This window comes from Nelumbo nucifera, chromosome 3, assembly GCF_055504915.1.
Source record: "Nelumbo nucifera cultivar China Antique chromosome 3, China Antique-T2T, whole genome shotgun sequence".
Taxonomy (NCBI): domain Eukaryota; kingdom Viridiplantae; phylum Streptophyta; class Magnoliopsida; order Proteales; family Nelumbonaceae; genus Nelumbo; species Nelumbo nucifera.
Window position 1 is genome coordinate 21153132 of NC_142651.1, and position 72089 is coordinate 21225220.

At 40.0% G+C, this 72089-nt stretch overlaps 1 protein-coding gene across 1 annotated transcript; it reads right to left on the reverse strand.

Annotated features, from left to right (window-relative positions):
- Nucleotides 1-5563: 5563 nt before the first annotated feature.
- Nucleotides 5564-42210, reverse strand: LOC104601178 (Transcription factor TFIIE, alpha subunit). Its single transcript, XM_010264423.3, has 10 exons — nt 41994-42210; nt 41790-41912; nt 30155-30275; nt 24253-24381; nt 23578-23687; nt 23294-23477; nt 22214-22417; nt 17582-17818; nt 16055-16256; nt 5564-6215 (listed from the first exon to the last, which is right to left on the reverse strand). Exons 1-10 carry the CDS (start codon nt 42014-42016, stop codon nt 6124-6126), a joined length of 1425 nt encoding a protein of 474 aa, XP_010262725.1. The 5' UTR covers nt 42017-42210; the 3' UTR covers nt 5564-6123.
- Nucleotides 42211-72089: the final 29879 nt, after the last annotated feature.

Below are 72089 nucleotides of genomic sequence, written 5' to 3' on the forward strand. Positions count from 1 at the left end.
TTTTCTTTTCTCGATTAATCCAAAATGTTGCAGAAGCATATGGGTTCGGAGTTGATTTCAGCCATTAATTACACAAGTAATTTGAGTTTTATATTGCTTTTATATGATTCCTTTTAACTTTAAATAGCCAAACTGTCCCCTAGTGTCCTTCTATAGTACATTTGTTGACCAATCAAACTATTCCATGAACTTCTGTTTGTGACTTAAAAGATTGTTTTGCATTGCCAAACACCATTTCCTCCATGCAAAACCTTCCTTGAAGTGCTTTCTTGGAAGCACTTTTCTATTTACATCAATAAATAATAGATGTGCCATACGAGCCCCTATGAGCTATGGTTCTTTAGATGTGTGCTAGAAACTAGAAAGTACTTCATATATATAGAAGGTGTGGTAAGTCAAATTCACTGCTTGATATGTGAGCTCCGTGTATGAGCATCTAAGAAACAATGTAAAGCTTTATATAAAAGAAATGTTGATGCAATTGGATTGGTTGAAAGAAACCTAATTCCGTTGAAGATCGATTCTCAAGAACTAGTTGCATCCATGGTTGGCATATATACAAAATGTTCTTGCTAATCTCAAAAATATCACAACCTAGCTAGCTAGCTATGGGCTAAGTTCAAAAAAAAAAGTCAAACATTTAAACCATGACCGACCATTAGTGAATTTGATTTAATAAACATTGTCAACATAACGTAAAATGGAAGAATATTTTTCTTTATGTTGAAATATTTGAGGTAAATTCTCCCTCCTTTACAATGAAAGCTTGTAATCGAAATAAATTACAAGGGTAAAATCAAAACTTTCTGCTTCTCTCTTATTTTCTAGAAAACCAAACACATGCCTTATGATAAAATTAATATTTTTTTTGGTAAATTTATAAACATCAGATCACCCACTGGAGGATTCTGCTAATAAATCTATACCCTTCATTTTCAGAAAAAGACAACAATAGCCCTAAAACTAGGATATGAGAATTTTAAGTACCTGTAAAAGTTCGTAAAATATAAGATTATTCTACAATACAATTTTACATGCTACATTCATCATCATCATCAAAGCCTTGTCCCAGCTATATGGAGGTGCCTACATGAATTCTATTCCATTTTGCTCATTCAGTGTCATATCCATTGTTAAGCTATAGGTGCTTAAATCATATCGAATAAAAAAAAAAAATCATTTGTTATTACTTCTAGTTCTTTAAACTTGTAATAGATCAATTTTTTTTTTAATGGATGTTGTAAAAAGTCTTCTATGCACATAAAAAACCTTCTCAGTGTATACTTTTCACTCATTTTTTAGATATACTATTTCTTAATTGCCTAACACTATGATTCATACAACATAGTTGGCCTTATGACTGTTTTGTAGAAGCTAACATCCTATATGAGCCAAAATATAAAAGTAAAGTCATTCAAATGTCCAAAGTAAAATTGTGAGCATATTGAACATGCAATACTTAATAACAATTTCTCTAGAACTCCACTAGCAAATCCAAAATAAGTTATTTCCTGTATGAGTTCAAAAGCTTTTCTTGGACACCAGAAGGAACCGGCCCTTGCTTTTCATTGTAGATTCAAAATTCAAGGTGCTATTGCCTAAGTTGTCTTCAAAAAATCTGTTTTGCTTGTTTTCTCTTGGACTTTGTTTGTTTGTTGGTATCTTGTAGGGGGTAAGTTGGTCAATTGGGTGACCAACTCCCATGCATTCTCATGACGCCAAGGTTCAAAGTATCTGAAACGTAAAGTGGACTAGAAAGATAATTTTAAGAGATGTATCGGGATATGTTTTGGATACGTATGGATACAGACAAAAAATCAAGGCACGCATAAATATAGTAGAAAATTCAAATAAATCCTAAAAATATATTATTAACAATATTTACAAATTTTATATGATTGTAAATAAGTCATTTAAATGTAAAAAAACCATAATTTAATAATTTATATAAAGTGTGACATATCGAAACACAATTAGTAACCATTGAAAAATGATGGAATAACTAAAATGTAAAAAAAAAACAAAAAACTAAAATGTGAATGTCGATTTTCAAAAAAAACCAATATAATTAATCTTAATATTTATTAGTATATAAATTTTAATAATTTATTCTAGCATTTATTAGTAAACACTTGTCACTCATTAAGAACAAGGTTCAAAATATCGATACGCCTGGTACGCCCGGCGTATTGGGCAATGTCGATAGTGTTTTTTTGCCTTTTTTATTTTCTTTTTCAAAATCGGTTTAGGGGCCAGTTTAAGGCTTCTCCACACCCTGAACCAGTCAGAACCCCTATACATCCCCTGTAGGGGCGTATCGAGAAGCCACCGACACGATACGTATCGGGAAGCCATCAGCATGATACGGGCCGGTACGTATCGATAATTTGAACCTTGATTAAGAAAAGTGAAAATTTACTTAAAATTAAAAATACATATAATCATAGCAAATAACTATGTGTGGTTCATTGGTAAACTTGTGGTTGTTAAAATCAAGTGACCAAGGTTCAAATCTTGGTATAGCTAAACTTTAAAGTTTTTTACACTAACAAAACGAAATTAATGAGAGGGGATCATTAATTAAAGGAATTAATGAGATAATTTGAATTAGGTGCTAAAATTCAAATTTAAGTTTAAGTTTACTTTGAAGTAATTGACTAATTAATGAAAAAGAAATTAGACTTAAATACATGAGTAACATTTTGAACCTTGCATGCCGCTATAATGGCTTCCATGAAAAATGGATTATTTTGGAGAGTATCATTTACCTGGGTAATCGATACTCTCATGGAGGGTAAGTTGCTTATTCACCCATGAAAATGTTAATCCTCTCCTACATCCACCTTTACCCGAATAAACGAAAGCACAACCGAACACTAGCACCGAAAGTTACTCGAGCAACTTTTGCCTAGGATTCACTTGCCTAGGTAAGTGTGTTACCCGGGTACCGATAAACGAGCAAGGCCTTAAAGATATTGGGTAGATAATGTCCATTCTAGAAAACAGTCAAATGCTGTTTGATAACAGCTGAAATGGCTGAACTTAATGAAAATACTCAAACTTATTTATGCCATTCAGTCATTAAAGAGTTCACAGCCTACATAAACTTATTCATCATTAAAATATGGAAGTCGATCTGTTCAGCCACTTCAGCCATTGTTAAACAATCCATCAGTCCTCCCTTCTTTTATTATTAAAAAATTCAGTACATTCTACCATCTTTCGTTGGAATTCAGCTTCAGTCAGGGAAAAGACTGTTTGAGCAGCCTTTACAGCCTTGCATCGAGAATATCTTCCTGCTTATATGCTTTATTTCATGGGGAGATATTCTCAATGGAAGGTTGCAAAAGGTGGTTGGAATGGTGTGGGCACGGGCTTGCCCTAATGGAAGCCAATCTCCTTTCGTTGTGTTTGGTTAAATTTCTAATTGAAAGTGACGTCAAAAAAAATCTAATCAAAAGGATCAATATTTGTATAATGAGTTTTGAGCCAAAGTCAAACTTTTAGTTCCACAGAACCACATTTTAGAATAGAGCGTGCACGAGCCAAATCAAGATTAGACCTAACCCCTGAATCAAATCTTAAGGGTCATACCACGTCTGGGTCAAAGCAGGACAACCTAAACTAACAAGAGGTAAAACTCTCAAAGAATTGTTCAACCTAAAAGCTTAAGCTATTAAATGATAAGGTCCCTAAATAGATTTTTATTTTCTAAAATGCTTCCCATGTGGAAACCTATTGTGCTTGAAGTGTGGACATGCACGGGCCCATCCATATATTGCACTAAAATAATGAGAGTGACAGGGATTAAACACTAGACCACTTGGTTAAACAGGCTTTAATACCATCTCAAGTTCAACATAAAAGCTTAAGTTGTTGGGCGATGTCCATGAATAAAGGCAATTGCAACATCCAAGCTTTCATACCATCATCTTAAGTAGACTTGTTCATGGGCCGGCCCGGCCCCCGAACGGGCTTGAACAGGTATATGGGCCCGTGGGCTTAACCTCAAGCCAAAAAGCCCAGCCCGCAATAAATTCGAGCTGGGCTCAGGATTTGCCAAAATAGCCCGGCCCAACCTATAATTAAACCTAAAAACCCTAGTCGAATACCCCTCTTTTTTTCACCTCTTTGCCTCTTTTCCTTCTTTTTCCAGCCGAACCCTTCTTCTCCACATCCTCTTTCCCTTCTTTATATTCTTTTTTTAATGTAAATAAATTCTGATTTATATTGATTATTGAATTCAGAATTTATATTCTTTTTTTAATGTAAATAAATTCTGATTTATATTGATTATTGAATTCAGAATTTATATTGAATTTATATTCTTTTTTTAATGTAAATAAATTCTGATTTATATTGATTATTGAATTCAGAATTTATATTCTTGTTTTAATGTAAATAAATTCTGATTTATATTGATTATTGAATAGGGAAAAATTCTAATTTTTTTATTAGGTCGGGCTTTGGGCTCAGGCTTGGGCTTCGGGCTCTTTATCAGGGCCAGGTTCGGGCCCAAGTTGTAGGCCCGTTGGTCGGGCCGGGCTCGGGCTCGGGCTCGGGCCAAACATATTTTCATTAATGAAGAGTAAAAGCCCGACCCGAGCCCAGCCCAGCCCGGCCCATGAACAGGTCTAATCTTAAGGAACCATTCAAACATAAAGCTTAAGCTGTGGGGTGATTTCCATGAATAAAGGCAACTGCAGCATCCAACTTGCTGATCAGCAAATTCTACAGCATCCAACTGGTAGAACTCAAGCCTTCATCATGGTCTGAGGGTCATAGTTCTACAGTATCAAACTCGCAAAAGGGAAGGCCGGCAGCAGTGAGACATTCGTGAGCGTCAAAATGTCTCTTGGAGCGGCTGTGCACTACTGCACTTGTGATCAAATTCTAAGATAGGCCTTAGCCCTTAAGCTTATGGGACGATGAGATGATTGATTCATTGATTTGCAATTTGTCATTGTTGTTGTTCCTGTCTCGTTAAAGAGTGCTGAGAGGCAGTAGATGCTATTGAGTTGAACTTGCCTGGTCATGGTTTCATCCATATGAATGCGTGCTACGAGTTTTATAACTATGACATGCACGAAACAACCGGGAGAGATTTTAACTGCATCCTTTTTTTTTGTCTGTAAAATGTAAAATGTAAAATGTAAACTTTGATAGTGCAAGCACATGCCGTCAGATTAAGTTCATCGGATTTTAACAAAGAAAAATAGATGTACAAATTATATTTTAATTTCTACAATGATGAAAAGTACAATGTCTAAGATTTTTTGGATAGTTAGACTGAGTCTTCAAGAATTAAGACAAAACGATAAGTTTATAAATAGAATATATAGGGAAATACTGGGATTTATTTTAGAAAGGACGATGATTCATTCAACAAAGATAAAGATAAAATGCTTACTATTTGGGGATTACCAGATGACTCGGCCCAGAAAGGCTCTTCATTATTCTGCTCTCCAATCTCCGGTACATATCTCCAGCCTGCCAGCCATGTGCCAAGGCAATCCCTACCACAGGCACCAAATGACGAACGAAAAGAATCAAGGAAATAATGTGGCAAGGAAAACGTCACCGGTTTTATCTTAGTAAATACTTTCCCCAATTTGGAGTATGTTCATATATTTTCTAAGTATATTTCTGTTTCCAAAATAGTCTAAAGTAAGCTGACTGGAACGATTAAAACCTCAACTACAAACCAAGCACCACATAGGGAACCAGACCCTGATCAAGTGCCTCCTCAGAGGCCTATACATCTCTTGGAAGGCCCAATTGTATGAACTCATCAGAGATTCAGAATAGACCTTGCAAAACTTGGTACAATGTTCATGTGGCGTACAGGATTCGTTTCTTGCTGTTCTTAAATAAATTGGGAGGTCCATTATCAATATCTTGCTGTTTCAGTTCTTCCCAGATCAGCAACAAATAAGCAACTCGTGCAACAAGGACAAAATATCACTGTTCACAAATGTATGGCAGGCTGAAAAGCTTCTAATGCTACAACAGCTGCATATATTAGAAGATTTTGAGAGCATAAAACTGCAAGTTGTAGAAAACTAGACCTCCTCACATCCATCTTCCATAACAAAGCTTGTTGGAATAATAATCAATAGCATGTTAACCTTCCTCCCAGTCTATGTCATCCTCATCATCTCCAGATGCATCAGCTTGAACGTTCAAGTCATTTAATTTATGAGTTTCACTTGTGCCTGTAGTGAAGATGAAAATAAGGTCATTATTATTTGAATTACAAGGACCCAATTCCCAGAGGAAGTCTGTGTCACAATTCACAACTTAATCTTATCGGACTTAAAAATGCATGGCCATTCTTTAAAACAATGATATTGAAGTCAACTTTAATCATGTCGATAGCCAACAATAACAAATAAAAATTATTGATGTTAAAGAACTGATGGAGTTGCATAACATTGCATATGAGTTAGATGATGAGCACACTTTATGTTAAATGAGCTACAAAGTAAAGAGTAGTAATATCTTATGACTCTCACAATTTCACAATGACTCCTCCTAGTTGTTAAGGTAATGCCTAAGTCGAGTTCGAAAGGCTGTCGACAAGGGTTCATGGGTGGCCTGAAACTGCATTGCTTGGCTACTTCATCGGCGGCCTGAAGGAAGAAATAAGAATAGAAGTGAAGTCCCTCCAAGGCTCCAACCCACCTCCCTATCGGCAACAATGGGTTTGACAAGATTGCAAGAAGAATGGTTTAATCGACTGAAAAGATTGGGTTGACCGGACACATTCAACTCTGGACCACAGTCTTGGAACCGACAACTAAACCGACCAGGTAATCCTTCTATCCTGGGATCCAGCCTAGCAGTCACAAGAAATCAGACCCATGGGCAGGCTGAAAATCTTCAACCTAAGGCCCAAGCCAGTGTACCCGCCCCAGTGCCATTAAGAAGATTATCTTGGGCCGAGATGCAAGCCCGAAGAGATCACAGTCTTTGTTATAACTGTGGCGATAAGTTCGGTCTAGGCCATAAATGCAAGAATCCCCAACTATTCTTACTACAGACAAATGAAGCTGAACCTCGGGAGGAAATCCCTTACACACCCATTGCGATACCTACTGAATTAGAAAGTTCGGATGGGCCAGACCCACCCGAGATATCCTTTCATGCATTAACAAGACTGACCTCCACCCAGACAATGAGAGTGGCTGGGTCAATACAGGGCTGAGCAATTTCAGTTCTAATTGACAGCGGGTCATCTCTCAACTTTGTGACCCAAATGGCAGCAAAACAATTGGGCCTAACACAAGAACAAGTGTTGTCATTCAATGTACATGTAGCGGATGGCAACAACATCAGCTGTGATAGCATATGTAGAGGGGTCCACCTGAAGTTACAGCAACATTCATTTCTAGTAGACCTCCATCCATTAGACATGAGCGGAGCAGATGTGTTATTAGGTGTGCAGTGGCTACAATAGTTGGGACCGGTTGTATGTGATTGGTCAAGACTAACAATGGATTTCTCCATTAATGGACAAAAGTATCATCTGAACAAGGTGGCTAAGGATGCACCACAACAGGAAGGATTGAGATCCATCCTCAAGACTAGTTGCAGTGAAGAGCAACCCCTCCTATTGCATATGGGATTGAATACCAGACCGGTTTTAACAAGTCCAAAGGAAGCAGCCACGCTACTGGAAAACCAACAAGCACTCCAACGGTTACTCAAATGTTAGACCTCCTTCCAGACCCATGGACCACAGAATTGAGATCATCCCGGGGAAAGCTCCATTAAATGCTAGACCTTATCACTACCCCAGATTTCAGAGGGAAGAGATGGAGAAAATTGTTCAAGAATTACTAGAGAAAAACATCATACAGCCCAGTTCAAGCCCATATTCAGCACCCGTCCTTTTAGTCAAGAAAAAAGATGGAACATGGAGGTTTTGTGTAGACTATCGGGCTCTAAATCAGATCATAGTAAAGAACCGGTTCCCCATTCCAATCATTTATGAGCTACTGGATGATTTACATGCAGCTACCATATTCTCCAAAGGGGGGTGATATCCATGAGGGACTTGGAACCCTCTTAGTCTGGGCAGAACTTGCTATCTCTTTCTAGTTTCTCAACAGGTCATCCAAGGACAAATCTTGTGAATAAGTCAAAGAATTCCAGCCATTGTGCCACCCTTATATGGATCAACTCTATTAATTTCTCAATGTTTCTCTCCTTTTCTGAGAAAATTCTTGAATTTCTTTCCTCCCATAAGGTCCAGCATACAGCAGCCCTAATACACCTACACATGATCCTACCTCTTTTCATTGGCCAGCTGAAGAAGGATAGAGAAAACAGGCATTGTACATTCAATGGGGGGTTTCAATTACACCCAAAAAGTGAGAAAACCCATTCCCAAATAGCTTTAGCCAAAAAGGCAAGACACCAATAGGTGGTATCCAATTTCCTCATCAACTTTCCAGAGAGTGCAGTTATGTGGGGATAAACAAGTCATGGATCTCTTTCTTTCAAGCAGATCACTTGTGTTGATTCTTTCCAGGAAAGAATCCCAACAAAAACTCCCAACCTGAGGAGGAATGGGCTTGCACAAACCTCTTTAACAAGGAAAGGCAAACCAAGGGCAGTAGGTTGTTGAGTTAAGGTTTTAAAAAACGATACACAAGAGAAGGATCCCGAGGGAGAGGGGGTCCAAAATCTGAAGTCTTCCTTTGAAGGGAACAAAAAAAACCATTTTCAAGGGTGGCCAAGAGGATCAGGGTGCTACCCAAGTCTGTATCTCTGACAGCCCTTCTCAGCCCCAGATTCCACCCAAAGCCAAAGGTCGATTCTGAAGGGACTAGGAAAGAAGAAATAGGCTCATTTTTCATGTTAGAGAGAGGTTACCTAAATTCAAATCATACCTAATCCAAGGGGAGAAAGCCGGTAGGTCATGGATTGCTTTCCATGGAGAAGCACTTGTAGTCCTTGCCAAAATTCTAAGATCTCAGCCTTTGTCCTCCAGCCCATGAATGGTAGCCACTATCTTAGCCCACAACTTGTCCTTTTCTAAAGGAAACCTCCACAGCCACTTCCCCATTAAAGCCATATTTCTTTTCTTAATATTCCCAATCCCAAGAACTCCTTGCTCCTTAGTTCTAGTTACCGCCTCCCAACCCACCCAATGGTCCCTCTTTTCCTCTCCAGGCTCCCCCAAAAAATCCCTCATCAGCTTTCCAATTTTTTAGAGACCTTTGTAGGGATCTTAAACATTGACAAAAAGTAGACAAATAGATTAGCTAGGGTAGACCTAATCAGTGTAATCCTCCCCCCAAGAGAGAGATAATTTCTCTTCCAAGAAGTAAGCCCTTTCAAAAAACTTCTTTCCACCATCGAATTTCAAAAGCTTCCTTTCCGCCATAGGTCTATTTGCTCTTTTACCTTTCAATAAGGGTTAAAAACAATTGATGAACTAATATAATAGGATATACATATATATATATTATATATTATGTATTGCTTTTCACCAATGGTCTTACCTTACATATAGTTTTCACAGCTCAACAAGAGAGAGAGAGATTGAACATCATTCTCTTCTAATCCATTTTCTCTTTGTTTTATTATTTCAAGAAATCATAAACATTAGACCCAAGTTACGTCTCTTTATTTCATTTGTTCTTGTCTTATTTATTGAAGATTAATTGACTAAGAAACAGGATTGCATGCGACCTGTTGTTGCACTTCTCCACAAAACACCCAGATCTAATGGCTCATTCAGGTTTTTGTTCCATCCTGGTTAACTGTTGAACTATCCTGTAGAGTAATTAATTCACAGGCCCATGACTCTAACTTTTCGGGCTAATCTAGTTTTAAAACATTGGTTTTCCCTAAAACCACCTTTGTAGTAGAGGAGTTTGACACATGGTACTACCCTAACATCATCTTCATAGAAATGTCCAAACAATAGCTGCTCCCATACGTTTCAACATGATTTTTTCTCTTCTTTTAGATGGGATAGAAAATGACAATTGAATAAGACTTTCAATATCTTTATATGGGGTCTACTTGCAACCAAATAAAGAAACCGGTTCCAAATACTGAAGGAAAATGTGCGAGGGATTAGTAGATGATATGCAAATGTCCCATTTGCATCCCAAAGAAGGAATTTGTGGGGATACATCACCAGTTAAACCTCCTTTTTGTAAAGTTTCACAGGAATTGGTCTTCAACTAGTATATTGCCCAACAAAAAACTCTAATCTTGGGTAGGAGTGGTCCCACCCAAACACATAGGAAAAGCCTAGGATGAGTCCTTAAGACCTAAAGAAGGGTGGACAAGAAAAGCAACCTCTTAGGACTCATACAAGACCCACAACTACATCCACAGCCCATTCACCTATCACATGCAAATTGCCTACCACTAAACAAGTCTACTATCAAAGGCCACATGCACTAGCTTCCCAGGAATGATTCCAGACATAAGATAAAAAATCCCATGTAATTGCCTGAGTAGAGCACATCTAATTGCCTGAATAGAGCATATAAATATTTATCAGCCATGTAATAAGGTATATCAATCAAATCATTCCAATTCTCCTTTTCTTTTTCTCTAGAGGTGGGTTCCCATTGAAGGAACCTTGTGATAGGCAGAACTTATCATCTAGTATCAGAGCAAGGCACCATGGCAAACACAAGAGTGTCTATCGGCGGTGTTGTCCATGGTCAACCAGATGTCTCAAGGTGGGAGCAAGGAAAGTGAGCTAGAAGGATCGAGTACCAGTAGTGAGCAGCGACCTGGGGCAATGGCTGATAAATCTATTAAACTGGTTTTCCTTACTTTTACTGGCGATGATCCAATTTCCTAGATCTTCCAAGTTGAGCGATATTTTGATTATAATAAAGTACCTAGACCTGATAGGGTGCCCTTAGCCTCACTATACTTCGAAGGAAAAGGCAGTTCTCTGGTACCAATGGTACCACCGCTCCCATCCTCGGATGACCTAGCTTGACCTAACTGACACAGTCACAACTTGATTTGGGCCAACAAGATTCGTAGGCTACGACGAAACCTTATCAAAACTCAGTCAGATGGGACCTGTTAGGGAATATTAGGTGAAGTTTGAATGCCTAGCTACCCACGAGGGTGGTTGGAGTCACCAGACAAGGCTTTAGTTGGTTGTTTTATTAGGGAGTTGAAGGAGGAGATAAGGTTGGGGTTGAAGGCCATGCAACCTGTCATGGTGATGGAAGCAGCTAGGCTGGCCCAGTTATAGAAAGAGAAATTGAGTTGGGTCAGGCAACTGGGCTAGCCAAGTGAGCCAATCAACTAGAACCTGGGTATAGCTATTAAACAAATTGGCTTTTGGGGAAACCCAATAACAACTTAGTTCAACCTAAAATTCCCTTTAAGAGGCTAACATGGGCTGAGATGCAAGAAAAGAGGGAGAAATGGTTATGTTACAATTGTAAGAAGAAGCTTGGGCTTGGGCATCGATGCAAGGCCCAACAAGCTTTCTTGTTACAAACCAAAGGGCCTGACTATGAGGAGGAAGGGGGTGACCAGGAGATATACCCAACTTCCATGACCGACCCTCAGGAGACTAAAACCCTTGATCTCTCTACAGGCCCTTATTGGGCTAACTTCCCCCCAAACTATGAGGGTTACAGGGCTTTTGGAAGGGTGCCACATGGCAATTCTGATTGACAATGGGAGTACAATGAACTTTATAACCCATCCCCTTGTGAAGTAACTAGGCCTGGTGGTGTAGCCCACTCTTGCCTTCATGGTGCACATGGCCAATGGCAGCCAACTGAAGTGTGATGGGATTTACACTAAGCTGACACTAAAGATTCAGGCTCACCAATTTTCTATTGACCTTCACCCATTGGAATTCAGTAGGGCCGATATTGTCTTGGGGTGCAGTGGCTGGAACAACTTGGGCCAGTATTTTGTGATTGGGCCTGATTAACAATGGATTTTATGAAAGAAGGGAGTGTGATCCATATACAAGGCCACTTTGGTGGGGGACCAATGAGGGAGAGTATTGCCTCAATTTGCAGACAAATTTGGGACCCAGGGCAGCCCATTTTCATGCACTTGGGAACTGTAACACTTAGCCCAGCAATATCACAGCCCCTTGGGCCCAATGAAGACCACCCATATTTTTCTCAACTAAGGGACGTACTCACTGAGTTCACTAAGTGTTCTAGGAGCCACCAGGCATACCACCTAGTCGCATGCATGAACACCGGATTCCCCTCTTACTTGGGACTGTCCCAACTAATGTGAAACCGTACCATTACCCCCACTACCATAAGCAGGAAATCGAGAGGATGGTCCAGGAATTACTTGACAAGAAGCTGATACAACCCAGCCATACCCATTCTCCTCACCCGCATTTCTAGTTAAAAGGAGAGATTGAACTTGATGGTTCAGCATGGATTATAGGGCCTTGAATCATGTAACTATTAAAGACCAGTTTTCCCATTCCCGTCATTGATGAACTTTTGGACGAGTTGCATACGACTAGGGTATTTTCCAAAGTTGACCTATGGGCTGGTTATCATCAAATCCAGGTCCATGAAGATGATGTACATAAGACTGCTTTCCGCACCCATGACGGTCATTACGAGTTTCTAGTCATGTCCTTCGAGCTAACAAATGCCCCCTCAACTTTCCAGGCTCTTATGAATGACGCCTTCAGGCCCTACTTAGTAAATTTATCTTGGTTTCTTTGATGACATTCTTGTGTACAGCCCAAAGTGGGAACAAGTGAACAACACTTGGTCCATTTTTTGATTGCTCTTAAAACTCTCAACGAAAACAACTTGTATGCTAAAGAAAGCAAATGTGCCTTTGGGATAACTCAGATATAGTATTTGGGACATGTTGTGGGGAACGGAAGTGTGGCAGCAGACCCAGAAAAGATAGAAGCAATGGTTCAATGGCCCGAGCCTAGATCAGTTAGGGACCTCAGGGGATTCCTTGGACTCACCAGCTACTACCAGCAGTTTAATAAAGATTATGGAAGGATAGCAGGCCCGCTAACTCAGTTGTTGAAGAAAGGCTCATTCAACTAGGTTCCAACAGCAAACAGCTCAGCAGGCCTTTAAAAATTTCAAGTCAGTTGTGTCCTCACCGTCCACCTTAGCCCTACCAGATTTCTCTAAAGTGTCATCAAGTGTGATGCTTCCAATTCAGGGGTGGGAGTTGTACCTATGCAGGATGGGAAACCTCTGGCCTTCTTAGCAAAGCTTTCTAAAATTCCACCATGTCCAAATCAGCCTACAAAAAGGAGTTAATAGCCATGGTGTTAGTTGTCCAACAGTGGAGATCCTACCCTCTAGGGTGGCAATTTACTATACGCACAGACCACCAGAGCCTCAAATTCTTCTAGACTCTTGTCAGTCATCTGCCTTGGAATACATCAATCAGCATCCAAATAAGTTTAGCATATCTCCATGGCATTCTAGATTGGGTCATCTTAATTTCAGTTGCTGATTGTCTTTAATCCTGAATTATTTGTTTGTGTCAGTGTGTAGTCTTTGTTGTGAAGTGTATCAGTATTCAAAGCAATGTAGAACATCATTGTACCATACTAATAAAAGAAGTTTAGCTCCTTTTGATATTGTTCATTTTAATGCTCGTGGACCTTTTCCTATTTCTGCTATGGGTGCCATACGATGTTTTATCATATTTGTGAATGATTGCACAAGATATGTCTGGTTATATGCTTTTCTCTCCAGGGATGAAGTGCCAAGAATTGTTAAGAATTTTTTATCAATTTATTCAAAGTCCTCTACTGCGACCAGTAGGAGGTATCTCAAGCCCCCCACCACCAGTTCTAAGGATTTAGGGATATCTTTCACTGACCCGCTCCAGACCAGCAGATAAAGGGCTTCGAGGTTTCTCCATGCCGAGTTACTCGGATCTACTGCGATACCAGTCGCATTTCCGATCTCCTTGAACACCGCAGGGCACCAGGCTGAGAGGGGTACGTCGAATATTCTAATCCACCATTTCCCAAAGCCTTTCGCAAGCCCCTCCGAGCAACCTCGAAGAGACCAACACGATAGTAAGACTTGCAGGCCATTTAACGATGACAAGCCGGACAAGAGAGACCAGCTAGCTTCTTCCTCCGACGCAAAGACGATGAGCCACTTATTCCCTTCCATCTTTCTCACCGTCAGTTTCTGTAGGTTCCTCCATCGCAAGGCAGAGCAGGTTCGACCTCTTTGTTTGAAGGGATGCACCAGAGAAATGAAGAACCAGACATATTCGAAGAAAACTCTCATGTTCTTGGACTCTGTTTTCCTCAACGAAGACCTTAATCAGACCTCCCTGCACTCTCACCATCACAATACCTTCCTTGGAAACGCCTAGTTCTGCCATGTTCCATTTTCCTTGTAGTACCTTCCCAAGTTATTCCGTTTTCAATGTCTATTGATGGTTCTTTACTCAATATTCCTATTGATGACTCTCCTATTCACATTGAATCTCATGTTGATGGCCCCAATCTTCCTATTGCCCAAAGAAAAGGAGTTAGGGAGTGTACTTTACATTCTATGTCAAGATTTATTTCCTACTCTCATTTATCCCTGTCTTATAAAACCTTCCTTACAGCCATATCATCCATTCCTATTCCTAAAAGTGTATCTAAAGCCCTTCCTAAACCAAAATGGAAAGCTACCACAAATAATGAAATGGGGCTTCTAATTAAAAATGAAGCCTAGCAATTGGTGGATCTTATGAAAGGGAAGGAACCAGTTGGGTGTAGAAGGGTCTTTATATTTAAATACAAATCAAATAGGTCTATGGAGAGGTACAAGGTTTGACTTGTTGCAAATGGTTATACCAAAACTTATGGTATTGCTTATATAGAAACTTTTGTTCCTATTGCTAAGACAATTCAATAAGGGTTCTATTGGCTTTGGCTACTTATAAATCTTGGCCTCTGTATTAGTTAGATTTCTCCATGGTGAACTGAAAAAAGAAGTGTAGATGCTTCCTCCTCTTGGTGTTGTGATACCTTCAAGGAAGGTTTGCAGGTTGAACTCCAAGAGCTTGGTTTGAATGATTTAGTATTGTTATCAAGCAATTTGGGTGCACTCAAAGCTGGACAGATCATACGTTTTTTGTTAAGCTTGAAAATGGTCCTACATCTGCTCTTATTGTATATGTTGATAATAGTTGTTATTAGTGATCATCATGTGAAGATTGAGAAGCTTAAGATTTTTTTGGCCTCTAAGTTTGCAAATGAAGATTCGTGGAGATCTTAAATATTTCTTGGGCATTAAAGTGACAAGGTCCATGAGGGGATCGTCTATATTTCAAAGGAAGTATACTCTTGATCTTCTTAAAAGAAACAAGGAAAATGGATACTAAGCCACTTGAACAAAACAAATTGACCAAAAGAAAACATTTCTCATGTACATAATGAGATACTAGAGATAAACTAAGACACTTGAAATTGAATTGGGCCCCATTTGGTTTGCAGGAATAGGGGTCTGGAATTGGAATCGGAATGGCTATTCTTATTCCAACTGTTTGGTTGGGCGGAATTGGAATCCCATTCCCATTCCTGGTGGAATGGCATTCTCCCATTTGAGGGAATGGCCATTCCCTCCCCCTCAGAAATGAAATCTCATTCCTGCTGATTCCAATTTTCATTCCCATTCCTTCTGAACTAAACGGACTATGGGAATAAACCATTCTGATTCCGACAACAAACCAAACGGACCCCTAGAGTAATAAAAATAATGAACTAGATGTAGATGACAAATAAGAATGTTTCATCTGATAACAAGAATGATTTCTCTTCAATTTTAAGAGGAACCCAATTGATATACAAGCGCCCATCCTAATCATGAGTTTTAGACCATGAAACTTGACACCATTTAGAGCCCATCCAATTACTTCTTGCATACAGAAACAAGTCATTTTAATAGCAATCACATCTTCCCAGAAAAGAATATTGAATTCATATGGTGCATAAAGATAATGCTTGTAGTGTTCTATGCAGAATAAGATTTCCTCTAGAGAGAGCTATTTGAAAGTGTGGATAGAGTTTATTGATGAATACCTGTAGTTGGAGCCTCTTCCCACTCAACATCATCATCCCTCTCATCCTCTTGACGTTTTGATTTCATTCCAACCTTACGATCAGAAGATATGTCATTAGGAGCATTACTTGCATTCTCCAATTCTTGTTGTTTCTTCTTTTCAGCTTCTTGCTCCTGTTGCCTCTTGATAAATGCAGCATAATAAGCTTGAATGTATGCATCCTGCAAAAAGGTCAGAAAATACCAATGAACTGAGCTTAAAAAAAAAAGTTAGAAATCATAGGGAGATCAACCATGGAAGGAATCTTTCTACTAGGATGATTGATAGAAAAGTTCAGAGAGAAAAACAGAGATCTTCATATGGTTTTTCACTGGTCTACAGAAAGCATACTATAGATACCTAGAGAGGCAATATGATAGGTTTTGGAAAACAAAGGAGTCTCAAATAGGTATAATGTGCACCTATTTAATGATATGTATGACGGTACAAAATCAAATGTTAGGGCACCTGTAGTAGAGACATCTGATTTTGCAGTTACAATGGTTTTTCACAAAGGTTCAGCACTTAGTCCTTGTTTATTTGCACAAGTCATGGATGAATTACCTAAACATATTCAAGAGGAGGTCCCATGGTGTATGATGTTTGCTGCTGAAATAGTATTAATTGATGAAACTAGTGAAGGATTAAATGCAAAATTAGGTTTATGGACAGTTGCATTAGAAATAAGAGGTTTAAAATAATTAGGACTAAAATAGAATACATGAAATGTAAATTTAATAATAATAGGAGTGCAAGCCAGGGTACACTTAGGAGTGGAGATCAAGAGATAACTCAATGTAACCTCTTCAATTACCTTGGTTCAATAATTCATAACAAAGGAGAAAATGGGGAGAACATCACCCATAGAATTAGAGGATGGACAAAATAGAGGGGTGCACTCAGTCTTATGTGATAGGCAAATACCACTTCAACTGAAAAGAAAATTCTATAAAATAGATGTAAGGCCAACTATGTTGTATGGAGCAGAGTCTGTGTTGGGCAGTTAAGAAACAGGTGTCCAAAAATAGTGTGGCAGAAATGTGAATGCTCAGATAGATGAATGCTAAAACTTGAAAGAACAGGGTTAGAAACGAATTCATATGAACCTAGGAGTAACTCCAATAGGTGGTGATAAAATGAGAGAATAGATTGAGATGGTTTAGTCATGTCCATAAAAGACAACCTACAGTGCTTGTTAGGAAAAAGTGATCTGTTACAAGTTGAAGGGGCTAGAAAAGCTAGGAGCAGACCAAAAAGAAATTGAAAGTAAAAAAAAAAAAAAAAGATTTAAGCACCCATAACTTAACAATGGTATGGCACTGAGCAGAAAGGAATGTCAAAACAGGATTCATGTAGCCAACACCATATAGTTGGGACAAGGCTTAGATGATGATGACAATGATTAGAAATAACAGATATAAAAATGGCTTTCCTTAAACTTACTGATAAAAGGTAGATATATAAAAAATCAGAAAAAAGAATCCAGCATTCATCTCTCTGTAACAACCTGTATGTCCTTTTCATCCTCTTTGTCATTAACTTTTGACTTCTTGTCATCAGACAATCCTGAAGGTGTTGAATTATGATCAACTTTTGGTTCCTGCTTCACCTCCCCACGTTGTTCTTTTGTAAGGTTCATTCCTTGCTTAATCATCCAAGGAGGCAAAACTTTCATAGATGTAGATGCAGCATCGGGCTTGCTATCTTCTTCCTTGACCTCAACACCAGATAAAGCAACTTCAACCTGCCAAGAGACAGTCATAAAACTGTTTATAGATATTGCAAATTTATTATAATCTTAAGCTGAATAACTATTAGCTCAAATATTTTATTCAGTTACTTCCTTGATGGAAAATATTATAGAAACTAGCTGAAGACCAACTGGTTGGTTACAGGGATAAGAAGTGAAGTTGCCATAGAAACAATCATATGGGCTGGTAGATAGAAGGCAACGTGTATAGCCTTGAGTCAAAATTCCACGAAGTAGGCTCTGAATATAGGGAAAAATCCATACAGTAGTTGCTGCCTTGCAGGCTTTCTTCCAGTAGCAAAGAACTATCATAAAATAACAAAGAGAAAAGAAGTCACATGTTTCTCCAACACTGATTTCAAGAGGAGAAGAAAGGTAGCTACAAGGAAAAAACAAAAATTAAATCACTCATTTTCTTTGATTGGGAACTGAGAATTTTATTAATTATGTTAAGGCTGCATTTGACATTTCTTAGTTTAAGGACTTGCCCCTTTTGAGGAGAAAAGTCTTTTAAATAAGGAATGCCAAATGCAGCCTAAAAGAATGAGTATATGCGAATGCTGAGCATCCCCCAAGAAGTAAGTGTCAATCACCCTATTGAGGCATTTTCCTCACCCTATACTTTGCTTTTTATATCAAATGGACCCAGAACATTTGTGCCCTGTTCACCCCTTTCCTAGACATCGCATCAGCAAGCAGGCAAGCAGCCAAGCACTTCTGTTGATCTATACCAAGCAAAGCTTGCCTTCACTTTTGTGTGTGTGTGTGTGTGTGTGTGATAATTAATATGAAATTCATTAAGATGAGGAACATATATACAAATTTACAATCCTCTGTTCTAGATATATTTACATGTATATATAGAACCCTTCAAAGCTTTGATTAAGTCAAAAATTAGCAATTACTAAAGTTACAGCTGACTCCTAATTAGGGTCCTAAGAACTTCTAAGAATAAAAACTCAAAAAATAGTATTTCGCTTAAACTAATAAATTCCTAAAGAAAATAGGAAAATACTAATTGCAGACCTTCAAAAAAAAATTGGACACTCAAAAAGAAAACACTAGATGGTTTGAAAACATAAAAATAGAAAGTTTAAATTTAGAAACTGCCATCAACATCCAAATCTGGATGTAGGCAATTATTCCTCCTCTCATATGTTTTAGTAACTTCAGGATGCTCAAACCTCTCTAGAAATTGATTCGTTGTATCCTCTATTTCTATAGATGGCTGAATTACATCAGTCACACCCCCACCCACCTGAAAAGAACGTGCCCTCTAATTCTCACTATCATGGTCCCCCCATAATATAAAGTAAAAAATGTCATACATTGGAAATGACAACTATTGCAAATCTAGTGGCAACTTTACTTTGTAGAAATTATCAATAATCCTTGCTAGAACCTCACAAGGACCAATCTTTTAAGGGGCTTATGATGCTCTCCACTATGATACCACTCTTTAGAAAGATGCACCTACGCTTCATCTCCAACTTCAAAGACAAGTTTATAACAGTGTTGACCAGCTTGCTCTTTTAGTGGCATCCTGTAACGAGGCTTATTGAAAAGGAATGCACCAAGTATAAGATCAATAAGATGTTGCACACTATACATAGGAGGCGATTTAGGTAGCAATTCGTCAGTCAAAACATCCTTAAACTCTTCTAATAGGGGTTGTACTTGTTCTGGAACACCATCACTACCTTGTTATTATGAGAAGAGCAAATACAATCTTCTATTGTTTAAGCCCATGCTTAAATTCAGGTCTAGAAAGACATACTATGTTCTTCCCCTTTTTCAAGTTCTTGTTCACCTTTAGAAGGCATAAAGGTAAACTTTTTACCATCCTTATAAAAGGTATAGCTCTTGGTCTAGCATCATGCTTAATTTTTCTATCAAACTCTCAAGGTCGACCGAGGAAAAGATGGTGTGCATCCATGGGGACATCACAGCACAAGTATTCTTATATGCATCATAAATGGTAAATGACACGAGACAATATTTAATAACATTTACCTCATGGTCTTTATCCAATCATACAAGCATGTAAAATTGTGGATGAAGCTCTTTCTTCAAGTTGAACTTATTGGGAGTTGGGAAATTACATTCTCACACCTACCTGGGTCTAATATTAAGTGTGGCACAATGACCAGGAATAGTGTACTTAATGGGAAAGATATTATGGTTCAACAAAAGTTCATTGTTACCCTTTGGAACATAATATAATCGTCTATTAATTAAACTAGGACCACAGAAGTCTTCATAGAGAACATGATTTGTATCCTTTGTTTTTTCTTTATTAGGACCTTCAGTTTCTTCTAGCTGTAATTGATTTTCAATCTCTCTAACTTCTTGCACAAATAGTGCGTGTTGGGTATGCATGCAGTCTGCTACAACATGACTCCATTCTCCATAGAAAAAGCGCTTCACACCAACCTTATTAGTTATTAGTTTGGGAAAATTGGCTTGTTTGATAGTAGATAGAAAAGTTATTTTTTAGATTTTGTGGACTGAAGAAGACCTTGACCAAGACTAACACTATGAAAGTCGAGATAGGCCTGCTAAGCTAGTAAAGCATCTGAAATAGATTTCTGAGGTTGGGTTCCCCAACAAACTCTTTTGACTGACTAGAATGTGGTTTTTTAGGGTTGTGCCTGCTGCTTAATTCAACTTCTTAATTGTGTGATCAACTCTACCTTAAACTCTTGCTCATGTTGTAACAGGTCTTGTTTGTGTTGTTTGTGTCTCTCTTCTCGTTGCCATATCATCTCTTGTTGCCGCAACAATAATTCCTTTATTTGTCTTCATAGTAACTTTGCTGGATTTTCCATTGGAAATAAGATCAAAGTTCAAACTTCAAAGGCCTTTTTAGGAGGCATATTAGCTCTGATATGAACTAGCCTAGTGATTGGGAGGTAAACTCTCTCCTAAGTTTGCTGCAGACTTTATACAGTGTCAGATTAAATGGAGCTTTGGAGGACAAAAGAAAATGGAGATTTGAAAACTCAGGAATTTTCTCTGTCAAATCTTTCTATAACAGCCTGACAAGGGAGGAGTTTTCTTTTCCAGGACAAGAAGATTTGGATAAGGAATGTCCCTTCAGTAGTGTCTTTTTTTGTGAGGTCAGCAGTGTTAGACAGAATTCAGACTAGAGAAAACCTAGTTAGAAGGGGCATTCAAGTGCAGGATGAAAGTTGTGTCTTGTGCAATAAAAGCACAGAAACCTCTAATTGTTCAGGGTTAAGGTGTGTTTTCCTTCTGATGTGAAGAGTTTTTTGCTTGCTTGGTGGCTAAAGGGTCTAACTGAGGCTGGAAGAGTTGCTTGCAACACTGTTCCTGCAGCTGTATTCTGGGTAGTTTGGCGTGAAAGGAATCAGAGAATCTTCGAAGGGCATCACATTTCAAAGGAGGAAGTTCTTAAAAATATAATGGGCATGCTGTATTATGGTTGGCTGATCACTCACTTTTTAAATCTAGACATACAGTTACTTTTTTTTGACAAAGAGTTTATTTTTGGATAGTTTTATCTGTAAATGTCTAAATGCTTAGTAGTTGTGCTTTGAGTTTTGGGGGTTTCCTCCAGTATAGCTTCTCATTGTACAGGGAATTGGAGCTGATTGTATATCTTCTTTCTTTTTGCGTTTTAATACAATACCTTACCTTTTACAAAAAAAAAAAAAAAAGAGACAAGGTCGATGAGTAGCCTTGCTTCAAAATCCCAAAAGTAGGCTCTGTTCTTCTACGAGAAAATAACTACTAGAAAATGGCAAAGAGAAAAGAAGAAATTATGTGCTTCTCCAAGACTTATTTCATGAAGAGAAGAAAAGCGGCTCTACAAAGAAGAATAAAATCTAGCTTAATTCTCATTCAATTCTATTGGATATATAACAAACTCCTCAAAGCTTTGACTAAAATAGAAATTTAGCAATTACAAAAACTGCAGCTCACTCCTAATTAGGATCCCAAAAACTCCTAGGCATAGAAACTCAAGAAATATAAACATATAAAAAGAGTAATTGTTTTTACCAAAAATAAAAAATAAAAGGAGTAGTTGACTGAAACTAATAACTTCTTTTGAAAAAGTTGTATTAGTATAGCCAAAAAGATGCATCAGCTCATATACATTAAAAAGTTGTATAGTGGAAATATACAAGAGTATTTCTTGTGAGAAATCATAGAAATAAGGATTCAGTACAAAAAAACCAAAGAAAAAGTTAAACTGAATGCCCTGGAATGGTTTCTCTATAAAAGATTGAATGAAGTGCTTAAGAACTTGTTTTCATCCTAAATATCAGACCACTTGCATGTGCGTAGCATACAAGTATCAAAACAGAAAACCATTTCATGCAAAACCTAAAGCTATTAAATTTTAGATAGGGAGAGGGGGAGCACCCTTGTTTCACCAAGAAATGGCATTGGTGTACCACCATAACCTTGTCCTTGAGATGATTTAGATGAATCATTAGCACCAGAATCACCATTAGCTGCACGTCCAGCAGCATTTGCTCGAGCTTCCCATGCCTGGAGACTTCCAAATTCAGGAACAGGCAAGTCCTTCACTCTGGCAAGTTGATCCATCAATGGCTTTAGTTGTACCTGCATTGATTTCCAGCTTGTCCAATTTAGGAAGGAAAAGGGCAATAATTCATTTACTGTGAAACTTCAGAGATAAAATGATAAGTATTCAACTACTAGTAAAGAGGTATCAGCATCATCCAAGTCTTGTCCCAACTATATGGGGTCGGCTACATGAATCCAGTTTCACCATTAAGAAAAACTCAAAATTACATGAAGTCAAAATGAAGGGATGTTTTTGGCACATAATTATTACACTGTTAACTGTTCCTTTTAACATATCAATATACTAACAGTTACTGGTCAAAAAAATTAACTACAAGTATCTATCATATTGAAGCAAATTGATTAAAAATTATGTAAAAAGGAAAACATGAAAATAAATAATTGAACATATTTCTATAAATCATAGCCATATACAAGCATGACTGCATCATGCATATGCATGAGCTTGCATTCATGCTATATCCATCCATGATGTAAAAAAGGTAAATGCAAACATATGTATATTAGTAACTTAGCAATATATCTACATGTATAAATACTAATATAGAAATGATTTCCAATTAAATAAACTGTTAAAGGTATTGAAGCAATCAACTGGTAGGAAATGCAACTGTATTTATTCCACATAAACATCAAAATCAACATAGAACATGGCATATTGGACTATAAAGAAAGATCGGGAATTATTAATTCCAATACTTCCTAAAGACCCGATTATTCAGATAACAAGATTGAAAGACTAACATCTTAAGACAGAACAACATTTTAAATAAAAAGGGGGTGGAAATAATAGCTGAAACATTTCAATTTGAAAAGTTCCCCATCCCCTTTACATTGAAACAGTCTCGAGAATAAAACAGTATATATCTTATAATGAACGACTATACTAGCCTCCATCTTTTGAAGCATATCCCTCAACTTTTCACGCTTTCTCCTCCTCGCATTATCATCCCCATCTCCCATTTCTTCTGCAGCCAATTTGTCACTCTCAGCAACAAGTTCAGCATTGCAATTTTCACAATGAAAATATTCATCGTTGGGGGAAACCAGCCGCATTGCATCAAAAGCATTATACCTGAACACAGAATACCGCATAATTCTGGAGTATTAAGAAAATATGCCGATACAACAATACATAAATGGAAAGTAGAAGCAAAGAAAGAAGTGATTAAGACCTTCTCCCACAATCAGGGCATATATATTCCTGAACTGTGTTTCTGTCCTCCAATTCATCTTTTAATTTTTTCTTCATACGATGCAACCTGTACCTCACAACATCATATATCTGCAACATATTCACTATTAGGCCTTTCAACAGATACAGTAGCCCAAATCTTTCAACATTCTTTTATCAATTAGTATATAAAAAAACAATATAGGTAATAGTGGGTTCATAATGGTGCTAACTGTCCAGGACAATAACACAAATTTATTCCAAATAATCCCCATGGTCTTGATGATATCAATGCCCATCTAAATATGTGGATACAACCTAGAGAAACAAAGGCCCAAAAGTTGAACCAAGACTTACACAGAACATGGGATATGAAAATGAAACTCCCATAAATGGTAGCAAATCAAGATTATTGATGGAAATTTGTTATCTAAAATTTAAAAAAAAAAAAAAAGCAAGCTAATTTAGGTACTTTCAACACAGTAGTTTCAATCATTCCCCCACTTGCCGCATGCCTATCTGAAAAGCTAACTTTATCCAATATTTTTTTAACTATTTGTCTGATATTAAAGAAAGAAAAGGCAAAAGTATATATAATCTTCGCCATGGAGCCTTGTTATCAAATAAAAACCAAGCTTCATTAAGAGATATGAGTAGATTTATAAAAAAGAGCAACCTGTGCATAATCTAAACAACAATAAGAGTGTGTGTGCATCTTCTGCTTTTCTTCTCCCTCCTTCCCAGTTTGTTGGCCATCACTGGTAGCAGCTACTGCAGCACTAAAAATTTTTGCACCTTTAGCTGTCTGCAATGAAATAAAACAGAAAATAAACCAAAAGATGAATTAGTATAAATAACATGGAGCAAGCAATATGTGTATGACCATGAACTTCTTTAGTAAACTATTAAGCATGGCAACCAGTGTATAGACTGCAACATTCCAATAATTTCCTATTCAAAAAATTCAAAAAAAATATGCATTTTTTGAGAAAAAGTATATTGTACTAATTGTATAAAATGTGCCTATAAAAAAAAGGGTATAGAATGGGTAAACCCATTACAGTGAGTCGCTCTACAAGAGGTGAGAATAGCCAAAAAACAGAAAATATAGTAATTACAAAAGAGGGCATTGGTTGTGACTTGTGATTTTGAAGCCTTTGCCCAAGAGAAAATCTTTTTTTAATGATTGGAAACAGTGACTTTCATTAAAATTAGTAATTCATCACCATACATTGTCAACCACTCAGAAAATGAGTGTTGACCCCAATCAAACTAGAAAGTTACAATACAGCCCAGAAAAAGTTCTCCCTGAAGGTCCCCTGTTTTGCCAAACCATCAGCCACAGAGTTGGCTGATCTCCTTACCCATTTGAATATTACCCCAGCCTCCCTTGCTAAGCACAGTATTTCCCTTATCTGTTGTCTGAAAGTCCTTACACCCAGATTTTTTGTCTGCAGCCATCCTATTAACAGTTTAGAATCTCCCTCCACCTCAAAGTTCTGAAATCCCCATTGCTTAGCCAATCTCAAGCCTTGTAGTAGAGCCATAATTTCAGTTCTCAGAGAGTCTCCCACAACCAAGAGAAAATCTTTGCTGACATGTTGTGTATGATTTAATCTATTTGAGAAGATTTTCCTTCAAAAATCCTGCTGTTCCTCTCCATCCAAGTAGTCCAGAACACATCTGCAGGAAGCATACTCCCCCGGGCCCAAATAAGTGTACCATTGCTAGATAGACCTTCAATATGCCAGCTATTTAAGAAGTTAGAAAGGGTACTAGAAAAGACCCAGTTCAGGTGCAGTCATGCAGGTTGTACTGGCAAATGATTCTGTAGTTCGGCAGACCTAGAAGAGAGAAGGGAGAAGAGAAGAGAGAAGAGAGAAAAGAGAAATCTATTCAAAAGTACTGTAGCTGGCGGCGCCTAAGTTAATATTTTACTTAGGGCAACAGCTCATAACTAATACACTGAGAAAAAGACAAAAAACCCCTTAGTAGGCCGCAGGCCTCTACATACACATTACAACACTCCCCCCTCAAGTTGGAGCATATATGTCAATTATGCCCAACTTGTCACACAGTTCATTATGTCGCAAATAGTGAAGACCCTTCGTAAGGACATCAGCTAGTTGTTCCTTGGAACTGATGTAAGGAGTACAAGCTTCCCCCTTTTCAACTTTCTCCCTTATGAAGTGCTTGTCGACTTCAATGTGCTTGGTCCTGTCATGAGGAATTGGATTGTCTGCAATATTAATGGCTGCCTTGTTGTCACAATAGAGAGACATTGGGCCATCAACCCAATGTTTTAAAAGCGCAAGGGCCAATTTGTGCCTGAGGCGCAAGGCGAGGCGCACGCCTTTTTAAGAAAGGCGCAAAATTAAAAAAAAAAGCTAAAAAAATGTCAGAAAATTCCAAAAAAAAATTAAAAAAATGCAAAAATTTTGTAAAAATATTAAACATAATGTTAATAAAAATATAAACTTATATTTTAAAATAAATGATTTAAAAAACCTATTATCTAAAATTAAAATACATAAACATAACATGTAAAGTGTATTCAAATGAAAATTTAAAAATAAAAACAAACATATAAAGCATTTTCAAGCATGTAAAACCCACAATCTCTTTTTTTTTCCTTAATTGCATTGCTTCAAGTAGTTAATGTGATGTAAAACATATTGCATTCTTGATTCTATGAGTCGCCTTTGTAGCACGCTCCTCAAGGCAAGCCCGAACAAGTCTATGTTAGGGTCTGAAATTCTTATTTCTCACATAAAAAATAATGATTTTACAACTTCCATTGCCTTTTAAGAAGATATTTTATTGCAACGAATGAATGATCTAGTGGGAGACAAAGATCCCAACCCCGACGGGTTCCTAATTGATTACTAGAAGAGAGATATTGATATTTTCTAAAACAGGTTCTTTTTGGAGGTTATGAAGAAATTTCATGGGGTCTCTATCTCAAATGCAGCAAATTCAATCTTCATCCTTCTAATCACAAAGATTCAAGGGGCAAGAGACGAAGACTATAGGCCTATCAACCTATGAACCTAATCAGCAGCATTTACAAAATCATAGCAAAGGTATTAGCCAACAGGCTAAGGAAAGTCTTGAGCAACATAATTTCCCCCAATGTTTTTAAATGCACAAGGTGCAAAAAAAAAGTACAAGGGGCACTTTATGCTTTGTCAGGGGTCTCAACTGCTAGGATTAGACCCAAGGTATAAGTATGGATGTTTATGAAACACTTTTTTGTTGTAGTAAATAAAAAAAAAAAAGAAGAATTATTAAGAAGAAGAAGATTACATCAAAGAACAATGGATAATGAGGAATCACCTTGGTGGAGGTCCCTAATTGCAACAAAATTTGGTGTGGATTGGGGTAATTGGAAGTCTCAGGATCCATACCCAGCATGGGTTGTTCGGTTTGGAAAGGGATTCTAAAATCTCTTCCTGTGATGTATGAGGGAGTGAGGTTTAAGGTGGGAAGTGGAAATAGGCTGAAATTCTGGAAAGATCCCTGGTGCATGGACAGACCTTTAGCTGAGGCGTTTCCCCTTCTGTTCCAATGTACAGTTAATCAAGAAATATCAGTGGCAGAGTCTTATGTGATTTCTAACTCAGTGATCTGGAATCCTCAGTTCAGAAGATAATTATTTGATTGGGAAATAGAAGGTGTGATGCAGCTTCTGCAGATTTTACAGGAGCAGACAATAGACATTGCAGGTGAATATGAATAGAGCTGGTCCTGGAGTAACGATGGCTGTTTCTCAGTCAAATCCCTTACTTTGAAGCTTAGTAGTACGAGGGTTACTGAGTTCCCCTACCAGCAGGTATGAAAGTCTTGTGCTCCCTATTGATCAAAAAAAAAGTCTTGTGCTCCCTCGAAGTCTATATTCCTTGTTTGGACTATGGTGCTGAACAAATGTCTCTCAAGACTCAACCTGGACAAAGGGGTATTCAGCTCCTTTCTCCGATGTGTGGGTTGTGTGGCTTATTGTCTGAGTCCACATACCATCTGTGCTTACATTGTCCTATCTCTTCGAAAGTCTGGTACCATTTCATAGGTGCGGCTGGTCTTAATTGGGTCATGCCTAATTCTGTGAAAGACCTGCTGCTTTGCTGGAATCTCCAAGGTTTGAAGAAAAAAGGAAGTTTAATTTGGAGAACTATTCCTGCGGCAGTAATGTGGGTAATTTGGTCTGAAAGGAATAGAAGAATCTTCAGCAATAAAGCTAAGAGTACTGAAGAGATAGTGCAGCAGGCCGTCAGCAAGCTGATTTCTTGGGTGTCTGTTACACCTGATTTTAAAGAACTGAATGTTCCTGAATTAGTTAGGTCTATATCCATTTGGGATCTGTAACATGTCCTGTAATCTGAGCAGCTACTTGTGGCTTGCTCTTCTATTGTACTGAATTCTTTCTGATTCAATAAATTTATTACTTTACCTTTCAAAAAAAAAAAAAGAGGAATCACCTTAGAACAAAAACAAAGAAGAAAACAACTATTTCAAACTTTTACGTCAAAGATCAAAACTATCCACTGAACCCATAAACAATGAGTGTTTATGAAACGCCGAACTGGACCATTTCCAATACACTCTTGGACCTATTGATTAGTGGCAAATTTGGATTGCCAACCAATGGGGTCCTTCTAGGACCAATACCTGTAAGTTGTTTGGGCTGGTGATCATTGTGATAGGATCTACCACTTTGTCAGACAAAGAGAATATCCCCAACATGCTCTCTTTGATGGAAACTGCAAAAGTGCCAGCAGTGGATTTCAAATTGTTTTGAAATTGATTTGCAAAATAACTATTGTATAAATAAATAGTTTATTTTGAAAATTGTTTGCAAAGTGTTTTTCCGGGTTCCATCATTAAAAAGAGTATGACGTTGGGCTTTAAGATTAGGGGAAGAGGTTCTTTCCTAATTCCCAATGTTAAGATATTATTGGTAGAGACTGGAGAGAGTACACTGCAATTATTCATTTAGTCTCGTTTACCTAATGAATGTATTTCATTATGGGCCTTTGGGCCCAAGTTCTTAGAGCGGTAGACTTGGGTGATTTATATTAGACATAAATTGGCCGAATTTAAGGCCCAATCAGTCAATCACTTTGAACGATTTCTCCTTTATGAAGGGAGTTAAATCAGCCTAGGTGGGTCCCATCTTCTCTTAGACAAGAGTGGATCTTATTTGGTCCAAATAGATAGCTTGTGGGTCCTACACCACACAAGTCTTTCCTTCTTACTCTTCTCTTGAAACAATTAGAAAGTGTCTAGGATTGCTAGTTACTATTTTGGAGAGTTTCTAATTAAATTAGAAGTTGTCTAGTTTGACTAGTCAAGGAATATGCTGAATAGGAGTCTCGCTAATTAAGAGACCTCTCCTATTTGGATTAGAGAAGTCTTTAAGTAATTAAACTAGACTCTCTTAAAGGTTATAAGATGGAATTGTGCAGACTTAGTACTCTTACAAGAGCTTACACATTCTCTATTATCCAGCCTAAGGAACTCTCCTATCTCTCTAGATTCGATCTAGACTTTTGGTCTCCATCTTCTTCTACCTTTGCAAGCAATCCTAGACGATTGAGTTGTTGGGTTTTTGCTGATCAAATCAACACTAAAAGAAGCAACTCTTATTGCAATTTGTTGTTGAAATCAAGAGGAGACAACAGTTGGATTGGGTGGAGGTAGTGCCATCTTTAACCTTCACATCTAATTGGCGAGAAGCACTAGAAGACATGGGCATGTACTTCACAGTTGGTGTTGCATTTGCTGTGACCATTCTCCATCACATTGAGGTATTATTCTAACCCTCTTTGGGTATGAAATAATGTGATTCAACTCTATGTTTGATCTTAAAATGAAGAAATTGTTTCTCCCAAGTGAGATCTGAGATGTTTCAGCAAATTCAGCTTTCAGCAATTTTCTTGATATAAAAGTTTTCAACTTCAAACTTGCTTTGGGTTGAAAATTTTCACCATATTTAGTATTAGCCCTTTCAACTTCTTGTCACCTTCATTAAAGTCTTCTTTTTTTCTTTTAATAAAATGTTTATTTTACTACCAAAAAATAATATTAATCTTTTGTCAATTGTCCCACACCACAACCCCTACCATTCCAAGTAGCATCCTATTCTTCTAGCACACTATCTAATTTCTGTCTTTCCCTATTCCAATAACCTTGATCTTACCATACAAATTTATAACAAGACCTGAAGCAACCTCAAAGTATCAAAGGACACAATTTAAGTGATACAGACTCACCAAATACCCAAAACAGAAAATATCAGAATGACCAGTTCATTCTTGACATCAAACATTGACAAGTGCAGTTTCTACTAAATTTTGGAATGCATGCATAATTTTTCCATGTAATTATTACTGTTTGAATCTACATCATTTTCAGGATAATGGTAATAAACAGGATTTCTATAAAAGAAAATTAGGTGGTCAAATACTGAAAACAAGAGAAACAAAACACAAAACAGAATGGAAGTGACAGAATTGCTGTTACATGAATATATCAAACAACATATGTAAATAAAAATACTAGAAGTTACTAAAATTATTGACCTCTCTCCTGTGATCCCTGGTGACAAGCTTTTCTTCTTCAAAAAATCGTAAAGTGCGGCGTAGTTGTTTCGAGTGCAATTTCAAATCCTTTGCCAGATCTTCTTCTCTAACCCACTGACGTCTGAAACAAAATAAAACAAGAATCAACTGTCACTATTGGGAAATAAATTATGCCAGTAATGCATCTGCATGTATGAGAGACAAAATGACTCACTCCAAATATTGGGGTGTGGTTATATAAAATGAATATTTCCTTCCTTGCCCTTGAAAGTGAACAAAAGCTTAACCAATCACTCTTTGAGCTTAAGGATGGCAATATGACAGAATCAGTTAAGGCTCGCACAATCCAAACATGGCCTGATTAATCTCAGTTTTGGCCCTACCTCCTCCCCCAATAATAAAATGAGGAGATGCTCCACATAGGTAGGACAGAACAGCCACAAACAAATATCATCCACAAGTCTTCTATTGCTCATCATGGAATTATCTGGGCAACAACCTTCAAAGGGGAAAGAGTTGCCAAATTTGCTTCTACCTCTTCCGATGGTTGGAACTGGGATTTGGGTCTCAGAAGAGGGGAGAAGGATCAGAACTACCAGAGGTATTGAATATGCTGAAGGATCTGCAGATTCCAAGACCTCCAAACGGAACACATTCCACCAAATCAAGTAGCATACCCGTTCAATAGCTTGTCCCGAGCCAAAACCCTTTTCTAGGGCTGCAGTCCATACAAAAATTTAATTTTTGAAGAAGCACAAGATTTCCAAATTTTTCTAGCAGGAAAATCACAAGCAGCTTCCTATAGATTCTTATAGAAAGATCTTACTGAATTGTTTGGAGGAGATGCATCAACTGCTCCACCTCCCAATCATTAACATTCCTATTAAAATGGGATTCCTGGAAACTAAGCCCTTTGTGGCTGAGTACAAATCCTTAACCATCACCTCCCTATTCTGTGCCACCAAGAAAAGGGAACAGAAACACATCCATTAGAGGCTGTTGCCCACACCACCTGCCATACAAGAATCTAATCCTTTATCCCTCACCTACCTTGTACTGGATACCCTTTCAGAGAACTGGATAAATCCTTTCAATACCCTTCCAACTAGAGGTCCCATAGATCTGTATATTGCTTCCAAGGGCAGAGTAAAGGGAGGGAGAGGAAATAATTCAGTTCTTTGAGGGTTTGTTATGGTGGTATTTCTTCAGTGCTATGGTAGGTTTGGTAGGGCCTATGGGTGCTCCTTTGGTCCTCGTTGGAGGTTCTTGGTGTTAAAGGATTTTGTTTAGTGCTTTGGTAGTTATTGCTCTGGGTTTGCTGGTTATTTTGGGGCTTGGCTATTTTTTGGGTGGTTTATATATGATTTATAGTGTATGCATGTCAGCCTGTTTTTTTTTTTTTTTTTTGCTAGGCCATTCTTTTTGTATTTTATTTTTTCCTTTTTTTCTTTTACTACTAAAAAAAATTGCTTTGACCACCTTTCTCCATAAGCTGTTGATTTCTACACTAAACACCAGCATAATTTTCCTAATAGAATAATGTTGAAGTTTTTTACACTTCTGACCCCTAAACCACCTTATTTTAAGGGCTTGGCTACCTTCTTCCAATCCACTAGATGGAACTTAAACTCTTCCTTCCTGAGGACCCCAACACCATCACCTCCCTGAGAACCCCTCAAAAAGCTACTATTTAAAGCTCTATCTGTCATTTTGTGGTGAGATACCGCTCACCTCGGAAGCCCCTTCAAGGGTGGCTTAACCTCCTGAAACAGAAAGTGGAGAGGAAGAAGAGAGGGGAAGGTAGGAAAAGAGGGATTCAGTGAGAGAGAAACATGGGATATTCATTCATGCCTTTCATTGTAAGAGTGGCCTTATATAGCTGGCCTACAGGTGTAATCATAGAGGGAATATTCTCTGATTGGCAGGATAACTAACTCTGGGAAATATCATGGAGGAATATCTTCTGTCGGCATAATCACCCTCTCTGTGTGTAACTAATTCTGAGGCTCTGTCGCCTGTCCCTACGGCTCTGTTGCCTGTCCTTTCTGCCTCCTTGAGTACTGCTGATGGGTAGTGGCCTGCTCCACTCCCTTGTTGAGTTAGGGGAAGGTATTTGGGTCCCAACAATTCCTCCCTCCTTAGCATTGACCTTGCTCTCAAGGTCTAGGTTCGGGAACTTCTCATTCAGCCTTAGATAAAGTTCCCAGGTGGCGTCTTCTGGGGGCAGCCCGGCCCATTCTACCTTGGCTTCTGGTACAACCTGCCCACCTCATCGGACCCATCGGAAATCCACAATTTTGATGGGCTCTGTGTAATGTCCCCTTCTTCAGTGAATTGGGGTAAGCTAGATGAGATAGGAGTATGATTTCCCACAGCCTTCTTGAGAAGAGAGATGTGAAACACCGGATGAAGCTTCGAGGTAGCGGGGAGGTCCAATCTGTAAGCAACAAGACCCACTCTTTCCAGCACCTTGTAGGGCCCATAATACCTAGGAGCTAGCTTGTGCCAAGCCCGTCTTACCACTGAGACCTGGCGATAAGGTTGGAGCTTAAGGTAGACAAAATCACCCACCTGAAACTCTAATGGGCGATGGTGAGAGTCATAGCTGATCTTCATTCGTTGCTGGGCCTTTGTCAAATTGGCCTTGAACAGTCTAAGAATCTCGTCTCTTTCCAGTAGGCGAGTCTCTACTTCTGCCACCTTGGACGACCCATATTCATAGGGTAATATGGGAGGGGGTTCTCTGCCGTATAGGGCCTTGAAGGGTGTCATCCCTGCAGCTGACTGATAAGTTGAGTTGTACCAGTATTCTGCCCACGGAAGCCAGTGGGCCCATTGTCTAGGCTTCTCCCCTATGAAGCATCTAAGGTAGGCTTCTAAGCATCGATTAATGACTTCAGTCTGTCCATCAGTTTGCGGGTGATAGCTGGTGGATGGGTGCAGTCGGGTTCCTTGCAATCTGAAGTACTCCTTCCAAAATGAACTTAGGAAGGCAGGGTCACGGTCCGAGACAATGGATCTTGGTGTTCCATGCAGTTTTGCCACGTCCCGTATGAAAATGTCGGCCACCATTGCTGCAGTGAAGGGTGAGGCAAAGCTGAGAAATGGCTATACTTGGTGAGGCGGTCAACCACTACCATGATGACCTCTTTTCCTGCAGAACGAGGAAGTCCCGTGATGAAATCCATGGAGAGGTCTTCCCACACTTGCTCTGGAATCTTGAGCGGTTGTAGAAGGCCCGCGGGTGACTGTGAGGAGTATTTCTGCTGTTGGCAAGTTGGGCATTCTGATACATAGTGCAACACATCCTTGCGCATTCCTACCCAATGGTAGTGGCTGCTGAGTCTTTTTAGGGTCCGTAGCACCCCTGAATGTCCTCCCAACGCGGAATCATGAAACAACCGTAGCAGTTCAGTTTTGTGGGTAGAATTTGGAGCAACCACAAACCTACCCTTGAAGAAAAGATCAGGTCCCACAATTTGGTAACCCGGAACCTGAGAAGGGTCACGTTTCCACTTTTCCCTGATGTCTTGCAGCTGTGGATCAGATCTGGCTTCTTGCCGTATAGCTTCAAATAAGGGAAAACTGGGCTGAGAGCAGGTTAGTTGGGCCAGCTCTTCTACCGGTGATAAGGCATCAGCTACTTTGTTGGCAGGCCCAGGTTTATACTCGATGTGGTAGTCGAATCCCATTAGTTTACTAAGCCATTTTTGCTGCTCTGGGGTGTGCACCCTTTGTTCTGCTATGTACTTCAAGCTTCGTTGGTCTGTCCTTATGATAAATTGGCGTCCCAATAGGTATGTACGCCATTTCTGTACTGCCATTACCACGGCCATCATTTCCTTGACATAGGTGGACTGATTTTGGTGAGCTGCTGAGAGAGCCTTGCTGAAATAAGCAATGGGTTGCCCCTTCTGCATCAGAACGGCCCCCACTCCGACACCCGATGCATCACACTCTATCTCAAAGGGCTGAGAGAAATCCGGAAGAGTGAGGACTGGAGGGCTAGAAACTGCTGTCTTCAAGTCTTCAAAGGCCCGTTGGGCATCATCAGCCCACCCAAAAGAATCCTTCTTTAACAGGCGTGTTAGAGGGGCGGCCATAAGCCCATACCCCTTAATGAAGCGCCTATAATAACCGGTAAGCCCAAGAAAACCCCTGAGAGCCTTTACAGTAGTGGGCTTGGGCCATTTTTGGATGGCATCTATCTTTTCTGGGTCTGCCATGACCCGCCCTGCAGCAACCACATGGCCTAAGTACCGAATCTGTCCTTGTCCAAAGGAGCACTTTGTCAATTTGGCATGCAACTGGTGCTCTCTCAAAATTGTAAGGGTAAGTTTCAGATGTTTCATATGGGTGCCCCAATCCTTGTTGTAAACCAAGATGTCATCGAAAAATACCAGAATAAATTGCCTTAGGAAAGGCCTGAAGATGTCATTCATGAGGGCCTGAAAGGTGGAGGGGGCGTTGGTAAGGCCAAACGGCATAACCAGAAACTCATAATGGCCATCGTGGGTCCTAAAGGCTGTCTTGTGGATATCAGCCTGGTGAACCCGGATCTGATGGTACCCGGACCGCAGGTCCAGTTTGGAGAACACTTGTGCTTCCCCTAACTCGTCCAACAGTTCATCAATGAGGGGTATTGGGAACTTGTCCTTCACTGTAATCTGATTCAGGGCCCGGTAATCTACGCAAAACCGCCAACTACCATCCTTCTTCTTCACTAGGAGTACGGGGGATGAAAACGGGCTGGTGCTGGTCTGTATATGCCCCTTGTCCATTAGCTCTTTTACTGCCTTCTCAATTTCCAGCTTTTGAAAATAAGGGTATCTATATGGCCTCACATTGGCTGGTTTGGAATCTGGTAAGAGGGGTATCTGATGGTCATGGGCCCGGGGTGGAGGTAACTGGTTCGGTTCCTTGAATATGTCACCAAACTGATCGAGGATCGATCTTAGGGTCTGGTGTTGGGCTTCAGTGGGTTGGTCACAGTCCTGATTGTTTAAAATTGAAACTGTGGGCCGAATGCCTAAGTGCATAAACAAGAGCTGTCCAGTATCCTTGGAGGCCCGTATTATAGAGGCTAAAGTATTACCTCGGGGACTAGGGGGCCGCACCCCTTGCAAATGGCAGGTCTGTCCATTTTGGCAAAAATCCATTGTCATTCTGGCCTAATCACGCAGTGCAGGACCTAGGCCACGTAACCATGGATTCCCAAAATAATATCAGCCCTCGAGAATTCCAATGGGTGGAGATCTACCACGAAATTATGGCCCTGTACGAGGATCCTTTCCTTCTTACATACACCATCCCATAACATCTGATTCCCATTAGCCACATGGATTGAAAAGAGAGGAGTGGGGTGTATAGTCATACCTAGTTGCTTTGCCAAACGGCAAGTGATGAAATTCAAAGTAGAGCCAATGTCAATCAAAACCATCACAGATCGACCAACCAATCTTCCTTCTACTCACATGAACTGAAGAGAGTTGGGGCCCATGAGAGCGTGTAGGGAGATCTCGGCTCCAACAGGTTCTGGTTCGCCTGATATCAGCTCACAGTCTTCGATGTGCTCTGGTTCTGTCCCCCCCGGTTCTCCCTCTGTTTGAAGGAGAAATACTCGTTGGACCCGACACTTATGGCCTGGCCCAAACTTATCATCACAGTTGTAACAGAGGCCCTTCTCGCGTCGGGCCTGCATCTCAGCCCGCGAGAGGCGCTTGAAAGGCACAGTGGGCCTGGGCAAGATGGGCTTCTGAGAATCCCCAACTTGTTTCTGGGGTTGCTGGAGAGCCCGCTGGAGAGCCCTCACATTCGGATAGGATGGCTTGCTGGTCCTACGCATGCTATCAATCTTCTCTTCTTGCAAGTGAGCCATACCCACCGCCGCCATGACTGTCGCTGGTCGAAGAGCTCTCACTTCCAGGCAGATGTCTTCTCTGAGACCTTCCACAAAACACCCAACCAAGGCCTTCTCCGGCCATCCATGTACTCTGGTCGCCATTCTTTCGAACTCGAGCTGGTAGTCTGCTACTGTCCCAGTCTGTTTTAGTCGAGTGAGGAGTTCGTCGTAATCCACGAACGTCGTCGGCCCAAAACGGATGCACAGAGCTTCCGTGAACTCCGCCCAAGTTACCTGAGGATGGGTTTGTCGATACCATTGGAGTCAGAGAATAGCGTCTCCTTCTAGGTGAATGGAGGCGATGGCGACGCACTGGTGTGCAGGGGTTTCATGATACTCGAAGAATCTCTCTGCTCTGAAGATCCAAGGAATGGGATCTCCACCGGAATAGTTTGGAAAATTGATTTTAGTAACCTTTCTGGTGGGGTAACCCCCAGTTCCCTGGCTACCGGAAACAGAGGCGTCGGCCCCTGTTGGCTGACTGGTCTCGTCGGACTGTTGTTGGGAGGCGAGGTTAGAGATGACCACCTTGAGATCCCTGAGTTCGTTCAGTACTTGGTGGAACCCAATCTCAAGTTGGTCGACTCTATCTTCCATGGTAGAGGATCTTGTCTGTGGCATAGCTAGTCTGCAACCTTGCTCTAATACCAACTTGGTGAGATACCGCTCACCTCGGAAGCCCCTTCAAGGGTGGCTTAACCTCCTGAAACAGAAAGTGGAGAGGAAGAAGAGAGGGGAAGGTAGGAAAAGAGGGATTCAGTGAGAGAGAAACAGGGGATATTCATTCATGCCTTTCATTGTAAGAGTATGGCCTTATATAGCTGGCCTACAGGTGTAATCATAGAGGGAATATCCTCTGATTGGCAGGATAACTAACTCTGGGAAATATCATGGAGGGAATATCTTCTGTCGGCAGAATCACGCTCTCTGTGTGTAACTAATTCTGAGGCTCTGTCGCCTGTCCCTGAGGCTCTGTCACCTGTCCTTTCTGCCTCCTTGAGTACTGTTGATGGGTAGTGGCCTGCTCCACTCCCTTTGTTGAGTTAGGGGAAGGTATTTGGGTCCCAACATTTTGCTTAGGGCCCAACCACACAAATGAAAAGCAACAAGGCAACAGATCACCTTGCCACACACCCTTGGAGCTCTTAAATCCTCCATGAGAAGACCCATTAACCAAAATGGAGAAAGGAGTTGTGATACAGCTTTCATTCATTTCCTCCATTTACTACCAAAATTCATACACTGAAGGATGTAATCAAGAAAGTTTCAGTTCACATTGTCATAGGCCTTCTCTATATCCATTTTGCACAAAATCCCTTACACACCACTTTTTACTCTTGCATCAATCAATTCATTTGCAATCAAAACCCCATCCAAGATTTGTCCCTCCTTCTAAGAAGGCACATTGACATTGAGAGATAATTTGCCGCGTAACTTGCCTCATTCTCTTAGCAAGAACCTTGGCCAGAATCTAATACACCAATTAAGCTTATTGACCTAAAGTCCTTACTATTGGTAACCCCTCTCTTTTTTGGAATTAAAATGTAAAGGTGGAGTTCAAACACCTCACCAAGCCCATGGTGAAGCCATCGGGTCCCGGGGCTTTGTCCCCTTCCAAATTGCAAATTAACTGAAATATTTATTCCTCTGAGAATTCCTTTTCCAACTCTGCTGCCTGATTAGCACTCAAATCCTCAAAGTTAATTCCACCAAGCTTTGGTCTAAGCTTCCATTTCTCTTTATATAACTCTTTGTAGTAAGAAATGATTGCATCCATGATTCCCTGGTGCTATGTTCATCATTGAATATATGGCCACTTACTTTGAGCCTCAAGATTGACTTCTCCCTTCTTCTAGCATTTGCTATCTAATTAAAATATGATGTATTCTGACCACCAGATTCCAGCCAAAGAGCCCTCTTCCTAATGAGCTAATTTGTCAAATATCGGCTATTCAACTTAGACACCACAGATTCCTTTTACAATAAAAGAGGGAAAACACAAATCAGAATATTGCCTCTTGAGCAAGTATATACTTAATTAGGTTCAAGAAGAATGAAAGATTGTTGTGGATTGCTTTCCATAGAGAAACCAACATTGCTCTAGTTAGGGGCCGGGCCAGGCTGAGCTTTTGGACCTATGATTAAATATGTTATATTAAATTATATAATATTTTATATTATATGACATATAATATATGTATGAAATATATGTTATACTTCATGTAATATAAAACATTATAAAATTTATAGTACATCACCATCATCATCATCCATGCCTTATCCCAACCATTTGGGGTCAGCTACAAGAATCCCGTTTCACCAATCCATTCTATTTAAAGCCATATCCATTGTTAAATTATTAGTGCTTAAATCATTTCTTACTACTTTTACCCATGTCCTTTTAGGTCTACCCCAAGCTCTTCTAACACCTTCAATCTGTAGCAAATCACTTCTTCTAACTGATGCAGTTCGTGGTCTTCTATGCACATGCCCAAACCATCTTAGTCTACTCTCTCCCATTTCATCACCTATTGAAGCTACCCAATGGATAACTTCATTCCTAATTTTTTTTTTTTTTTGAGAAGAGATGAAGTATTGATTCATTAAAAAATAAAAAAGGAAACCCATGTACAACCAAAGGCTATACAATGGGAAATACAAAATAAACCAATTTTTTAAAATGCGGAGGCGTGACGCGAGGCGTGAGGCGTTCTGAGGCGTAAGCCTTCTTAAGAGGAGGGGGGGTTAGGAGGAGGATGAAGAGGAAGGGGGGATCTCATTTTTTTCTTTATTTTTAATAAAAATCTTTTATATTAAGAAGAATAAAGATGCATAACAGTAGTTCAAAGGGGCAGGGGGCAAACCATTTTCTTTCCCCTTATCTTTTCTTCCCTTCCCTTTCCTTTTTCTCTTTTTTTCTTCTCTTTCCTTTCCTTTTCTTTCCCTTTCTTTTCTTTTCTTTTCCTTTCCTTTCCTTTCCTTTCCTTTCCTTTCCTTTCCTTTCCTTTCCTTTCCTTTCCTTTCCTTTCCTTTTCTTTCCCTTTCTTTTCCTTTCCTTTCCTTTCCTTTTTTTCTTTTTTCTTTTTTTTTCCTATTTTCATATCAGGTGTGCATGAGGCGCAAGAGGCGTACGCCTCTAGCATGCCTCATGAAAAAAGCGCAAGAGGTATCAGCGCCTCTGGCATACGCCTCAGGGCATTTTGGGAGCGCCTCCAGGCTCCCACACCTTTTAAAACACTGAAATAAACGTAAGACCACTATCCCATTTGTCATTACAAAAAGGCCTGCAAAAAGAAAGAGATAACTAAGGGGAACGATGTTTCTTGATAGATGTGCAGATGACCAGGAAAATGCCATAGCATTTTCCCTCTCTTACTCAGACCATGTGTCCACCAACCTTTTACAAAAGCTTCCACTGATGCAGGGCAGCATCTTTTAATGGCAAAATTTCTAAATATTTTCACCCATATGTTGTATATAAAACTGCAATGCAACAACAGGTGGTCAGCTGACTCTTCTATTCCGTTACATAACGCACAAACAGGTGAGTCGATCACCATTCCCCTCCTAATCAGGTTGTCATTTGTAGGAATTTTGTTCAGATAAGCAGACCAAACAAAGAAAGCTACCTTTGAAGGGATAAACTTACTCCAGATTACATGCCACGGGACATCCTGCTCATTCTCTTGTGTCGGTTCATAATAAAAAGATTTTACTGTAAACTGACCCTTTCGATCTGCTGTCCACACCCTTCTGTCCTCTGAATTAAAATCTATTTGCATGCTGTACAATTTCTGAAGTAGTTGCCCAAGAGGTTCAATTTCCCAATCAATTAGAGCTCTTCTAAACTGTGGGCTCCAAACATGATTACCATTTTGAACATGCACATAATCAGCCGCTTTTGCTTCCTTATCCACTGCAATTGCAAACAGGTCTGGAAAGTCATCCTTTAACAAGTTGTTTCCACACCAGCAATCCATCCAAAATCAAACCCTGGTTCCTCTTCTTACTACAAACTTGATTTCCTTGCTAATGAACTGTAACTCTTTTCAACCCCTTTCCAAATCAAGCAACCAAAAGACTGATTTGTCTCTCCTGGATCCCATCCCTCATTTCCATAGATAACTTCATTCCTAATCCCATCCTTTCTAGTTTTTCCACTCATCCATCTCAGAATTCGCATTTCTACCACATTCATTTTCTGGGCATGTTGTTTCTTGATTGCCCAACATTCTGCTCCATAAAACCTAAGATAAAGCCTAGAAATCTGCAGGTTGAACCAAGATGGGATAAAAATGATCACCCCTAGCTCTAGTAGGCAAGTCGACATCCTATCCATTAACCATCAATCCATAAATACTAGCCACCACTTTATGCCACATCTGTCTATTTCAAGGGGCAATCTCCATAAGCACTTCTCATGCAAAGCCATGTTCTTTTTCCCCAAGAAAAGAGTTACAGTTCATTTAGCAAGGAAATCAAGTTTGTAGTAGGAAGAGGAACCAGGGTTTGATTTTGGATGGATTGCTGGTGTGGAAACAACTTGTTAAAGGATGACTTTCCAGACCTGTTTGCAATTGCATGAGAAGTGCTTATGGATAAAAATGATCACCCCTAGCTCTAGTAGACAAGTCGACATCCTACCCATTAGCCATCAATCCATAAATACTAGCCACCACTTTATGCCACATCTGTCTATTTCAAGGGGCAATCTCCATAAGAACTTCTCATGCAAAGTCATGTTCTTTTTCCCCAAGTTTCCTAACCCACACAGGCCACACCTCCTTGATCCTTTCTCCTACTTGCCATTTTCCATTTAACAAGATGATCTTTTTTTGTCTCAACTTGACTCCCATAGAAAACCCTTCATTACCTTCTCCAATTTCTTAGCCAATCCATGGGATTCTAAAAACTGAATGTAATACAAAGGGAGATTATTCAATGTGAATTCAATAGGAGTCATTCTACCACTGAAGGAGATATAATTCCTTCAATAAAACTTTTGATTACTCATTAAAGTAAAAATACCAACCAAGCCTATTCAATGCAAGGGGAGAGATCCTTTCCTTGTTAGATGTACTGGCTATGTAGACAAAACATTTGTGAGTGTCCACTGCAATGAATTGTAACATTTTGCATCTGTAATCGATCACATTCATACAGTAGTAGGAAGATATTATGCTCTCATGAATATATCAAGTCAATATCAATCAAACGGAGAAGCTATAACAGTGCAGCACTAGATCTATTATTCCCAGAATGAAGCATACGTTTACCTAAATCGAGCCACTAGTACGCAACTAAGCAGTTACAAATTTTCCAGAGTTGTACAGTTTCCATTAATTTAAATCTCTTTATAGTGTAGCACTCTTAACGACTGCTCACCCCAAATCAGCTATTCTTTAGATTTGCTTATTCCCCCTTCCCCTAAGGGCAGAACCTTCACTTTATAGTGTGTTACACACTACCCATTGGGTATTAATCACAATCATAAGTTGTAGTCTTTTTCGAGCACAAACATCGTGAATAGACAAAGAACGACGCTCCACGGTGGCATACAGAAAGTTTAGATATCAAATTAAAGAACAAGAAAGTTTTTCCGTTTATTTACTTCAGTTTAGTGTGTTCTATCATTCTATTGCTCGACCCGCCAACTAAAATTATTTGGCTTGAATGAAATGAAATCGTTAAAAAAAATAGAGAGAGAGATATGATAAAGAGAAAGGGGGGCACCTTGTGAGGGCATCAAGGATGACCACCGCCATTCCTCTGTTATCGCTCCTCCCAGTCTTCGGCTGGTTATCGCCTTTCATAGTTATGTCATCGTAAAACGCCCGCGCCGCTAGCTTCACCAGTCTGATCAAAACCATCGGCGGAATTGTTAACAATAAAGATGGTCAAATCATAAATGGGAGTTGCGAAATTTTGAGAAGGTACCTGTTGAAGGGCTCCACGCTCATTCTCGACAGATTAACCTGTGATTTCTGATCATAAAATTCGAATTCTCTTGTTTAGAGTAGTTCGTGGAATCAAAGAGAAGGTGAGTCCGCTACTTCAATATCTTTTTTTCTTTGAAGCCTTCCACTATTCGATATCGATTCATGTTGCAGTGGTGGGAGAGAACGGGAGATTGTGGGAACTGTGGTTAAATCCCTTCTGTATCCTAATCGAAATCCTTTATGCAAAGAAGCAATTTCCATAATATCAAATAATCCCTCCTCATGTTTAAGAATATGTAAAAGTCCCTCTTGTTTAAATGAAATTGCACCAAGATCCTTAAGGTCTTTTTTGTTTTTTTTTTTGTATTTAACACAACAATTTTTTTTAATCTTCAATTTAACACAAGTTACAAATTACAACAGATTAATAACTGACGAAGGTACGTGATAATAGCTGAATTCCAATCCGCATAGGACTTCCATGCTCCGGCCACCACTCGTTAATGAGCTAAAGTTAGGCTTATGGAATGGGAAGAGAAAATATGGAACATTCTTCCATTCTTCCTTTTTTTTTGTTTAATGTAACAAGTAATGTGAAATTTTTTTTCTTTATATTAATTAACTGAATTTTAGATATATTATAGTTAAAATAGAAATTAAAAGCTAATAAAAGTAATATGATTAAAAATAAACTTTAATAAATAACAATTATTATTATTATTAAATTTTGTATTTCATTTTTATCATAAATAAAAATAGTTTTATTTTAACAATTATTTTTATTTAATATGATGAATATATAATATTATAAATGCTCTCAAATGTTTTTGACAAAATTTTGTACATTTTCATTTTTGGTGCTCTATCTTTTTTTAAATTGATCATTGACCCACCATCTAGATAAGAAAGTAGCTTGATTGTACTAAGTGTGTAAGAAAAAAAAATGGACGATTAATACCAATTCTTATCAAATTGGTATCATTACACCAATTTGATAAAAATTCACAAGAAACTCTTGGCTGTAATATTTACACTAACTTGATAGAAATTCGTAACTTGATTGTAAAAGTGGTTGGTCCCTTTAGTTATTTTATACGGTCAGATTAACATAATATAAGTTTATAAGAAAAAATAAAAAGAAAATAACAAGAGAGGGAGTGGGAGAAATACTAAGGGGAAACGACAGAGATTGAGGGAGAATGACATACTGATCGAAAGGAAGAGTGAGGGAGAATAATGAGAGAGATTGAGAGAGAATGATAGATTGAGAGAGAGTGGGGGGAAGAAATAAAGGTTTTGATTTGGTTACAGATCAAAGCTGAGAGAGTGAGAGAGACAAAGGGAGCGATAGATCGAGACATGACTATGAAAGTGAGAGAGAAGGGAGGAAGATCAAGAGATGGAGGGAGCATGAAAGAAACTAAAAACTATTTTCGGTATAGGCTTTTTGTTGTGTCCAACATGGATAAAGAGTCCCATGTTGGCAACAACCACAAAAGCCTTCGATGACATGATGAGGGTTTTTATAATTTGAAATGTAAAGCCAATTGTCAAAGTTTTGTTGGTTTTTGGGTCATCCTACAACATAATTGTAAATGTACAACTAGCTTTGACTATAATTTTCCCTTTAAACTAGGGGTGATCATGGGCTGGGTCGGGCCGGGCCCGACCCGGGGTTCCGGGCATGAAACATAAGCCCTAGCCCAGGTCTATACGGGTCCGGGCCTGATTCCGGGCCAATGTCACTCATACATAAAACATTATATATCTATATATTAAATAACTAACATGCATATAAACTTATTTTATACATTATATAATATAAAATACTACATATAATATAAATTATACATGTCATGTTATAATATTTATATATAAAATATAATGTAAAACAACATGTATACATATGTATACATTATACACAAAATGTGTAAGTTTCAATATATGCGGGCCGGGCTTGAAGTATTAAGCCCAACCCCGGCCCTAAAATTTGTGGGGCTGGTGTTAGCCCGGGCCCGAGCGGAACTGAACACAAACCCCAGGCCAAAGCCTGGAATTTCTGGGCTAGGCCGAGCCAAGCTAAAATGATCACCCCTACTTTAAACTATATATTTCATGTACATTATATAAATAATTTTTACTTATTACACTTAATTTTTGTTTGTCTATGATATCATTTGACCCAAACCACTAACCACCACCTAAAAAGAAAAATAAGTTGATTTCTAGGTAGACATTAAATTTTGTATTACATTTCCATCATTGATAAAATTATTTCTTATGTATAATACTTATTTTTGTTCAATATAATGAATGCATAATATTAGAGATGTACCTAATATTTTATTTTTATAAATATATAACATTAGATATGCACCAAAAATTTTCCCTATTTTTTTTTGTGATTCCTTGTATTTTCTATTTTTTTAAATTTTATTATTTGACTTCGACATCATTTCATTTCTAGGTAGATTTTAAATTTGACATTCCATTTTCATCATTAATAAAAATAATTCTTACATTTCATACTTATTTATTTTAGTTTTTTATTATTTAATTATGGCATTTGATGAGGGCATATTTGGCCCTCTACTGATAGTGCGCCATATGGCAATCCTATAATCATCACATGATACCCTGACACCACGTAGGTGATGACTTGCCTTAGCCAAAATGATGGAGACCCATCTACCGACTTACTGGAGACCCAGCTGGCGACCTACCTCCGTCGACTTGGCAACCTAGCAACCTACCTTTGGCGACCTAATGGAGACCCAGCTGGTGACCTACCTCCACTAACCTAATGGTGACCCAGTTGGCGACCTGCCTTCGCCGACTTGACAACCTACCTCCATTGGCCTAGTGACCTACTTCCGCCAACCTGGTGACCTGGTGAGTGGCAACCTAATAGAGACCCAGCTGGCGACCTACCTCCATTGACCTATTGGAGACCCAGTGGGCGACCTACCTCCGGTGACCTAATGGAGACCTAGCTGGCGATCTATTTCTACCAACCTACTGAAGACCTAGCTGGCGACCTAGTGGAGACCTAGCTGGCGACCTAGTGGAGACCCAGCTGGCGACCTACCTCCGCCAGCCAAGCGTATTACCTCCGTCGACCTGGTGACCTACTTATGCAAATTGACAACCTACCTTTGCTGACTTGATAGAGACCCAACTGGTGACCTCATACGAGCACCTCGTTTAGGGCCGACATGTAGTGCCTCGTCGTTACCGGTACAATGGGACCTTTGCGTGAGGAGAGACCTCCTCGAGGACATGCTGACTTGACTGAGGTCTAGGTGGCGACCTATGAGATGTGCTCGCCGATCTCTTCCTTAAGCAAGTTACTATTTCTGACTTCTTCGAGGTAATAACGCTCAACCTTTAAGCTCGCCTACCTGCATTTTTCGCATCAGAGTTAATCGAATGGACCTTAGTCCTCTGCGTGGATCACATAACTGACTGAGAGATCCTCTGCAAACTTAGCGGGAGCGGTTCCCCGGGAATCTCAGACCCATTACAATGAGCCTTTGCTTCCTTATGCCTATATAAAGGCATCACTTCCCCTGAGAAAAGGTATGTGCAATTTAGCTCTCGCAACTCTCTAGCTCTCTCAAAAATCTCCAATTCGCTGACTTAAGCATCGGAGTGCCCACCCTGGGTAAAGCAACATGGGCACTCTAATATTGTCTCCCTATAGGCCGCCCCAATAAACTATACAGACTGTCGTTATTCAGCTTGGCATCTGAGTCACCTTCTAGTAAGGAATTGTCTAGCTCGGCATCCAAGTCACCTTCCAGCAGGGAGTTGCCAGATTGCACACTATTAGCATTATTTATTAGTTCATTTTACCTCAAATGGTCGAATTGCTTGCCCACCATCGGAAGGGAAGAAAATGTTTTTCGTTTTCAAATTACTTTTCAAAAAATTTATTTTTATACTATTAAAATTAATATCATGGATTTAATTATGAGAAAAATATATCTTAAATATAGGATTTAATGAGAGAGGATAAGAAAATACTTTTATTTCTAATTGGTTTTAAATTTTACATTCCATTTCCATCATTAATAAAAACACTTCTTATTTATCATACTTATCATTGTTTAATATGTATGTTAAAAATGTTTCTAATTTTTTTAATTTCTATTTTTTTTTTCATTTTATTATTTAATCATGGCAACATGAATTGACCCATTTGACCCAAAATGGTTTAATTTCTTACCACCACCTAGATTAAAACACTTTTTTTCTAGTTAGATTTTAAAAGTATAAGCTTTTATGTTATTGAAATTAATTTGTTAAGTATGGATTTAATTAATTGAACTTAATGATGAGAAGAAACAAAAATGATTTAAATATATGATCCAATGAACACGAATGCAAGTTAATAACTTAAATGTTGGATTTAATGAGAGGGAATTGAATGCTTGAATATCTTAAAATTACCTCTTTTCAACTCATTTAATATCAATAACCAATTACCCTATTTGCCCTCATTTTTTATCAATAAATTTAAATATAGAGGGGTAAATTTTGTCCTTAAAAAATTCCAAAAATATTCTTGAGGCCATTCGTGCTTTTTAAAGTAGTATAGATCTTTTCAATTCATCGTTGATCCAACGGGTTGAACCGTTTGAACCATTATCCAATCAAGATTTTAGGTTCAGTTTTAGTAAAATCCAAAGGACAGTCAAAACCATTGTCTTGGTAAAAAAGTGTTTGACCCAAACGGTTGCACCATTGATACATTCAACCTAGTTACCAAGTCACGGGTTGCATACTGATGATGCACAATCTGGCCGGTCTTAGCTGTCAATGATCTTGCCTCTGAACTGAGTGACAGGGACCTGAAACGGAAGGAGAAGAGAAGCTCCGGGGAGAACCCGGTGTAAGGGCTCCGAATTCGCCCGAACTGGGGACCTCGGGCTCAACCGGCTCAGGGGCTTCGGGGCTAAACGTGCACTCTGCGATAAAATCTGCCAAGGCTTGGGCCTTGATGGCAGTTCTTGGCTTGTACTGGAGATCGTACTCGCTGAGTTCGATTGACCACTTCGTCAGCCGGCCGGAAACCTCGGGTTTGAGTAAAACTTGTCTCAGAGGTTTGTTGGTCAGGACGATGACGGTGTGGGCCTAGAAGTACGGGCGGAGTTTCCGTGCTGCTACCACCAGGGCATACGCTAGCTTTTCTATCTGCGGGTACCTTGTCTCTGCTCCCTGCAAGATTTTACTAACATAATATATGGGTCGTTGGACCCGGTCTGCCTCCTTTACTAGTACCGAACTGACCACCTCGTCGCTAGCCGAGAGGTACAGTTCTAAGACTTCGCCTCCTCGGGCCGAGCTAAGGTTGGCAGATTGGTGAGGTAGCCTTTTAGCTCGTCAAACGCGAGCTGACAGTCTTGGGTCCATTCGAACCCTTTGCCTTTGATTGCTTTAAAGAAGGGTAGGCAGCGATCTGCCGACTTGGACATGAAGCGGCTTAGGGCGGCTATGCGGCCGTTTAGCCTTTGGACTTCTTTTATTTTCTGAGGTGGTCTCATATCTAGGATGGCTTGTATTTTGTCTGGGTTGGCCTCGATGCCACGTCGATTGACAACGTAGCCCAGGAACTTGCCCGAGGTGACGCCAAAGACACATTTGTTGGGGTTTAATTTCATGTTATACCGACGCAGGATTTGGAAGACAGAATCTAAGTCTTGTATTAATTCTTGCGAAAACTGTGTTTTGACGACCATGTCGTCTACATAGCACTCTATCTTCGTGCCGATCAGGGGCCGAAACAGCCTATTTACAAGTCTTTGGAAGGTCGCCCCGGCGTTTTTTAACCCGAAGGGCATGACCTTGTAACAGCATAGACCGAACTCGGTTATGAAGCTGGTTTTTTCCTCGTCGGACTGGTCCATCCGGATTTGGTTGTAGCCTGAGTAGGCATCCAGGAAGCTTAGCAATTCATGTCCTGAGGTCGCGTCCACTAGGCGGTCGATCCTAGGAAGGGGGAAGCAGTCTTTCGGGCAAGCTCGGTTCAGGTCGGTGTAGTCGACGCACATGCGCCACTTGCCGTTCGTCTTTTTCACCAGCACAGGGTTGGCCACCCAGCTCGGGTAATGGACTTCCCTTATGAAGTCTGCCGCGAGGAGCTTTTCGACTTCCTCGTCGACCGCTTTCCAGCGCTCCGGGGCTAAGTTCCGTTTCTTCTGTCTAACGGGTCTGACTAAAGGGTCAGTGTTAAATTTGTGAGTTATAAGACTAGGGTCAATACCGGGCATATCGGCCGCAGATCATGCAAAAATATCTAAATTTTGGAGTAAAAAACTTACCAGTTCGGTCCGTAGGGGTTCCTTGACAGAAGCACCGATCTGAAGAGCGCGAGCTGGGTCCGTAGGTGAGGTCGGGATCGCGACTGTTTCTTCTGTTGGCGAGGCTCGTTCTTCGCCTTGCTCCGTAGGCCGCTCCAGATCGAGGTCGCCGGCCGGCTTGGACTTGCCCTTTAGGGCGGCAACGTAGCACTTGTGGGACTCGAGCTGGTCGCCCCGCACTACCCCCACACCGAAGTCCGTAGGGAACTTCATGGCCAGATAGTAGGTGGAGACCACCGCCCGCAGGATATGCGTGATTGGCCGTCCTATTATGGCGTTGTATGGGGAGGGGGTCGCGACCACCAGAAAATCGTGGTTGAGTCTGACCGCACAAGGCCACGTGCCGACTTCCACGGGCACCGTTATCTTTCCAAGGGGCCTGACTTCCTCCCCACTGAAGCCCACCAGGGGACTGCTTGTAGGTTTTAGTTCGCTCCTTGGTAGCTGTAGCCGATCAAATGCCGACTTGAATAGGATGTCCGCCGAGCTGCCTGAATCTACGAGCACGCGCCTAACCTCGAAGTCGTTGATCCTGAGTTTAATGACAAGTGCATCGTCGTGAGGGTAGCGAACTCCCCGCGCGTCGTCTTCTGTGAAGAGGATCGGCTCCTCGGTCTTCGGCCTCTTCGGGGGGTTCCGCTCCTCGAGGACCGCTTCGCGAACTGAGGTCCGGGCTGCTGCTGATGTGCACCCCGCCACCACCAAACCTCCCACAATTACATGGATGGTTCCCCGAACTGGCCTTTCTGCCGGAGGCTGTCGCTGCATCGGTTCGGCAGGCCTGCTGCTAGTCTCCGGGGCGTCTTTTAAGTGTTCGCCCGGCTGATCCGCTTTATTGCTATTATTGTTGTGCTGTACAAAGTTTCTTAAGTATTCGCGACGGATGAGCCCCTCTATCTCGTCTCGGAGGTTATTACATTGCTCGGTACTGTGACCGTGGTCCCTATGGAAACTACAATACAAATTCTTGTTTCTTTCGTTCGGATTTCCCTTTAGGCGAGGTGGCCATTTCACGAAGGGGGCGTCCTTGATCGTCATTAGGATCTCAGTCCGCCTCGTGTTCAGTGGCGTGTAATCCGTCCGAGCTGGCAGGGGAGCTCGGAACGACTGGTTCGGTTTTGGGTCCCGGGCCGGGTTTTTTCGGTCGGCCGAGCTAGAGGGCTCGCTGTCCCTCTTTCTTTTCTCGTTTCCGCCCTCGGTTCTTTGGTTGATTTCCTCCTCCGTCTTCATGAACTTGTCCGCGAGCTTGAGGAACTCGGCCACGGTCGCGGGCTGGTTAGCTACCATGTGCCACTTGAATTCCTTGTGCGTCACCCCTCTTTTTGCTGCGGCGAGCTGCACCGCGGGGTCTAACCGAGGTATCTGCAAGCATGCCTCGTTGAATCGTTTGATGTAGCCCCGTATGGGTTCTCCTTCCCTTTGGACTACTCCGAAGATGCTTTCCTCTGCTCTGGGGCACCGTTAGCATTATTTATCGATCCGGGGGCCAGGTTCCTATACCAAGTGCGGGCTACCCCCTTGAGGGTGGTGGTGAAGGCCACGCACATGCATGATTCGCTGGCTCTGGCGAGGTGCATTTGGGACTGGAAAGCGTTCACGTGGTCGTTGGGGTCGAAGGACCCGTCATACTTGTCCAGGGGCGGGAGCTTGAAATCTCTGGGCAAGGGGCCTGTCAGGAGTTCTGAGGCGAGGGGGGAAGGAACTGAGAGAATTGGGGCGACTCCTACCTCGTCCAAGCTCGTCTCGCCTTTGCCTCTGAGCTCGGATAGGACGCGGGTGGCAGTTCGTTGACTTCGACGGCGCTTTCGCTGCTGAGTGGGCCTTGTACTGGCGCTGCTGGCCTCCGTGTTGCCGAGCTCGATGGGCTCGGAGTGCTGGTAGTCCGCTGCTGCCAGTGCGCCGAATCGGTTTTCCACCAGTGGGGACTCCGGTTTGGAGACCCGAGGTGCTGACCTTGCGGGCGAGGTTCCTGATCCGCCTGCGAGCCGCGAGGCGGGGATGACTTTTCTTTCTCTCCGGCCTGGGGACGAGGCCTGGCTGTTTGGGGGATTCTGGGGCCTGGAGGCCTTTCCTTGGTGGAGGCGTCCATCCTACGGAGAGGCCTTTACTGGCTTCGGGGTAGGGTGGCGAGGTGGAAGTAGTGGTTGGTTCGGTGTCAGTTGGGGGAACTGCTGCTGATAGTGGTATTGGGAGAGGTTGTGCAACACTTGGTGCTGGTGAAGCTGGTGTTGCTGGAACTGCTGCATCTGGGCTTGCATTGCCCGCATGCATTGCATTAAGTCGTCTAACCGATTTTGGCTAGCTGCCAGGGGGACGGCGGTTGGTTCAGTGAAGGTAGTCTCGATGGGAAGAGGGAAGGGGATGTTTGCGGAAGGTAGGCTTACAGGTGCCACTGCTTGTGGCGTAGTCAGATTGGGGATTCCATCCACCGTGAGGGGGATGGTGAACTGCCCAACACACACCACGGGAACTTGGAGCTGTTCCCCGGTGGTGTTTGTCTCTGTGCCGCGTCCAGCGTTGCTGGATGAGGCCATGAGTAATGAGTTTTTCAGAGAAGAAGGAAAGGGTATGAAAGTTTTGGAGGGAGGCTTTTTGAAGCGTTTCCCACAGACGGCGCCAATTGATGATGCACAATCTGGCCGGTCTTAGCTGTCGATGATCTTGCCTCTGAACTGAGTAACAGGGACCTGAAACGGAAGGAGAAGAGAAGCTCCGGGGAGAACCCGGCATAAGGGCTCCGAAGCTCAAGTTAGCATCCTTCAAAGGCAAGAATAACCAGATGGCGCGAAAGTTAGCATACCTCGTTCCTGGGGGGTAGAAGCCCCACTCACTTCCAAGCCTCCGTCAGGTCGGGCATGATTACTTCTGAACTCTTGCCAGTTCGGGTGTCATTTCCTCTGGCCGGATAGAACTGCCATTGTTCCTTTTGTCGGAACCGTCTCTGCGGCTAGTGACGACGGTTGCAGGTGGTGGTAGCAGGAAGCCGTTTGAAATGCGGCTGTCAGGTGTCAGATCCCAAATCAGTCAGGTACGTCGCCCTTGGATACGGACGTCCTTGGTGTCGGGTACGTTTGGCTGGCCTGGTGCTTTAGAAGTGAAGTGTTGGAGTGGCGAGCGAGGTGCCTTGAGTTCGGTTTGGAGTGTTCCGAGCTGCCACGGGTCAGCTCGGGTCAGCTTGGGGCCCAGTATAGTTCGTGCTCCTTGCAGGGAGCTCGGGTTCTCAGTAGGGAGCTCGCTCTTAATAGGGAGCTCGGACTCCCAGTAGGGAGTTTGGGTTCTTACTTGGGGAGCTCGGACCTTTAACAGGGAGCTCGGATTTAGGGAGCTCGGGTTCTTAGGGAGCTCGGGCTCCTAGTACCGAGCTCGGACTTAGGGAGCTCGGGTTTTAGGGAGCTCGGACCTTTGACAGGGAGCTCGCTCTTAACAAGGAGCTCGGACTAAGTACAGTGGTCTGGAGTTCGGGCTCAGTAGTGAGTTTGGACTTGCTTCCGATGTTCGCTTTGGGTGCTCTACTGTCCCGAGCTGCTTGCCTTTGCCACGTGTCGGGCGATCGCGAGGTCGGGCCAAATTTCCCTTCATCACATACTATATGCATATGCAAACTTCAAGAGGCCGTAAGTTTTCACTTTGATGTCTGATTGAAGTGATTTTTTTTTTTATTTTGGATAACTTTTCGAGATCTATGTGTCCCAAACGTAGGTGCCTTGCCCCGCTATTTTTGTCCAAAAAACTTTTTTGGCCTGAAATTATAATTTTTAATATTTTTTACAAATAAAAAAATAAATCTGAATTAGAAAACATAAATTAAATATTAAATAATATATATTATATATAAAACATAATTATATATTATTTATTGATAAAATACATGTTTATACATATCTATACACATACCTATATATTATTTATTGACAAAATACATCTATGTATGTGTATACATACATGTTTATACATACCTATACACATATATATCTATGAAAAATGTGAGATTATAGATAAAATTCTTAGGATGTGAAATTCCACCATTTTTTAGTGGGAATTGAGGGGGATACTTAGTTAACAAAGAAACACCTTCCTTATAGTATTTTTAACACTCATTAATAAAATATTAATTATATAAGAACATATTAATAAAATAAATAAATTAAACATAAAATATTAATTGATTAATTAAAATTTTATAATGAAATATTATAATTATTAGTTAAGTCATAAGCATTAATAAAATAATAAAATTAAAATATTAATTATTGGTAATAATTAAGTAACTATTGAATAAATAAATAATTAAAACAATTAATAATACAAAATAAAAGGTATTAATTAATTCATAATAACCACAATTAAAATAAAAGATAAAACATCAATCTTCATTAAAAATTAATTAACCCTTTATAAATAATAATTAATTAATAAAATATGATTAATTATTAATTATTAATTAATTAATAGTAAAATATAAAATAATAAAATATTACTAATAATTAATTAATTAATTATTGTTATAAGGGTTGATTTTCCCATTATTTTCCCTTTTCAACCAAACAATGAAACATGGAAATTTTCCACCCACTCTCCCTTTTTCATCCCACCACACCAGAAATCTTCCCTTATCCTCAACCAGAAAAGGTAAATTGCAAATAGGTACCCTATACTTTGGGGTAATCTCATTTTAGGCCCTAAACTTTCAAATGTGTCATTTTAGTACTTGAACTTCAAGAAATATGTATTCAAGTTCAATTCCATTATACTAATGTTACAATAAAGGGTAAAATTACAAAAATGCCCCATGTTTGATTCTCTTTTTCATTATTCATCTTCTGCTATACTTGGACATCGGATACAAACTATAGATTGGTTAGCGAAGCCCAATAGGGGTGAATTGGATTCTCGTTGATTTTTATATACCAATTGATCTCCTTTTAGAACTTTTGAATGTGAATCAATTGTTTTGGAGAATCCTTGATGTAGAAAATTAATTGACCAATTTGCAAGTGTGTAGAGCAAAAATAAAGAACAAAAACAATAATATATAGCATGCAAAAATTTTTTATTATAGAGGTTCAACCAAAACTGACCTATGTCATCTCCCTAGGTACCCTATCTAAGCCTATCGACTAAAACTAGTTAGGCTTTCGGGTGATTGCCAATCTTTACACTACACCTCCATCTTTACACCTTAAAGACTCGAGGCCCTTGGATAGTCTTACCAGTCATATCTAAACCTTTTACATCTTTTACATTGAAAGCTCAAATACAAGAAAATACATCTCAATAAGTTGATAGAACAAATATAAGTAAATTAGCCCAATATGTAAAATAACACCATGAAGACTTTAGCTCAAGGGTTTTCACTCTTTCAGCTTATAGGGAATTCAACAGATTAACTTCTTTTGATAGCTCACGAATGACTCTTGCTTTTCTTGCTAAACCCTTTTTTCTTACATGATTGCCCACGTTTTCTTCTTATTCTCACACATTTTTATAGGCAAAAAACAATATAACCGTTATTTGAACGTTAGAGGTTAATTAATTACCTATTTGAACACTTTAAAAATATTTATAAACTGTTTCAAACATTTCCAAAGACGGAGCTCAAGTCTTATGAAAAACTTTTCTTTGTGTAGTAGTCGACTACTTAACTTACTTAGACAATGCTGCCATGGTTAGTTGACTACTACTTCTAGGTAGTTTATGAAGTAGTAATTGATTAATTTCGATTTCAATGGTTTGGGAATCATCTTTTTAGGTTTCCAACATTTAAACCCGTGAATGAGTTCAAGAAATTCTTAAGTAGTGGTGGCAATTGGGCGGATTGGGTTGGATTTGGTTTGGGTTGAGTTTCAACTCAATCTATATAACCCGTCAACCCATTAATGACCCAGTTATATAAAATTAAATGGGTTGGGTTCAACCCAAATCCGCTTTAACCCAATCCTACCCGCTCAAGCCCATTAATCTTATATTTATGTACTTAAAACAAAAAACGAACTCTTTTTTAACAAATAAGTTAGTCATAGCTTAGTGGTAAATTGGTAATAGTAGTTGCTATTTACACAAGCTTAGTGGTAAATTGGTAATAGTAGTTGCTATTTATACAAGCTTAGTGGTAAATTGGTAATAGTAGTTGCTATTTACACAAGTGGTGAAGGTTCAAATCACATTACATGCATGTGCTTTTTATACAAGCAGCAAAACCATTTAATTATGTTCGGGTTTCGGATTTGACGAACCACATAGGTTTAAACCGGTCAGATCAACTTGAACTATCTAATTGGATTGTCTTCGAGGTAATCACATCAAGTTCAAGAGTGGTTGAACCGTTTAGATCCAGATCAGTCCAATCGGACTAGACCCCGCCCGAACCGGTTAAGTCCAGTTGGACAAAACCCGATCAGACCGGTACTGGTTCAGTTTGGTTGGTTCAGTAAATGGTGGATTGACTTGGGTCAGCTCATATTAGGTTTGTGCACGGGTTTGGGGCCGAACTGATTGGCTCGAAGCGATCAAAAGAAGTAAATCAGACTGTGTCGGATTTGGGTCGATTAAATGGATATGAACCAAACTGGATGATCCAAACCAGACAAAGCAAGCATGGTGGTTTAGGGTTCGAACCCCACCCGGTCCAACCCGTGTTTGAATTCGGGTCGATCGGATCAGTTTGTATTGATCGAGCCGGACTGTGTGAATAATGGTTGGACCGGATGACCCAAATCGGGCAAAACAAGCGGTACCGAGCCATCCTATCCGAGGTCTATTTCGGATTTGGGTCAACTCGGATCGGTATATGTTAGATCGGGTTGATTCAAGACTTTGGTCAAATTGATTTGGATTTATGTTGGGTGAAGTGTGTTGATTCAAGACAAAACTAAATTTAGTCAATAATTAATAAAAAAATTAGTGCATTAATTATAAATTATTTAATTCAAATGAAGAAAATAAAAAAAAGGCTAAGGAATTAATACTAATGTTTGCAATGGTTAACCCAACAGTTATCCACAACCCAACCCAACCCAACCCAACCCAACCCAACCCAACCCATTTAAATGGGCAGGTTGGGTGATGGGTTGATCACACAACCCTCCAAGTAAATAGGCGGGTTAGATACTGGGTGGGTTGGGTGGATTCAACAGGTTGGGTGAAAAATTGCCACCCCTACTCCTAAGAATGAGATTTAATATTAACCATTAGTCTTTAAGGTTTGGTCAACCAAGTTTACTCTCATTTAAATCCATGTAATGTATCTTGTATCCAGTTATTTGGTTACATCAAGTCATAAGAAGATAAAAACAAGTAAAGACCTTTAGAGTTTGATGTCTTCTTTTTTCTCCTTTCTTCTTAGTAGCAAATTTCATTCTTAGAGTCTTTAATTTATCATTTGAATTATCATCTTATTTGGAGAGTCTTATTTGAATTAGCTGCATATTCTTGCATCATATAAACCAAACCGGATTTTCTGCCCACTACTCTCTACCCGCAGTGAATTGCAACCACACATTGCCATCTTGAATTGTGAGATGTGTGGCTGCAATTTATAGCAGATAAAAAAGTGAGTAGGAAACAAATGTTCATTCAATTCTTTTAAGCTCAATCAAAGTATGTTTCATTACAGTTGCACACTTATTTTTAAAACTATTTGTACTCATAATGAGTTTATTATCATCAAAACACATAGGGTCAATACAAACCAATGATGACAAAGTAAGATCACTTTGGTCTATTCATTAGGGGTGGGCTCACTTTCAACTGCTTACTTTGTCGCCATTGATTTGTATCTAAAGTCTAAAGGCAAAAGAAAGATGAATTTTAAAGAAAAAAGAGAACCAAAACATGGGCATTTCATAATTTTATCCCTTATTATAACGTTAATTTAATAGATTGGACTTAAATGCATATTTATGGAAGTTCATGTAGTAGTGTGCCACATTTGAACGTTTAGACCTTAAAGTGAGATTACCTCCAAAGTACAAGGTACCTATTTGCAATTTACCAACAAAACATTAAATCTATTGATTATCTAATAGTTTCCTCATTGCTAACATGAATGCCTAGTTGGTTTTTAGTAGGGGTGCAATTTGAGTGGGCTAGGCAAAGTTGAGCAAGTCTGGATCTCCTGCCCACAAGAACTCTGCCTACGTCTACCCACATAACATTGTAGTCACACATGGAGAACATCTCATCCTCTTACATAGTATTATGCATGGGGAGATGTTCCCAATGCACGGGAGTAGTGTGTTGTGTGTGGACATGGGTAGAATTCTTGTGGGTAGGAGATCCTGAGTCAAGTTGAGCATAAACCAAATGCAAATTAGAGTTTGGTGAGTTGGTTGGGTTTAAAAGAATTAATGATTGTATTGGTTTTAGTTGCCCTAGTTGGTTTTAGTTGCCCTACATAGTATTCTTTTTGTTTTTTATTTTTTTTGGGGGGGGTTGGTTTTAGTTGCCCTAGTTGATGTATAGTTTCTGGTAGTACATGCCTCAAACATGGTTTATACATAATCTATACATGTAATCATGGATCACTTCAGTGGAAGCTACTAATAGAATACCTTACCTTTTCCTCAAAAAAGAATTTATTCATTAGGCTACATGGATAGACAGTTAGCATGGATTCTTTTTTCTTTCTCTATCTCTCCCTCATTTCTCTCTTCAGAAGAGGAAGATAAATAACAGTGGGGATTGGAGCAGCCCAAGCCCAGAGAAGATTCACCTTTAGTCATCTACAAGCCCCTGAGTGCTGGGCTACAAACTTGATTGTGGGTGGTGCATTTGGTATTCAGAGAGGCATTATTATAAACATTTATATCATGTAGGGAGCTGCCGAATAATCATCTGTCTGGTGTGTTGCCTGATTACCTTGGTAGTATGGAGCACCTGGAATACGTGAATCTTTGGAAACAATAGGTTCAGTGGGGGAACAACATAAAGGTAGAAAGTATGGGAGAGGAGAGGAAGTTCAAGCTGGCGGGGAAATGGAGACTGGATTTGTCCATTGAAGCAGAATCTTTCCTCTTTGAGCAGGGAAGGACAAAGGGGAAGGCTCTCTTGAAAATCAGAGAAGGGAGCAGGGCATCGATTCTCCTACCAGAGGAGGCCTGTGTGTGGCTGAAAGGTTTTATAGATGGAGCTGTAAATTCCTTTCGGGAAGAAGGTTGGAGAAACTCGTTGACCTGTGAGAACAAGAGGTTCGAAGCTGTGCTAAAAAGGAATGGAAAAGGGTGGTTCATTATGGTCACCGAACTCTTTGGTAATAACAAAAAGCAAGTGATGTGTGTTCCAGAAGGTCTGAAGCGGAGAGGGTGGGCTTCTTTTGCTTCTAATCTTCAGGCTTTTCTCTTGGAGGTCGAAGGTAGAGTAGAAGAAGCCCTTGGCTCGAAAGTTTGTTCTGTGCTCCGCCCAAAGCTTTACCCTGAAGTTTTGGTGTCCAGCTCGTCTGTCCTCCGACGAGTAGCAGTGGAAGAAGGGAGTGGGAGTTGGGAGAAGAGGGTGGTCTTAGTGGCAGAAAGGGTGATAGAAGATTGGACGAAAGTTATAGAAGTTTTAGTAGAGAGGTTGGGTTTAGAGGAAGGTGTATTGTTGCTGCCTTTTGCTGAAAAGAAAGCCTTACTAGATATTGGAGATAAGACTTTGTTCTTCAGTTCTTTCCTTGTAGAAGGAAGTTTGATTAAGGTCCAGAATTGGGCTCCAGATTGCAACGAAGTTGAACCCAGAGCCGGCAGTTTTTGGATTAAACTTCTCGGTCTTCTCTTCAACCTGTGGAATGATCTTATTCTGGGGAAAATTGCTAGAGCATTGGGTGGAGTTCTGTTGGAGGCTAACTCAAGTAACTTGAAAGCGGTGGAACTTAAGATTGCTGGGATCAATCCGGAGAACTTGCCGCGGATCTTAGAAGTTCTCTCAGAAGGTGCTTGGTACAAGGTCTGGTTAGCTTCAGAAGTTGAAGCTTTGCTTTGGGGAAGACGACCAGAGGTTGAAGAAACTGACGAGCTCTCAGGGGTGTGTACACGTGGCCTTTAGGGGCTGGCGGGAAAGTCTGTTGAGTGTGGGCGTTTTACAGAGGAAGGGGAACAGTGGCAGGGGTGCCCCAAGTCTCGAAGCCTTCCTATTTTGGCTTCTTTTTCAATTTTTTTTTGAAGAGGGGTTGTGTAAAGAGGGTGGCTCGTCCTATGCTGAGGTGGCTAAGTTGGGAAAGAGCCATTTGCGCTCTAAGTCTCTCTCCGAATCGGCTTTAAAATTGGTCGAGCCGGTCGGGCCAGCGGGTGAGCTTTCTTTTGGTTTTTAAAGCCCACGTGACAACTTAAGTCATCACGTGGGGCGGGGCAGGCATGGGACGATGATAGATGACAACTTTCATCTATCATCGTCTAAGTCTCACCCTCTCGACTGTGGAGGGGCGAAGTCAGCGAACAAGGTTGGAGAACGCCGGCCTCTGTGCTAGGTCCGAGGGGCAGCCGGCGACGAGCAAAATCTCAGCTTTTCTGATCGCCCGAACCCGCGCTATTCGAGAGGCAGACCAGAAGAGAAAGAAGAGGCTGATCAAGGTTGGTTGAGCTGCGGTTCAGATTCTGATCATGATGAAAGTTCAGATGCCTGTGGGAGTTTAGGTAGTGCGGCAGATGAAACTCTATATAAAGGTCAGAACAATGATTCATTTAGCTTGGACTGTTTGTTCTTAGGGGATTTGGTGGGGGAAGAAAAGGTGGAGGGGGAGGAGCGGGTGTTTGATTTTAACCCATTACTGGCTAAGCCCCCCCTCAGTTCTAGTGCTTTGCAAGAGGCCGAAAAGGAGGTTGCTCGGGTCTTCTCAGAGCAGAACAAGGGTACTTCACAGAGAGGTACATACTTGGGTACAGAAAGGGGTCTTTGTGTTGATACAGCGATAGGGATTTCCCTCCCCCATCTCTGGGAGACAGAGTGCTCTATTTTCTCAAAAATGAAAGTGACTACCTCTCCTTTGCCTTTGCTCTCTCCTCACTTCTCTACCTCAGGTAAATCCCTCAACTCTGTCAATTTAGTTTTGGATACTGATGATCGCTCTGTATCTCTTGTACCCGATTCTCTTCCCAACCAAGAGTCGGAAGCCCTTGGTCTGAAAGCCACAATGAGTCTACAAGGGGGGGGGGGAAGTGGGTGAGGAAACTTGTAGAGAGACAATAATTTGGGAAATCTTAGAAAGCCTCTTGGGGGAAGTGGAAAGGAAGGATTTGCAGAGAGGGAGCCTGGAGGGGACAGACAGGGTTGTGGTTGGAGGTAATGTGAGAAAGAACAAGAAGCTTCATAGGAGTGAGGAGAGTGCTTCTTTAGGGAAAGATGAAACTTTTGGGGAAGAGTCAGTTGCAGAGTTTGTGAAAAAGTTGGGGTGCAAGCTAAAGAACCCGAATGATCTAAAAGCCTACATGCGAAATAAAGAGGACAACAAGATGAAGTTTAGAAGACTGAGTGAAGTGGAGAGATTGAAAAATGATATTGAGGGGGACAAGAAGTTCAAAGTGAAAGGGATTAGAAGAAAAAGGTCTAAATAGTTCTTGGAGGAGTTAGAGTTAAGGCTTATAGTTTTCAATGAGAATCCTAAGTTGGAATGTGAGGGGGTTGGGCGGCATTAGGAAGAGAGCAACAATCAAAGAGGTAATTAAGAAGTTTAATCCGGATGTAATTATGCTTCAGGAGTCCAAAAGAATGGATTTTGATTGCAGCTGGGCAAGGAGTGTGTGGAGTTCTAGAGGCATTAACTGGGTGGCTACTCTTTCGTAGGGTTCTTCGGGAGGGATTGTGACCCTGTGGAAAGAAGAGATACTCTTAGGTGTGGAGGAGCTAATTGGAGATCACTCTGTCTTCCTGAAGTTCAAACAGGTGGCCGATGGGTATGAATGGGTACTAACAAATGTGTATGGCTCCAATGACTATAGGCAAATGGAGAAATTATGGGAAGAATTGAGTGGCATTAGAGGCCTTTGGGATGGACCCTGGTGTGTGGGAGGGGACTTTAATGTAGTGAGATTTATGGAGGAAACCAACAACCCCAAACAGATAGTGACAACAAGTATGAGGAAGTTCAACCAATTTGTTGACTCTTTTAATCTCAAAGAACTTCATTTCCTAAATAATAACTTCACTTGGTCCAACCTTCAATCTCAGCCAATTTGCTCTAAGTTGGACAAATTTTTGTTCTCAACAGATTGGGAGGATCATTGGGGCAACATTACTTCTAGGGCTCTCCCTAGACTTACTTCAGACCACTGGCCAATAGTTTTGGTCAAGGAGGAATTAAGAGGAATAGGGCCTACCCCTTTCAAGTTTGAAAATATGTGGTTGTCTCATCCGGGTTTCACTGAGAAAATCAGAGAGTGGTGGGAGCAAGCTAATCCGGTAGTTGATTGGGAAGGAATGAGATTCCACAAGAAACACCAATACCTAAAATCTCAATTAAAGGAGTGGAATAGGTTGGAGTTTGGAAGATTAGAAGAGAGAAAGCAAGTTCTGGTGGAGAAAATTGAGGATTTGGACCTGAAGGAAGAGAGAGGCCCCTTTGGAGAGGAAGAAAGGAAGTTGAGATGGGTTTTAAGGAGGCCGTTGGAGGACATCCTGATCAAGGAGGAAATCAGTTGGAGGCAAAAATCTAGGTGTAAGTGGCTAAAGGAGGGAGACATAAACACAAGGTTTTTCCATTCAGTGGCAAATGGAAGGAGAAAGAAGAATTACATCTCCAACTTGGAAGTTGATGGAGTAGTTTTGTCTCACCCGGCTGAAATTACAGAGGCCCTAGTAAACCACTTCAAATCTATTTTTAGAAGGCCTATGAATGAGAGAGTGTGGTTGGAGGGTTTGGATTGGCCAACTCTAAGTGCAGAGAAGAGAGAGTGGCTAGAAAAAAGATTCGATATGGAGGAGGTAAAGGAAGCAGTTTTCTCTATGGATAGGACAAAAGCTCCGGGTCCAGATGGGTTCACAATGGCCTTTTACCAGGATTGCCGGGATATTTTGGAGAATGATCTTGCTTCAGTCTTTAAGGAGTTCCACAGGAGGGGTGTAATAAACTCGGGATTGAACTCAACTTCATTGACTTAGTCCCAAAGAAGAAAGATGCCTCTCAACCAAAAGATTTTAGACCTATTAGTCTGGTGACTAGCTTGTACAAAATCATTGCAAAGGTGCTGTCTCTCAGGATAAAGAAGGTGCTTCCCTCCATTATTGCACCCAACCAAAGTGCTTTTGTGGAGGGAAGACAGATCACCGATCAGATCCTCATTGCAAATGAGAGCTTGGAGAGCTTTAGAAAGTCAAAGAAGAAGGGAGTGGTCTACAAATTGGATTTGAAGAAGGCTTTCGACTTGGTTGATTGGTCTTTCTTGATGGAGGTGTTGAGGAGTTTTGGTTTTGGTGACAGGTGGTGCAAGTGGATCTGGGGCTGTGTTAGGACTTGCCATTATTCTATCCTGGTGAACGGGACTGTGGTTGACTTCTTTCCGGCGTTAAGAGGTCTAAGACAAGGAGATCCTCTTTCCCCTTTTCTTTTCACCCTTATTGTTGATGTGTTTGGGCGATTGATCCATAGAGCAAACTCGAGGAATCTAATAAGAGGGTGGAGAGTAGGAAGGGAGGAGGTTCCCTTAACTCTTCTACAATTTGCAGCTGATACTATCCTTTTCTGTGAAAGAGGGAACCTTAGTTGGATCCGGAATCTAAAGCTGACAATACAACTTTTTGAGCAGATATCTAACCTAAAGGTAAACTTTGACAAGAGTTGTGTGGCGAGAGTGAATGTGAATGAAAGAAATCTAAGGGAATTTACAGATGAGCTAGGTTGTGCTATTACGGATTGGCCCCTGGCTTATTTGGGCCTCCCTTTAGGAGATAATACTAAGAGTGTTAGCTTTTGGGCTCCGGTAGTGGAGAGGTTTGAGAAGAGGCTAGCGGCCTAGAAGAGGAGTTATCTTTCTTTAGGTGGAAGAGTCTCTCTTATTAGATCTACCCTAGCTAACCCTCCTGTTTACTTTCTGTCAGTATTTAAGATCCCCTCAAAGGTATCAAATGTTTTGGAAAAATTAATAAGGAACTTTCTCTGGGAGCCTGGAGAGGAGAAGAGAGATCATAGGGTGAGTTGGGAGGTGGTCTCTAGGTGTAAAACACAAGGAGGTCTTGGGATTGGTAATTTCAAGAAAAGGAACATGGCTCTTTTGGGGAAGTGGTTGTGGAGGTTCTCTTTGGAAAGGGATAAATTGTGGACTAAGATTGTGGCTAGCATTCATGGGCTGGAAGACAATGGCTGGGATTCTGAAATCTTGGCAAGGGCTTCAGTTGCTTCTCCTTGGAAATCCATCCACAATCTGCTTCTAGTTTTCTCCCCTTGGATCAGGTATGGTCTAAACTCTAGTAACCGAATAAATTTCTGGGAACATCTTTGGGTCGGGGATTTTCCTCTGAAAGACAAGTTTCCTTCCCTGTATGCTCTTTCAGACTTGAAAAATGAACCCATTTCTTCCTTCTTAGTCCTTTCAGCTTCCACTTCGGGCTTTGGTTGGAACCTTGGCCTGCGTAGGGAAATTAGGGATACGGACTTGGATAGCCTGGTAGCTCTGCTAGCCTCCCTTGAGGGTGTCTTCCTAAACCCTGCTAAGGAAGACACCAGATTTTGGACCCTTTCTAGCTCTGGTACCTTTTCTTGTGCTTCTTTCTTTGAAACCTTAACTCAGCCTCCTACCCCCCTAGGGTTGTCCTTTCCAGTTAAGGAAATTTGGAGTAGACCTATTCCTCCTCGGGTGGAGTTTTTTTGTTGGGAAATTTTCCTGGAAAGAATCAACACTTTAGACTTACTCCAAAGAAAGAGACCCAACTATTGTCTACTTCCTAATAGATGTGCTCTTTGTAAAGCTGATGGGGAATCTGGCTACCACCTCATGGTCTCTTGTAAGGTTGCTAAATCTGTTTGGGAGTGGGTTTTCTCCCGTTTTGGGCGTTCTTGGTTTCCTCCGAAGACTGTCCAAGGTTTGTTTTCTCCTTCTTTTTTTTAGTTGGCCTAAGAAGCGAGGGAAGACTATGTGGAGGTGTATTAGGGCAACGGTTTTCTGGTCTTTGTGGGAAGAAAGAAACTCACGCATTTTTTCTGATAAGGAAAAAATTTTGGAAGATTTGTTAGATCGAATCCTCATAAGAGCGATCCATTGGCTAAAATCTTTGGAGTTGTTCTCAGATTGTCTTATGGATGACTTACTAAGAAACTGGAAAGAGATTGTTTTCACTGCTAGATGCAAGAAGACTCTTTGTCCGTTCTGGTCCCCTCCCCCCTCGGGCTTTATAAAATTGAATTTTGGTGGCAGTAGTGTAAGGAATCCAGGGCCCTCTAGGATTGGAGGAGTCTTCAGGAATGAGGAAGGGATTGTTACTGCTTTATTCTCTGGCCCTATTGGAGAAGGTGGCTCTCTTAGGGCTGAGATCCTTGCAGCGCTTGAAGGAATTCGAAGAGCAAAAGATCTAAATATTAGCCGTTTGATTCTGGAAGATGACTCGAAGGTGGTGGTTAATTGGTTGAAGATAGAGAACAGTGGTTTGTGGAACTTTAACAATGAGAAAAAACAGTTTTTATGGTTAGGAAGGGACATAGAGATTCAGTACAGCTGGGTGAAGAGGAGTGCCAACTCATTTGCGGATGGGTTGGCCAAGCAAGGAGTGAATAGGGAGGCTGTTTTTTGGGCTAGTTTTTAATTTTCTTTGCTTTCCCTGTGCTTTCTGTTTTTTTGGGGAGCTAAGTTATTTTATCTCCCTTTGTATTCTTTTCCTTCTATTCTCTTAATTTAATGAAATTGATGTTATTGATAAAAAAAAAATAATAGGTTCAGTGGGTCTATACCTAAAACTTGGGGTCAAATGTTCGGCCTAAAACATTTGTAGCCTGCTATTTTCTTTATGAGCTTTTTGATGCTTTATCTCCTAAGAGCTACATTTAAGAATATTCATAAAATTCCAGAAATTCAAGTATGAATAAAATTCAAAAAAGATTGCAGGATTTATACGGTGCATATAAATCATACTTTCAAATTCATATATAATATTCAATTCATATTGTTAGTTTGAAGTTCTTTGAATTTATAGATTTGGAATTCATGATTTAAGTGGTTGAAACACAACAAATATTTATCTTGAAGCTAACATGTTTATTTTGAAACACAACAACTATGTATTTATCAAAAAGAGTAGTTTCAAAGACTAGAAAATCTGAGAAATTCAGTTTGTCCAATGTAGACAGTTTGAAACACAACAAATATTCTCATTTGACAAATTGAAAATTCATCCATGTTGAAGAATGTCACTCATGGTTTTTTATTCCTGAGTAGCATTGAAACCAAAAGCATTCTTGGGACTCAGTTTGGTGGGAGTTTGAATGATAGAAATCAGCTCATGTTCTCAATTTCCTCTAGGTCTCTATAAAGAAGATTATGAACTTCCTCAAGCACCTCTCCTAGATCTGTCAGCACAAATGTCTTGCCGATATCTTTTTTTAATCAGTAAATGACTTGTTGATATCCTTACATAAACAATGGACATCCTCTTCTCTAAACTTTTTAGATGAGGCCTCAACAAAAATCATTATAGTGACAGAGGAAAAGAAAATATCACATGGCAAAACTAGAAGAATCAGTAATTGATGAATATAATTCAAAGAACCAAGTTGCAGATCTAAGAAAAACAAGTTGCAGATCTAAGAACTGCACACAAATCACATACCATAAACATAATAATAAATCGCATATCTAAGAAAACCATAATAGAAAAACAAGTCTTAGATCTGTTTTGGGTTGTCTCCAGACCTGACATGAGTTGACAACATTCCCTCAAATCTGAATGACAACGGCTAGATCTGATACCTTCTGTTCACTGCGAGATGGGAATGATGAAATGCCTGAGAGCGTCCTTTGTGTTCTGAGATGAGGGTGTTCGAACCTGTGAGAAAAAGAGAGCAGACGGTATGAAAAGAAGAGAAAGAGCGAGAGAGAGGGAGGGAGTGGAAGAGAAGGGGGTGACCAGTAGAATGGTGGTGAGGGTGGTAGTGAAGTGCTCGACGGTGAGAGAGACGAATAGCCGTTGGCTGCGTAAAAAAAATTCTGGTGGAGTTTTACATCGAAAAAATCCATGCATAAAATACATCAATAATCGAAGTAAAAGTAAAATTTGAAAATCATTTTTACACCTCATCCAAATGGCTGCAAAATTGGACCAGAATGTAAAAATACACCGAACCGGATTTCACCCCATCCAAACGTAACCTTAGCTGCTGGATGCCCCCATGGTCTGGTTGGGGGTCCAATGCATACTACTTTTTTTTATTTATTTGGAATGTTAGGCAAAACATGCAGAATTTCAGATAGAGTGGATAAAAGGAAAAGTAGCTAAATATAATAGGTGGACTTATACATGCTACAAAATTAAAACAAAGTAAAAGCAAAGTAGCATACCTTCCTTAACCTACTCACTTTTTTCTATCCACACTCAAACCCCTATGAATTGTAGCCACACATCTCACAGTTCAAGCGATTTTGAAGAGAACTGTAAGGGAGTGAATTGGAAATGTCTGATTTGTTTGTTTTGTCATGTTTATGTGGATGAGGCAGAGTCTAGTTGTTTTTTGGGTAGTGTCTCAGTGTGTAGGAGTTGTTGGTGTTTTGCGCTTTGGCATAGGGTGACAATTCTGATTGAACCCTTTATAAATTCATAGGTTTTTTATTTTATAAAATTCTTTTTATTTATCTTTAAAAAAATAAATCTGATATGGGTTTAGTATCGTTTGTATGTTTGTTAATTTTGTTTGCTTTTTGAAATGTTATTCCGGATTAAGAGAAGATTTTTTCCTTTTTTTTTTTTTCAATTTGGATGTAACATAAGTATGATATTCAAAAAGAGAGAAAAGAATTCCTGCATATCGAGATGGAAGAAGAAAAATCCATGAAAGAGGAGATGCGAAAAAAGAAAATGAATGCGTGAAGCCGTGAGTGATAAATGAATCCTGGTTTTCCTGCGTGAAGTCTGAGGGTTAGACCTTTATCAGAGTGGTGTGGTGCCCACCAATATTTGGAAGATCTCTCCCCTTTGCAGCTTATTAGCTTTGGCGTTTTGGGTAATATCCCATGATATAGCTTGATGAGTCAAAACTATCCTTATAATTCATCAAACCAGATATCTAGCCATTGAATAATCGAGGTCAAAACCAGTAATTAAGCAGAAGAAGAAAATCAAATCCAGTAATGCAGAGCCTTCTAGATTAATGTTACGTAAGGAAACACTGGCGTGTTTAGTCTTGATTGGTAACGTAACCTCTTGTACACGCCTTTGTTCCTCATTAATGAAACCCTTGAAATGGTTCTTGATCTGCTTCTCGTCCATTCAAGCAATGAAGGAATAGTAGATCTCTCTCTCTCGCTCTCGCATTGGCCAGTACTAAAAAGGAGGCCAAGTTGGGGGTTCGCATCTGCCCCCTAAAAACGTCCCACACAACCGGAACGCGACGCGTGTCTTTTTCTCATTCGTTTTCTAACATTTACAGATCTGAACCCGCCGGAGTGGAAGCCCCCTGACGCCGCTTTACACCCCCTTTGGTGACCCACCGGTCGACGCCGACGACGATACCGGCAGGAGATAAGTCTTCTGTAAGGTAGAAATCACCCAACCCAAACAGTAGAAATGATTAGATAAACCACAAGGAAACAAAGCTTTAATAGCTGACAATAAGATAATCACAGTACTTGGGACTTAGCACTGAAATCAGTGTCTAGACAAGTTCTTCAACAGCAGCAGTGAGGGCATTGGCACTTTGTTAATTTTCTGATTAACCGAAGGGGGTGTAAAGCGGCGTCAGGGGGCTCCCACTCCGGCGGGTTCAGATCTGTAAATGTTGAAAAACGAATGAGAAAAAACAAAAAGGAAGAAATGAGAAAAACTTACATTACAGACTACTTACTGTCCGCGTCGGCCGGCGGAATTTGACCGGGTTAATCTCCGGTGGGCGGGTTACGCAAGGGCAAGGGTTTCAGGGTTCGAAGTGAATGGAGAAGACTGGAGAAGAAAGCCTTTGGGCGAGAGAGGAATTAACGGGCGAGAGAAGAAACGGCGTCAAAGTTGATTTCGCATGCGTCTGCCTAATGCACGTGTCTCATAACACGCGTCGCGTTCCGGTTGTGTGGGACGTTTTTGGGGGGGAAATCTGTGCGGGGCAGATGCGAACCCGCCAAGTTGGTCTGATGGGCTCATCAGTCAAAGCTACAAGCTGGTACGAACGATGGAACTTCATTAGTTGCGACTGCTTGAGAAATGAGAATGAAAAGATAATATATCAGAGTAGATTTTGTCTTCCTGTTTGGGTGTCTGCGTACGTAATTTCAGAAATTTATTAATGATACTCCATCGTAGCACTCACCGATATTAGAAAGTTACGTACATTGTCACCTCACTCGTCAAATCAAGTCACAACCCACGAAGTAACTAACCATGAAAATGTCACTGTTTCTACTGTTCGCTGCTCCCGACGATCGAGCAATCTGTGTTTCTTTTCAGCCTATAAACCTAACTGGGGTCCTTCGACGAGACCATCTTCTGCGTCTCTCATTCCGGGGGTTTGACACCTCATCTTCTTCATCTCGATCACCACTGCCACCGTTGTGGGTTTTCTGCTTCTTCAATGGTTTGTTCTTCTGGTTCTGGGCATCCATTTGTTTGGACCTTCAAAAAGCTTCTGTCCCAAATGTGGCAAAGCAGGAAGCAAGGGTTCGAAACTCGAAAGGAAAGCAACTAACGGAATAGGGAGATGAAGCGTTCCAGGTAAGTAAACTGAACCCACATTTTCTCTGAATCTTCTTTTGCATTGATTTTCTCTTGGGAATTTCTATTCATTAGCTATTGTTATTTTAAGAAAGTAAACCTTTTTCCATATATACATATATCTGTTTATTATGCTCTTGAAAGCTGGAACTATGGTAGTTGTTATTTGTCAATGGTACTTCTGCAATCGAGCTACCTGCACCGGCCCATGGGACCCATAAGGCAGATTTTGCTCATTTAGAAATGGTGGTCATTAAATGATTGTAATCGTGTGTGGGTGTGTTCTTTCTTTATGGGCATGACGTGATGGATAGAAAATCTGCAAAAGTATAGGGTTAGGGCGTATACTAACCTGGTTTCTGCACGGAAGAAGAAGAAGGAGGAGGAGGAGGAGGAGGAGGAGGAGGAGAAGGAGGAGGAGGTTGATATCGAAATTCCAATCAGTAATTAAATGGGTCCATGATATTCTAATTAATTTATCCTTTCAGAAAATAATTTTCTATTATAGAGGCTAGGCTGTAATGTCTGGTTGTTTCCAACGCATCTTATTGGAGTATAATTAGTTTGGATGGTGGAAGACCAATATCTTAAGTTCTAGTTTCAGTATACAACACTTTGTCCCCAAGTTGAGTCTATTAGTTTATTACTGCGACTTGTCTTCCCATTCTAAACAGCAACTTTCTCTTCTCAGCTCAACATAGTAAACACTTATTTAGTATGGCTTTCAGCCATGGACGAGGCTTAGATGATGATGATGTTTAAATGAGGGTCGTCACCTGTTATTTGTTTTAGGCTTGAGAGAAGAGAAGTGAAAGAAAATGGAAAAGACGTCGTTGATTTGCTTCACCCAAAAAAAACTAAAAACCAGAAATTTAATATCTTAAAATGCCTGTAACCATTAAAAATTATCTTACAGTTCCACAAAGAAAACTAGAAAAAATAGGCTTCTAGGCTGCGTTTGATTTGACAGGAAATAATTAGAGACAAAGAGACTCAACTTTCTGTTCATCTCTTATTAATTTCTACCAAACCAAGCATAGTGACTTTGATGCAAACCATTCTGAGACAACAACTATTGGTACGTACTTTTGCTAGATATCTATATCTAGTGAACCTCTTTCTCTAAGTTCCTCTGATTTAATTAGTACGTCCTAGTCTTATGACTAACCGCTGGTTTTAGTTAAGTTTAGAATCTTAGGAAGAGCCACTGCTTTTTCTTGGAAGGTTGATGGCTCTGTGAAAATAAATATTAACCCCACGAGTCACTGATACGCTGTGTGCTTGGGTTGGTGGTAATAAATTTCTTCTTTCAACGAGTCACACCACTTAATGAATTATTCTTGTCTTGGAATGATTTTCTTTTAATCCCTAAAGCAAATTCCATTCACCCACAAAGATTATATCTCATCAACTACCAATGACCTAACAAAATCTGGAGCATTTGGCCATGTCATGTAATTATTTTGCCTGATAGCATACTGATCAGTTAGCCACTGGGCTTCTCTTTTACAAGATTGAGATGTAAAAGGAAGCATAGGACTAGGGGAGACGAATATTTCAAAACCGACCTTTTTTTCAGAAATTAATATTTCAGTTAGTTTAATTTTGATCTAATAAAGGATTTTAATTTACATAAGTTATATAATTTTACATTTGAATGAGTAATACGAGGCTTATGATAAAATTTTCTTTCCCATAAAATACACATAATGACTTCCCAATTATTCGGTTTTAGATGTATATATTGATACTATAAGGGTCAAAACTGTCTATAATTAGTAGTGATTATCAATTTTTTTCTTATATTCTGTTATTTATTTTTTTTATTTTTTGTTGTTGGAGGGGTGGGCGGATGTGTTGCTGGATATCTTCACAGTTTTTTCCTTCTAATTCCTGTTCACTGAAGCCAACAGCCGAAATTAGATATGACCATTTGTATGGAGGCATAGAATCCATTTGAGTTGAATCGTCTGTGCTTGTTGTGTTTGCATATATGCCAATGGTTAATAATGAAAATTTTACCAATATTAATCTCTCCAAATGCTAATTAATCTTCTAATTTGGAATAGAGAAACATGGAATATGCACTTTTTTAATCACATGCCAATCTTATAATTAGAATTTTATGTAAATTTATAGACTTATTCTACTGAAAAACTTTTAATATGTGTTTGGTATAGCTTCTGTTTATTTACTAAACATTTATATTTGATTTATTTGCAAAACAAAAAAAAAGTAATAATGAAACCGTTTATTGACAACTAGGCACCATTAGGCACCACATCAACATAACAGTGAATAAACGCCTAACCGCGCTTCCCCAACGGTAGGCATGCATATAAATCAAGGCCAGCTTTTGCAAGTCTCTATGCGTATGGATCAGCATGATGGGCTAAATGCTGAAGTGGCACCTATGTGGCAATGTTTATTGAAAAAACGCCCATGGTTCCAAACACCGCCTTAAGACTTGCACTTTTGATTGCAAAGAAATTAATAACAAAAAGAAGTAAAATTGCATGGTTCAACTTAAGGTTATTTATATTTTAAACCATGCACGTTTTTTATTTATTTTTTGTTTCTTTTTTCAAAAATTTATTTTTATAAATTTTTTATACTATTTATAAATAAATGGTTTCCTAAAAGCACCTTTAAATAGGTGTATTAAAACCCTCAAAATACGATATGATACACTAAATAAAGAGTGTATTGTATCAATACTTTGAACCTTGGTTGAACTTTCTCTCTTATTGTATCAAACCAAAGGGTCATAGGGAAAAAATAATGGAAGTGTTATTAAGGAGATAACAATGACCTCCATCCTTCCATTCTTTCTTTTTCACTCGGTTTTGGCTTCCAAAACTAGGCATCCTATAACTTACCATGTAATTATCACTTGAGCTTGTGTGAGGAACCCATCAACCATCTTAACAAAACAATATTTGTGTGATTTATGTACGACTCAATCTATCAACAAAAAAAAAAAATAAAAAAGAAAAAAAAAAGAAAAAAAAGAACCCTCATCATGGAATGGAAAATTAAATCTAGAAAATATTTGAAGTGATTTGTTAGAGGGGTTACTTTTTTTTTATTTCTTTTTGTAGGGCTACACAACAGGGAGTAGCCCATCCCCCAACCTAGGTGTAGGTGGGATTCAATCCCAAGTTTCCACTACGACCCTACCAACCAGTTGGTTGACACCTTATGAGGGGTTACTTGTTAATTGTTAATTTGTTTACCCATACATATCCAATCCACCTCATGCAAGAATCGAAGTAGTTAACCACTTCTTGTTTCGAGCTTTAGTTCCTAATGTTGTTTCAAGGGTAAGGTCTCATGCCCCCTCCTTTTTGTTCATTAATAAATTCTTTTTCTCTTTAAAAAAGTTCATCCATGCAAAGAAAATATAAGAAAAAGTTTGCTAATAAAATCTTCTTTACTAGGTAAGTTCAAACCCTCTACCTACTTCATATGGATTTGTTCCTCCAGCTTCCTATGCACAAAAATTATCTTTATGTATTGATGTATTGAGCTAGTTCTTCTTCAAATCTAAGTCAAATAAAACAACTATGGTTAAGAACCTCCTCCTCCTCCTCCTCTCTCTCTCTCTCTCCTCTATTTTAAGTTAATTTTTTTTTCTTATGAACACCTATTTAGAACTAATCAATTTTCTCACCTTAATTAGTATTTTCAAACCTTCCAATGTTCTTCTTATGACTCCATTTCTTCCATCATAGTCATTATCCATTTATAATTATTCCTACTTCTCATAGCATCTTAGAAAGGAAATGCCCTACTAAATGTTGGGATAAAAGTAATTTAATCTTTAAAGCTATAGTTAATTAATTTTTTAAAAGTAATATTGAATAAAACAATGCAATTGATACTGTATTTTGCTCTTGTGAGAAGATTCTTCATTTGTCACTATCTCA

Coding starts and splice junctions, on each gene's coding strand:
- LOC104601178 (XM_010264423.3), bottom strand. CDS start 42,016: ATGAGCGTGGAGCCCTTCAACAG. Junction 23,688..24,252: donor GTTGTTTAGATTATGCACAG/GTTGCTCTTTTT, acceptor AATATGTTGCAG/ATATATGATGTTGTGAGGTA. Junction 6,216..16,054: donor GGAAGAGGCTCCAACTACAG/GTATTCATCAAT, acceptor TCTTCACTACAG/GCACAAGTGAAACTCATAAA.